Genomic DNA, 60,948 nt, shown 5'->3' on the forward strand with positions numbered 1-60,948 from the left:
AAGTATCCATCTGCTTAGCTATAAACGAGACTTGTCGGTCATCATCGGATGAGCTCGTCTCCCGGCGATTCCCACAGCTGAGCACAGCAGAGAAAATCACAAACCTTTGAACTCTGCTCCCACAGGAAAAGAGACATTTCTGAAAGTTGTTGCTGGGCCTCTTCAGCGCCCAGTGAGCTTTGCAAGGGTGACACACGCTTTGCTGTCTCTCCTCGCTTTCCTACCCCAAAGTGCTTTTGAATCCAACATCTCCGGTGCCTGTTCTCAGCCGAGCACAGAACAGAAAATCTCGAACTTTTGAACTCTGCCACCACAGCTAAAGAGCCCTGTTTGAAAGTTGTTGCTGGGCATCTTCAGCACCCAGTGAGCTTTGAGGGGTGACACACTCATTGCTGTCTCTCCTCACTTTCCTGCCTCAAAGTTCATTTGAATCCAACTTCCTCGGAGCCTGCTCTCGGCTGAGCACAGCAGAGTAAAGTTTGAACGTTTGAACACTGCTCCCACAGGAAAAGAGCCAGGAGTGAAAGATCTCTCTTGCCATCTTCAGCACACAGTAAGCATTTCAAGGGTGACGCACACTTTGCTGTTTCTCCTCACTTTCTTACTCCAAAGTGCTTTTGAATCCAACATCTCCGGTGCCTGTTCTCAGCTGAGCACAGCAGAGAAAATCACGAACTTTTGAACTCTGCTCCCACAGGAAAAGAGAGAGGTTTGAAAGCTGTGGCTGGGCATCTTCAGCACCCAGTGAGCTTTGAGGGGTGACACACGCATTGCTGTCTCTCTTCACTTACCTGCCTCAAAGTTCATTTAAATCCAACTTCCTCGGGGCCTGCTCTCGGCTGAGCACAGCAGAGTAAAGCACGAAAATTTGAACACTGCTCCCACAGGAAAAGAGCGAGGAGTGAAAGATCTCTCTTGACGTCTTCAGCGCACAGTGAACTTTGCAAGGGTGACACACTCTTTGCTGCCTCTCCTCACTTTCCTACCACAAAGTGCATTTGAATCCAACATGTCCGGTACCTGTTCTCAGCTGAGCACAGCAGAGTAGGTTACGAGCGTTTGAGCTGTGCTCCCATAGCCAAGGAGCCGGAAGTAAAGGATCTCTCAATCTTCAGCACACAGTAAGCCTTACAAGAGTGACACACACTGCTGCTCTAATCACTTTCCTACCTCAAAGTGCATTTGAAACCAACATCTCTGGTGCCTGGTGCTGGCTGAGCACAGCAGAGTAGATCACGAACGTATGAACTCTGCTCTCAGAGCTGAAGATCCAGGAGTGAATGATGTTGCTGGGCATCTTCAGCACACAGCGAGCTTTGAAGGGTGACACAAACATTGCTGTCGTGCCTCACTTTCCTACCTCAAATTGCATTCGAAGCCAACATTTCCGGTGCCTGCTCTCGGCTGATCACAGCAGAGTAAAGCACGAACTTTTGAACTCTGTTCCCACAGGAAAAGAGCAAGGTTTGAAAGTTGTTGCTGGGCATCTTCAGCAACCAGTGAGCTTTGAATGGTGACACACAGAGTTCTGTCTCTCCTCACTTTCCTACATCAAAGTGCATTAGAATCCAACATCTCCGGTGCCTGCTCTCAGCTGAGCACAGCAGAGTAAAGCACGAACGTTTGAACTCTGTTCCCACAGGAAAAGAGACAGGAGTGAATGATTCTGCTGGGCATCTTCAGCACCCAGTGAGCTTTGTGGGGTGACACACATTGCTGTCTCTCCTCGCTTTCCTACCCCAAAGTGCTTTTGAATCCAACATCTTCGGTGCCTGCTCACAACTGACCATAGCAGAGTAAAGCACGAATGTTTGAACTCTGCTCCCACAGGAAAAGAGCCCTGTCAGAAAGTTGTTTCTGGGCATCTACAGCATCAAGTGAGATTTGAGGAGTGACACACACATTGCTGTCTCTCGTCACTTTCCTGCCTCAAAGTGCATTTGAATCCAACTTCTCCAGTGCCTGCTCTCGGCGGAGCACAGCAGAGTAAAGCTTGAACGTTTGAACACTGCTCCCACAGGAAAAGAACCAGGAGTGAAAGATATCTCTTGCCATCTTCAGCACACAGTAAGCATTGCAAGGGTGACGCACACTTTACTGTCTCTCCCCCCTTTCCTACCCCAAAGTGCTTTTGAATCCAACATCTCCGGTGCCTGTTCTCAGCTGAGTGTGGAGAGTTGCTATGTTGCTGAATGGTTAAAAGATAAAGGTCATGGTGGCATACTGCAGCCGGTGCAGATTTCAGATGGAGAAGTACAAGGGATAAAGAAGAGCGCGCCCTGGAGATAGACTGCTGCAGAGGAATTACGACAATTAAGTTAGTGAACTTCAAATTGTTTAATGTTTATCTCACTGACCAGACTCCTTGTCCCTGGCTCTATTTTGTATCCTGTTCTGTTGAACTCCGTTACTGCATCGCAAACCAATGATCCTGTAACATGTAGAAACTACAAACCAATGATCCTGTAACATGTAGAAGCTACGAACCAATGATCCTGTAACATGTAAAAACTATAAGCCAATGATCTCTGTCTGCAAGGTATATAAGTATCCATCTGCTTAGCTATAAACGAGACTTGTCGGTCATCATCGGATGAGCTCGTCTCCCGGCGATTCCCACAGCTGAGCACAGCAGAGAAAATCACAAACCTTTGAACTCTGCTCCCACAGGAAAAGAGACATTTCTGAAAGTTGTTGCTGGGCCTCTTCAGCGCCCAGTGAGCTTTGCAAGGGTGACACACGCTTTGCTGTCTCTCCTCGCTTTCCTACCCCAAAGTGCTTTTGAATCCAACATCTCCGGTGCCTGTTCTCAGCCGAGCACAGAACAGAAAATCTCGAACGTTTGAACTCTGCCACCACAGCTAAAGAGCCCTGTTTGAAAGTTGTTGCTGGGCATCTTCAGCACCCAGTGAGCTTTGAGGGGTGACACACTCATTGCTGTCTCTCCTCACTTTCCTGCCTCAAAGTTCATTTGAATCCAACTTCCTCGGAGCCTGCTCTCGGCTGAGCACAGCAGAGTAAAGTTTGAACGTTTGAACACTGCTCCCACAGGAAAAGAGCCAGGAGTGAAAGATCTCTCTTGCCATCTTCAGCACACAGTAAGCATTTCAAGGGTGACGCACACTTTGCTGTTTCTCCTCACTTTCTTACTCCAAAGTGCTTTTGAATCCAACATCTCCGGTGCCTGTTCTCAGCTGAGCACAGCAGAGAAAATCACGAACTTTTGAACTCTGCTCCCACAGGAAAAGAGAGAGGTTTGAAAGCTGTGGCTGGGCATCTTCAGCACCCAGTGAGCTTTGAGGGGTGACACACGCATTGCTGTCTCTCTTCACTTACCTGCCTCAAAGTTCATTTAAATCCAACTTCCTCGGGGCCTGCTCTCGGCTGAGCACAGCAGAGTAAAGCACGAAAATTTGAACACTGCTCCCACAGGAAAAGAGCGAGGAGTGAAAGATCTCTCTTGACGTCTTCAGCGCACAGTGAACTTTGCAAGGGTGACACACTCTTTGCTGCCTCTCCTCACTTTCCTACCACAAAGTGCATTTGAATCCAACATGTCCGGTACCTGTTCTCAGCTGAGCACAGCAGAGTAGGTTACGAGCGTTTGAGCTGTGCTCCCATAGCCAAGGAGCCGGAAGTAAAGGATCTCTCAATCTTCAGCACACAGTAAGCCTTACAAGAGTGACACACACTGCTGCTCTAATCACTTTCCTACCTCAAAGTGCATTTGAAACCAACATCTCTGGTGCCTGGTGCTGGCTGAGCACAGCAGAGTAGATCACGAACGTATGAACTCTGCTCTCAGAGCTGAAGATCCAGGAGTGAATGATGTTGCTGGGCATCTTCAGCACACAGCGAGCTTTGAAGGGTGACACAAACATTGCTGTCGTGCCTCACTTTCCTACCTCAAATTGCATTCGAAGCCAACATTTCCGGTGCCTGCTCTCGGCTGATCACAGCAGAGTAAAGCACGAACTTTTGAACTCTGTTCCCACAGGAAAAGAGCAAGGTTTGAAAGTTGTTGCTGGGCATCTTCAGCAACCAGTGAGCTTTGAATGGTGACACACAGAGTTCTGTCTCTCCTCACTTTCCTACATCAAAGTGCATTAGAATCCAACATCTCCGGTGCCTGCTCTCAGCTGAGCACAGCAGAGTAAAGCACGAACGTTTGAACTCTGTTCCCACAGGAAAAGAGACAGGAGTGAATGATTCTGCTGGGCATCTTCAGCACCCAGTGAGCTTTGTGGGGTGACACACATTGCTGTCTCTCCTCGCTTTCCTACCCCAAAGTGCTTTTGAATCCAACATCTTCGGTGCCTGCTCACAACTGACCATAGCAGAGTAAAGCACGAATGTTTGAACTCTGCTCCCACAGGAAAAGAGCCCTGTCAGAAAGTTGTTTCTGGGCATCTACAGCATCAAGTGAGATTTGAGGAGTGACACACACATTGCTGTCTCTCGTCACTTTCCTGCCTCAAAGTGCATTTGAATCCAACTTCTCCAGTGCCTGCTCTCGGCGGAGCACAGCAGAGTAAAGCTTGAACGTTTGAACACTGCTCCCACAGGAAAAGAACCAGGAGTGAAAGATATCTCTTGCCATCTTCAGCACACAGTAAGCATTGCAAGGGTGACGCACACTTTACTGTCTCTCCCCCCTTTCCTACCCCAAAGTGCTTTTGAATCCAACATCTCCGGTGCCTGTTCTCAGCTGAGTGTGGAGAGTTGCTATGTTGCTGAATGGTTAAAAGATAAAGGTCATGGTGGCATACTGCAGCCGGTGCAGATTTCAGATGGAGAAGTACAAGGGATAAAGAAGAGCGCGCCCTGGAGATAGACTGCTGCAGAGGAATTACGACAATTAAGTTAGTGAACTTCAAATTGTTTAATGTTTATCTCACTGACCAGACTCCTTGTCCCTGGCTCTATTTTGTATCCTGTTCTGTTGAACTCCGTTACTGCATCGCAAACCAATGATCCTGTAACATGTAGAAACTACAAACCAATGATCCTGTAACATGTAGAAGCTACGAACCAATGATCCTGTAACATGTAAAAACTATAAGCCAATGATCTCTGTCTGCAAGGTATATAAGTATCCATCTGCTTAGCTATAAACGAGACTTGTCGGTCATCATCGGATGAGCTCGTCTCCCGGCGATTCCCACAGCTGAGCACAGCAGAGAAAATCACAAACCTTTGAACTCTGCTCCCACAGGAAAAGAGACATTTCTGAAAGTTGTTGCTGGGCCTCTTCAGCGCCCAGTGAGCTTTGCAAGGGTGACACACGCTTTGCTGTCTCTCCTCGCTTTCCTACCCCAAAGTGCTTTTGAATCCAACATCTCCGGTGCCTGTTCTCAGCCGAGCACAGAACAGAAAATCTCGAACGTTTGAACTCTGCCACCACAGCTAAAGAGCCCTGTTTGAAAGTTGTTGCTGGGCATCTTCAGCACCCAGTGAGCTTTGAGGGGTGACACACTCATTGCTGTCTCTCCTCACTTTCCTGCCTCAAAGTTCATTTGAATCCAACTTCCTCGGAGCCTGCTCTCGGCTGAGCACAGCAGAGTAAAGTTTGAACGTTTGAACACTGCTCCCACAGGAAAAGAGCCAGGAGTGAAAGATCTCTCTTGCCATCTTCAGCACACAGTAAGCATTTCAAGGGTGACGCACACTTTGCTGTTTCTCCTCACTTTCTTACTCCAAAGTGCTTTTGAATCCAACATCTCCGGTGCCTGTTCTCAGCTGAGCACAGCAGAGAAAATCACGAACTTTTGAACTCTGCTCCCACAGGAAAAGAGAGAGGTTTGAAAGCTGTGGCTGGGCATCTTCAGCACCCAGTGAGCTTTGAGGGGTGACACACGCATTGCTGTCTCTCTTCACTTACCTGCCTCAAAGTTCATTTAAATCCAACTTCCTCGGGGCCTGCTCTCGGCTGAGCACAGCAGAGTAAAGCACGAAAATTTGAACACTGCTCCCACAGGAAAAGAGCGAGGAGTGAAAGATCTCTCTTGACGTCTTCAGCGCACAGTGAACTTTGCAAGGGTGACACACTCTTTGCTGCCTCTCCTCACTTTCCTACCACAAAGTGCATTTGAATCCAACATGTCCGGTACCTGTTCTCAGCTGAGCACAGCAGAGTAGGTTACGAGCGTTTGAGCTGTGCTCCCATAGCCAAGGAGCCGGAAGTAAAGGATCTCTCAATCTTCAGCACACAGTAAGCCTTACAAGAGTGACACACACTGCTGCTCTAATCACTTTCCTACCTCAAAGTGCATTTGAAACCAACATCTCTGGTGCCTGGTGCTGGCTGAGCACAGCAGAGTAGATCACGAACGTATGAACTCTGCTCTCAGAGCTGAAGATCCAGGAGTGAATGATGTTGCTGGGCATCTTCAGCACACAGCGAGCTTTGAAGGGTGACACAAACATTGCTGTCGTGCCTCACTTTCCTACCTCAAATTGCATTCGAAGCCAACATTTCCGGTGCCTGCTCTCGGCTGATCACAGCAGAGTAAAGCACGAACTTTTGAACTCTGTTCCCACAGGAAAAGAGCAAGGTTTGAAAGTTGTTGCTGGGCATCTTCAGCAACCAGTGAGCTTTGAATGGTGACACACAGAGTTCTGTCTCTCCTCACTTTCCTACATCAAAGTGCATTAGAATCCAACATCTCCGGTGCCTGCTCTCAGCTGAGCACAGCAGAGTAAAGCACGAACGTTTGAACTCTGTTCCCACAGGAAAAGAGACAGGAGTGAATGATTCTGCTGGGCATCTTCAGCACCCAGTGAGCTTTGTGGGGTGACACACATTGCTGTCTCTCCTCGCTTTCCTACCCCAAAGTGCTTTTGAATCCAACATCTTCGGTGCCTGCTCACAACTGACCATAGCAGAGTAAAGCACGAATGTTTGAACTCTGCTCCCACAGGAAAAGAGCCCTGTCAGAAAGTTGTTTCTGGGCATCTACAGCATCAAGTGAGATTTGAGGAGTGACACACACATTGCTGTCTCTCGTCACTTTCCTGCCTCAAAGTGCATTTGAATCCAACTTCTCCAGTGCCTGCTCTCGGCGGAGCACAGCAGAGTAAAGCTTGAACGTTTGAACACTGCTCCCACAGGAAAAGAACCAGGAGTGAAAGATATCTCTTGCCATCTTCAGCACACAGTAAGCATTGCAAGGGTGACGCACACTTTACTGTCTCTCCCCCCTTTCCTACCCCAAAGTGCTTTTGAATCCAACATCTCCGGTGCCTGTTCTCAGCTGAGTGTGGAGAGTTGCTATGTTGCTGAATGGTTAAAAGATAAAGGTCATGGTGGCATACTGCAGCCGGTGCAGATTTCAGATGGAGAAGTACAAGGGATAAAGAAGAGCGCGCCCTGGAGATAGACTGCTGCAGAGGAATTACGACAATTAAGTTAGTGAACTTCAAATTGTTTAATGTTTATCTCACTGACCAGACTCCTTGTCCCTGGCTCTATTTTGTATCCTGTTCTGTTGAACTCCGTTACTGCATCGCAAACCAATGATCCTGTAACATGTAGAAACTACAAACCAATGATCCTGTAACATGTAGAAGCTACGAACCAATGATCCTGTAACATGTAAAAACTATAAGCCAATGATCTCTGTCTGCAAGGTATATAAGTATCCATCTGCTTAGCTATAAACGAGACTTGTCGGTCATCATCGGATGAGCTCGTCTCCCGGCGATTCCCACAGCTGAGCACAGCAGAGAAAATCACAAACCTTTGAACTCTGCTCCCACAGGAAAAGAGACATTTCTGAAAGTTGTTGCTGGGCCTCTTCAGCGCCCAGTGAGCTTTGCAAGGGTGACACACGCTTTGCTGTCTCTCCTCGCTTTCCTACCCCAAAGTGCTTTTGAATCCAACATCTCCGGTGCCTGTTCTCAGCCGAGCACAGAACAGAAAATCTCGAACGTTTGAACTCTGCCACCACAGCTAAAGAGCCCTGTTTGAAAGTTGTTGCTGGGCATCTTCAGCACCCAGTGAGCTTTGAGGGGTGACACACTCATTGCTGTCTCTCCTCACTTTCCTGCCTCGAAGTTCATTTGAATCCAACTTCCTCGGAGCCTGCTCTCGGCTGAGCACAGCAGAGTAAAGTTTGAACGTTTGAACACTGCTCCCACAGGAAAAGAGCCAGGAGTGAAAGATCTCTCTTGCCATCTTCAGCACACAGTAAGCATTTCAAGGGTGACGCACACTTTGCTGTTTCTCCTCACTTTCTTACTCCAAAGTGCTTTTGAATCCAACATCTCCGGTGCCTGTTCTCAGCTGAGCACAGCAGAGAAAATCACGAACTTTTGAACTCTGCTCCCACAGGAAAAGAGAGAGGTTTGAAAGCTGTGGCTGGGCATCTTCAGCACCCAGTGAGCTTTGAGGGGTGACACACGCATTGCTGTCTCTCTTCACTTACCTGCCTCAAAGTTCATTTAAATCCAACTTCCTCGGGGCCTGCTCTCGGCTGAGCACAGCAGAGTAAAGCACGAAAATTTGAACACTGCTCCCACAGGAAAAGAGCGAGGAGTGAAAGATCTCTCTTGACGTCTTCAGCGCACAGTGAACTTTGCAAGGGTGACACACTCTTTGCTGCCTCTCCTCACTTTCCTACCACAAAGTGCATTTGAATCCAACATGTCCGGTACCTGTTCTCAGCTGAGCACAGCAGAGTAGGTTACGAGCGTTTGAGCTGTGCTCCCATAGCCAAGGAGCCGGAAGTAAAGGATCTCTCAATCTTCAGCACACAGTAAGCCTTACAAGAGTGACACACACTGCTGCTCTAATCACTTTCCTACCTCAAAGTGCATTTGAAACCAACATCTCTGGTGCCTGGTGCTGGCTGAGCACAGCAGAGTAGATCACGAACGTATGAACTCTGCTCTCAGAGCTGAAGATCCAGGAGTGAATGATGTTGCTGGGCATCTTCAGCACACAGCGAGCTTTGAAGGGTGACACAAACATTGCTGTCGTGCCTCACTTTCCTACCTCAAATTGCATTCGAAGCCAACATTTCCGGTGCCTGCTCTCGGCTGATCACAGCAGAGTAAAGCACGAACTTTTGAACTCTGTTCCCACAGGAAAAGAGCAAGGTTTGAAAGTTGTTGCTGGGCATCTTCAGCAACCAGTGAGCTTTGAATGGTGACACACAGAGTTCTGTCTCTCCTCACTTTCCTACATCAAAGTGCATTAGAATCCAACATCTCCGGTGCCTGCTCTCAGCTGAGCACAGCAGAGTAAAGCACGAACGTTTGAACTCTGTTCCCACAGGAAAAGAGACAGGAGTGAATGATTCTGCTGGGCATCTTCAGCACCCAGTGAGCTTTGTGGGGTGACACACATTGCTGTCTCTCCTCGCTTTCCTACCCCAAAGTGCTTTTGAATCCAACATCTTCGGTGCCTGCTCACAACTGACCATAGCAGAGTAAAGCACGAATGTTTGAACTCTGCTCCCACAGGAAAAGAGCCCTGTCAGAAAGTTGTTTCTGGGCATCTACAGCATCAAGTGAGATTTGAGGAGTGACACACACATTGCTGTCTCTCGTCACTTTCCTGCCTCAAAGTGCATTTGAATCCAACTTCTCCAGTGCCTGCTCTCGGCGGAGCACAGCAGAGTAAAGCTTGAACGTTTGAACACTGCTCCCACAGGAAAAGAACCAGGAGTGAAAGATATCTCTTGCCATCTTCAGCACACAGTAAGCATTGCAAGGGTGACGCACACTTTACTGTCTCTCCCCCCTTTCCTACCCCAAAGTGCTTTTGAATCCAACATCTCCGGTGCCTGTTCTCAGCTGAGTGTGGAGAGTTGCTATGTTGCTGAATGGTTAAAAGATAAAGGTCATGGTGGCATACTGCAGCCGGTGCAGATTTCAGATGGAGAAGTACAAGGGATAAAGAAGAGCGCGCCCTGGAGATAGACTGCTGCAGAGGAATTACGACAATTAAGTTAGTGAACTTCAAATTGTTTAATGTTTATCTCACTGACCAGACTCCTTGTCCCTGGCTCTATTTTGTATCCTGTTCTGTTGAACTCCGTTACTGCATCGCAAACCAATGATCCTGTAACATGTAGAAACTACAAACCAATGATCCTGTAACATGTAGAAGCTACGAACCAATGATCCTGTAACATGTAAAAACTATAAGCCAATGATCTCTGTCTGCAAGGTATATAAGTATCCATCTGCTTAGCTATAAACGAGACTTGTCGGTCATCATCGGATGAGCTCGTCTCCCGGCGATTCCCACAGCTGAGCACAGCAGAGAAAATCACAAACCTTTGAACTCTGCTCCCACAGGAAAAGAGACATTTCTGAAAGTTGTTGCTGGGCCTCTTCAGCGCCCAGTGAGCTTTGCAAGGGTGACACACGCTTTGCTGTCTCTCCTCGCTTTCCTACCCCAAAGTGCTTTTGAATCCAACATCTCCGGTGCCTGTTCTCAGCCGAGCACAGAACAGAAAATCTCGAACGTTTGAACTCTGCCACCACAGCTAAAGAGCCCTGTTTGAAAGTTGTTGCTGGGCATCTTCAGCACCCAGTGAGCTTTGAGGGGTGACACACTCATTGCTGTCTCTCCTCACTTTCCTGCCTCAAAGTTCATTTGAATCCAACTTCCTCGGAGCCTGCTCTCGGCTGAGCACAGCAGAGTAAAGTTTGAACGTTTGAACACTGCTCCCACAGGAAAAGAGCCAGGAGTGAAAGATCTCTCTTGCCATCTTCAGCACACAGTAAGCATTTCAAGGGTGACGCACACTTTGCTGTTTCTCCTCACTTTCTTACTCCAAAGTGCTTTTGAATCCAACATCTCCGGTGCCTGTTCTCAGCTGAGCACAGCAGAGAAAATCACGAACTTTTGAACTCTGCTCCCACAGGAAAAGAGAGAGGTTTGAAAGCTGTGGCTGGGCATCTTCAGCACCCAGTGAGCTTTGAGGGGTGACACACGCATTGCTGTCTCTCTTCACTTACCTGCCTCAAAGTTCATTTAAATCCAACTTCCTCGGGGCCTGCTCTCGGCTGAGCACAGCAGAGTAAAGCACGAAAATTTGAACACTGCTCCCACAGGAAAAGAGCGAGGAGTGAAAGATCTCTCTTGACGTCTTCAGCGCACAGTGAACTTTGCAAGGGTGACACACTCTTTGCTGCCTCTCCTCACTTTCCTACCACAAAGTGCATTTGAATCCAACATGTCCGGTACCTGTTCTCAGCTGAGCACAGCAGAGTAGGTTACGAGCGTTTGAGCTGTGCTCCCATAGCCAAGGAGCCGGAAGTAAAGGATCTCTCAATCTTCAGCACACAGTAAGCCTTACAAGAGTGACACACACTGCTGCTCTAATCACTTTCCTACCTCAAAGTGCATTTGAAACCAACATCTCTGGTGCCTGGTGCTGGCTGAGCACAGCAGAGTAGATCACGAACGTATGAACTCTGCTCTCAGAGCTGAAGATCCAGGAGTGAATGATGTTGCTGGGCATCTTCAGCACACAGCGAGCTTTGAAGGGTGACACAAACATTGCTGTCGTGCCTCACTTTCCTACCTCAAATTGCATTCGAAGCCAACATTTCCGGTGCCTGCTCTCGGCTGATCACAGCAGAGTAAAGCACGAACTTTTGAACTCTGTTCCCACAGGAAAAGAGCAAGGTTTGAAAGTTGTTGCTGGGCATCTTCAGCAACCAGTGAGCTTTGAATGGTGACACACAGAGTTCTGTCTCTCCTCACTTTCCTACATCAAAGTGCATTAGAATCCAACATCTCCGGTGCCTGCTCTCAGCTGAGCACAGCAGAGTAAAGCACGAACGTTTGAACTCTGTTCCCACAGGAAAAGAGACAGGAGTGAATGATTCTGCTGGGCATCTTCAGCACCCAGTGAGCTTTGTGGGGTGACACACATTGCTGTCTCTCCTCGCTTTCCTACCCCAAAGTGCTTTTGAATCCAACATCTTCGGTGCCTGCTCACAACTGACCATAGCAGAGTAAAGCACGAATGTTTGAACTCTGCTCCCACAGGAAAAGAGCCCTGTCAGAAAGTTGTTTCTGGGCATCTACAGCATCAAGTGAGATTTGAGGAGTGACACACACATTGCTGTCTCTCGTCACTTTCCTGCCTCAAAGTGCATTTGAATCCAACTTCTCCAGTGCCTGCTCTCGGCGGAGCACAGCAGAGTAAAGCTTGAACGTTTGAACACTGCTCCCACAGGAAAAGAACCAGGAGTGAAAGATATCTCTTGCCATCTTCAGCACACAGTAAGCATTGCAAGGGTGACGCACACTTTACTGTCTCTCCCCCCTTTCCTACCCCAAAGTGCTTTTGAATCCAACATCTCCGGTGCCTGTTCTCAGCTGAGTGTGGAGAGTTGCTATGTTGCTGAATGGTTAAAAGATAAAGGTCATGGTGGCATACTGCAGCCGGTGCAGATTTCAGATGGAGAAGTACAAGGGATAAAGAAGAGCGCGCCCTGGAGATAGACTGCTGCAGAGGAATTACGACAATTAAGTTAGTGAACTTCAAATTGTTTAATGTTTATCTCACTGACCAGACTCCTTGTCCCTGGCTCTATTTTGTATCCTGTTCTGTTGAACTCCGTTACTGCATCGCAAACCAATGATCCTGTAACATGTAGAAACTACAAACCAATGATCCTGTAACATGTAGAAGCTACGAACCAATGATCCTGTAACATGTAAAAACTATAAGCCAATGATCTCTGTCTGCAAGGTATATAAGTATCCATCTGCTTAGCTATAAACGAGACTTGTCGGTCATCATCGGATGAGCTCGTCTCCCGGCGATTCCCACAGCTGAGCACAGCAGAGAAAATCACAAACCTTTGAACTCTGCTCCCACAGGAAAAGAGACATTTCTGAAAGTTGTTGCTGGGCCTCTTCAGCGCCCAGTGAGCTTTGCAAGGGTGACACACGCTTTGCTGTCTCTCCTCGCTTTCCTACCCCAAAGTGCTTTTGAATCCAACATCTCCGGTGCCTGTTCTCAGCCGAGCACAGAACAGAAAATCTCGAACGTTTGAACTCTGCCACCACAGCTAAAGAGCCCTGTTTGAAAGTTGTTGCTGGGCATCTTCAGCACCCAGTGAGCTTTGAGGGGTGACACACTCATTGCTGTCTCTCCTCACTTTCCTGCCTCAAAGTTCATTTGAATCCAACTTCCTCGGAGCCTGCTCTCGGCTGAGCACAGCAGAGTAAAGTTTGAACGTTTGAACACTGCTCCCACAGGAAAAGAGCCAGGAGTGAAAGATCTCTCTTGCCATCTTCAGCACACAGTAAGCATTTCAAGGGTGACGCACACTTTGCTGTTTCTCCTCACTTTCTTACTCCAAAGTGCTTTTGAATCCAACATCTCCGGTGCCTGTTCTCAGCTGAGCACAGCAGAGAAAATCACGAACTTTTGAACTCTGCTCCCACAGGAAAAGAGAGAGGTTTGAAAGCTGTGGCTGGGCATCTTCAGCACCCAGTGAGCTTTGAGGGGTGACACACGCATTGCTGTCTCTCTTCACTTACCTGCCTCAAAGTTCATTTAAATCCAACTTCCTCGGGGCCTGCTCTCGGCTGAGCACAGCAGAGTAAAGCACGAAAATTTGAACACTGCTCCCACAGGAAAAGAGCGAGGAGTGAAAGATCTCTCTTGACGTCTTCAGCGCACAGTGAACTTTGCAAGGGTGACACACTCTTTGCTGCCTCTCCTCACTTTCCTACCACAAAGTGCATTTGAATCCAACATGTCCGGTACCTGTTCTCAGCTGAGCACAGCAGAGTAGGTTACGAGCGTTTGAGCTGTGCTCCCATAGCCAAGGAGCCGGAAGTAAAGGATCTCTCAATCTTCAGCACACAGTAAGCCTTACAAGAGTGACACACACTGCTGCTCTAATCACTTTCCTACCTCAAAGTGCATTTGAAACCAACATCTCTGGTGCCTGGTGCTGGCTGAGCACAGCAGAGTAGATCACGAACGTATGAACTCTGCTCTCAGAGCTGAAGATCCAGGAGTGAATGATGTTGCTGGGCATCTTCAGCACACAGCGAGCTTTGAAGGGTGACACAAACATTGCTGTCGTGCCTCACTTTCCTACCTCAAATTGCATTCGAAGCCAACATTTCCGGTGCCTGCTCTCGGCTGATCACAGCAGAGTAAAGCACGAACTTTTGAACTCTGTTCCCACAGGAAAAGAGCAAGGTTTGAAAGTTGTTGCTGGGCATCTTCAGCAACCAGTGAGCTTTGAATGGTGACACACAGAGTTCTGTCTCTCCTCACTTTCCTACATCAAAGTGCATTAGAATCCAACATCTCCGGTGCCTGCTCTCAGCTGAGCACAGCAGAGTAAAGCACGAACGTTTGAACTCTGTTCCCACAGGAAAAGAGACAGGAGTGAATGATTCTGCTGGGCATCTTCAGCACCCAGTGAGCTTTGTGGGGTGACACACATTGCTGTCTCTCCTCGCTTTCCTACCCCAAAGTGCTTTTGAATCCAACATCTTCGGTGCCTGCTCACAACTGACCATAGCAGAGTAAAGCACGAATGTTTGAACTCTGCTCCCACAGGAAAAGAGCCCTGTCAGAAAGTTGTTTCTGGGCATCTACAGCATCAAGTGAGATTTGAGGAGTGACACACACATTGCTGTCTCTCGTCACTTTCCTGCCTCAAAGTGCATTTGAATCCAACTTCTCCAGTGCCTGCTCTCGGCGGAGCACAGCAGAGTAAAGCTTGAACGTTTGAACACTGCTCCCACAGGAAAAGAACCAGGAGTGAAAGATATCTCTTGCCATCTTCAGCACACAGTAAGCATTGCAAGGGTGACGCACACTTTACTGTCTCTCCCCCCTTTCCTACCCCAAAGTGCTTTTGAATCCAACATCTCCGGTGCCTGTTCTCAGCTGAGTGTGGAGAGTTGCTATGTTGCTGAATGGTTAAAAGATAAAGGTCATGGTGGCATACTGCAGCCGGTGCAGATTTCAGATGGAGAAGTACAAGGGATAAAGAAGAGCGCGCCCTGGAGATAGACTGCTGCAGAGGAATTACGACAATTAAGTTAGTGAACTTCAAATTGTTTAATGTTTATCTCACTGACCAGACTCCTTGTCCCTGGCTCTATTTTGTATCCTGTTCTGTTGAACTCCGTTACTGCATCGCAAACCAATGATCCTGTAACATGTAGAAACTACAAACCAATGATCCTGTAACATGTAGAAGCTACGAACCAATGATCCTGTAACATGTAAAAACTATAAGCCAATGATCTCTGTCTGCAAGGTATATAAGTATCCATCTGCTTAGCTATAAACGAGACTTGTCGGTCATCATCGGATGAGCTCGTCTCCCGGCGATTCCCACAGCTGAGCACAGCAGAGAAAATCACAAACCTTTGAACTCTGCTCCCACAGGAAAAGAGACATTTCTGAAAGTTGTTGCTGGGCCTCTTCAGCGCCCAGTGAGCTTTGCAAGGGTGACACACGCTTTGCTGTCTCTCCTCGCTTTCCTACCCCAAAGTGCTTTTGAATCCAACATCTCCGGTGCCTGTTCTCAGCCGAGCACAGAACAGAAAATCTCGAACGTTTGAACTCTGCCACCACAGCTAAAGAGCCCTGTTTGAAAGTTGTTGCTGGGCATCTTCAGCACCCAGTGAGCTTTGAGGGGTGACACACTCATTGCTGTCTCTCCTCACTTTCCTGCCTCAAAGTTCATTTGAATCCAACTTCCTCGGAGCCTGCTCTCGGCTGAGCACAGCAGAGTAAAGTTTGAACGTTTGAACACTGCTCCCACAGGAAAAGAGCCAGGAGTGAAAGATCTCTCTTGCCATCTTCAGCACACAGTAAGCATTTCAAGGGTGACGCACACTTTGCTGTTTCTCCTCACTTTCTTACTCCAAAGTGCTTTTGAATCCAACATCTCCGGTGCCTGTTCTCAGCTGAGCACAGCAGAGAAAATCACGAACTTTTGAACTCTGCTCCCACAGGAAAAGAGAGAGGTTTGAAAGCTGTGGCTGGGCATCTTCAGCACCCAGTGAGCTTTGAGGGGTGACACACGCATTGCTGTCTCTCTTCACTTACCTGCCTCAAAGTTCATTTAAATCCAACTTCCTCGGGGCCTGCTCTCGGCTGAGCACAGCAGAGTAAAGCACGAAAATTTGAACACTGCTCCCACAGGAAAAGAGCGAGGAGTGAAAGATCTCTCTTGACGTCTTCAGCGCACAGTGAACTTTGCAAGGGTGACACACTCTTTGCTGCCTCTCCTCACTTTCCTACCACAAAGTGCATTTGAATCCAACATGTCCGGTACCTGTTCTCAGCTGAGCACAGCAGAGTAGGTTACGAGCGTTTGAGCTGTGCTCCCATAGCCAAGGAGCCGGAAGTAAAGGATCTCTCAATCTTCAGCACACAGTAAGCCTTACAAGAGTGACACACACTGCTGCTCTAATCACTTTCCTACCTCAAAGTGCATTTGAAACCAACATCTCTGGTGCCTGGTGCTGGCTGAGCACAGCAGAGTAGATCACGAACGTATGAACTCTGCTCTCAGAGCTGAAGATCCAGGAGTGAATGATGTTGCTGGGCATCTTCAGCACACAGCGAGCTTTGAAGGGTGACACAAACATTGCTGTCGTGCCTCACTTTCCTACCTCAAATTGCATTCGAAGCCAACATTTCCGGTGCCTGCTCTCGGCTGATCACAGCAGAGTAAAGCACGAACTTTTGAACTCTGTTCCCACAGGAAAAGAGCAAGGTTTGAAAGTTGTTGCTGGGCATCTTCAGCAACCAGTGAGCTTTGAATGGTGACACACAGAGTTCTGTCTCTCCTCACTTTCCTACATCAAAGTGCATTAGAATCCAACATCTCCGGTGCCTGCTCTCAGCTGAGCACAGCAGAGTAAAGCACGAACGTTTGAACTCTGTTCCCACAGGAAAAGAGACAGGAGTGAATGATTCTGCTGGGCATCTTCAGCACCCAGTGAGCTTTGTGGGGTGACACACATTGCTGTCTCTCCTCGCTTTCCTACCCCAAAGTGCTTTTGAATCCAACATCTTCGGTGCCTGCTCACAACTGACCATAGCAGAGTAAAGCACGAATGTTTGAACTCTGCTCCCACAGGAAAAGAGCCCTGTCAGAAAGTTGTTTCTGGGCATCTACAGCATCAAGTGAGATTTGAGGAGTGACACACACATTGCTGTCTCTCGTCACTTTCCTGCCTCAAAGTGCATTTGAATCCAACTTCTCCAGTGCCTGCTCTCGGCGGAGCACAGCAGAGTAAAGCTTGAACGTTTGAACACTGCTCCCACAGGAAAAGAACCAGGAGTGAAAGATATCTCTTGCCATCTTCAGCACACAGTAAGCATTGCAAGGGTGACGCACACTTTACTGTCTCTCCCCCCTTTCCTACCCCAAAGTGCTTTTGAATCCAACATCTCCGGTGCCTGTTCTCAGCTGAGTGTGGAGAGTTGCTATGTTGCTGAATGGTTAAAAGATAAAGGTCATGGTGGCATACTGCAGCCGGTGCAGATTTCAGATGGAGAAGTACAAGGGATAAAGAAGAGCGCGCCCTGGAGATAGACTGCTGCAGAGGAATTACGACAATTAAGTTAGTGAACTTCAAATTGTTTAATGTTTATCTCACTGACCAGACTCCTTGTCCCTGGCTCTATTTTGTATCCTGTTCTGTTGAACTCCGTTACTGCATCGCAAACCAATGATCCTGTAACATGTAGAAACTACAAACCAATGATCCTGTAACATGTAGAAGCTACGAACCAATGATCCTGTAACATGTAAAAACTATAAGCCAATGATCTCTGTCTGCAAGGTATATAAGTATCCATCTGCTTAGCTATAAACGAGACTTGTCGGTCATCATCGGATGAGCTCGTCTCCCGGCGATTCCCACAGCTGAGCACAGCAGAGAAAATCACAAACCTTTGAACTCTGCTCCCACAGGAAAAGAGACATTTCTGAAAGTTGTTGCTGGGCCTCTTCAGCGCCCAGTGAGCTTTGCAAGGGTGACACACGCTTTGCTGTCTCTCCTCGCTTTCCTACCCCAAAGTGCTTTTGAATCCAACATCTCCGGTGCCTGTTCTCAGCCGAGCACAGAACAGAAAATCTCGAACGTTTGAACTCTGCCACCACAGCTAAAGAGCCCTGTTTGAAAGTTGTTGCTGGGCATCTTCAGCACCCAGTGAGCTTTGAGGGGTGACACACTCATTGCTGTCTCTCCTCACTTTCCTGCCTCAAAGTTCATTTGAATCCAACTTCCTCGGAGCCTGCTCTCGGCTGAGCACAGCAGAGTAAAGTTTGAACGTTTGAACACTGCTCCCACAGGAAAAGAGCCAGGAGTGAAAGATCTCTCTTGCCATCTTCAGCACACAGTAAGCATTTCAAGGGTGACGCACACTTTGCTGTTTCTCCTCACTTTCTTACTCCAAAGTGCTTTTGAATCCAACATCTCCGGTGCCTGTTCTCAGCTGAGCACAGCAGAGAAAATCACGAACTTTTGAACTCTGCTCCCACAGGAAAAGAGAGAGGTTTGAAAGCTGTGGCTGGGCATCTTCAGCACCCAGTGAGCTTTGAGGGGTGACACACGCATTGCTGTCTCTCTTCACTTACCTGCCTCAAAGTTCATTTAAATCCAACTTCCTCGGGGCCTGCTCTCGGCTGAGCACAGCAGAGTAAAGCACGAAAATTTGAACACTGCTCCCACAGGAAAAGAGCGAGGAGTGAAAGATCTCTCTTGACGTCTTCAGCGCACAGTGAACTTTGCAAGGGTGACACACTCTTTGCTGCCTCTCCTCACTTTCCTACCACAAAGTGCATTTGAATCCAACATGTCCGGTACCTGTTCTCAGCTGAGCACAGCAGAGTAGGTTACGAGCGTTTGAGCTGTGCTCCCATAGCCAAGGAGCCGGAAGTAAAGGATCTCTCAATCTTCAGCACACAGTAAGCCTTACAAGAGTGACACACACTGCTGCTCTAATCACTTTCCTACCTCAAAGTGCATTTGAAACCAACATCTCTGGTGCCTGGTGCTGGCTGAGCACAGCAGAGTAGATCACGAACGTATGAACTCTGCTCTCAGAGCTGAAGATCCAGGAGTGAATGATGTTGCTGGGCATCTTCAGCACACAGCGAGCTTTGAAGGGTGACACAAACATTGCTGTCGTGCCTCACTTTCCTACCTCAAATTGCATTCGAAGCCAACATTTCCGGTGCCTGCTCTCGGCTGATCACAGCAGAGTAAAGCACGAACTTTTGAACTCTGTTCCCACAGGAAAAGAGCAAGGTTTGAAAGTTGTTGCTGGGCATCTTCAGCAACCAGTGAGCTTTGAATGGTGACACACAGAGTTCTGTCTCTCCTCACTTTCCTACATCAAAGTGCATTAGAATCCAACATCTCCGGTGCCTGCTCTCAGCTGAGCACAGCAGAGTAAAGCACGAACGTTTGAACTCTGTTCCCACAGGAAAAGAGACAGGAGTGAATGATTCTGCTGGGCATCTTCAGCACCCAGTGAGCTTTGTGGGGTGACACACATTGCTGTCTCTCCTCGCTTTCCTACCCCAAAGTGCTTTTGAATCCAACATCTTCGGTGCCTGCTCACAACTGACCATAGCAGAGTAAAGCACGAATGTTTGAACTCTGCTCCCACAGGAAAAGAGCCCTGTCAGAAAGTTGTTTCTGGGCATCTACAGCATCAAGTGAGATTTGAGGAGTGACACACACATTGCTGTCTCTCGTCACTTTCCTGCCTCAAAGTGCATTTGAATCCAACTTCTCCAGTGCCTGCTCTCGGCGGAGCACAGCAGAGTAAAGCTTGAACGTTTGAACACTGCTCCCACAGGAAAAGAACCAGGAGTGAAAGATATCTCTTGCCATCTTCAGCACACAGTAAGCATTGCAAGGGTGACGCACACTTTACTGTCTCTCCCCCCTTTCCTACCCCAAAGTGCTTTTGAATCCAACATCTCCGGTGCCTGTTCTCAGCTGAGTGTGGAGAGTTGCTATGTTGCTGAATGGTTAAAAGATAAAGGTCATGGTGGCATACTGCAGCCGGTGCAGATTTCAGATGGAGAAGTACAAGGGATAAAGAAGAGCGCGCCCTGGAGATAGACTGCTGCAGAGGAATTACGACAATTAAGTTAGTGAACTTCAAATTGTTTAATGTTTATCTCACTGACCAGACTCCTTGTCCCTGGCTCTATTTTGTATCCTGTTCTGTTGAACTCCGTTACTGCATCGCAAACCAATGATCCTGTAACATGTAGAAACTACAAACCAATGATCCTGTAACATGTAGAAGCTACGAACCAATGATCCTGTAACATGTAAAAACTATAAGCCAATGATCTCTGTCTGCAAGGTATATAAGTATCCATCTGCTTAGCTATAAACGAGACTTGTCGGTCATCATCGGATGAGCTCGTCTCCCGGCGATTCCCACAGCTGAGCACAGCAGAGAAAATCACAAACCTTTGAACTCTGCTCCCACAGGAAAAGAGACATTTCTGAAAGTTGTTGCTGGGCCTCTTCAGCGCCCAGTGAGCTTTGCAAGGGTGACACACGCTTTGCTGTCTCTCCTCGCTTTCCTACCCCAAAGTGCTTTTGAATCCAACATCTCCGGTGCCTGTTCTCAGCCGAGCACAGAACAGAAAATCTCGAACGTTTGAACTCTGCCACCACAGCTAAAGAGCCCTGTTTGAAAGTTGTTGCTGGGCATCTTCAGCACCCAGTGAGCTTTGAGGGGTGACACACTCATTGCTGTCTCTCCTCACTTTCCTGCCTCAAAGTTCATTTGAATCCAACTTCCTCGGAGCCTGCTCTCGGCTGAGCACAGCAGAGTAAAGTTTGAACGTTTGAACACTGCTCCCACAGGAAAAGAGCCAGGAGTGAAAGATCTCTCTTGCCATCTTCAGCACACAGTAAGCATTTCAAGGGTGACGCACACTTTGCTGTTTCTCCTCACTTTCTTACTCCAAAGTGCTTTTGAATCCAACATCTCCGGTGCCTGTTCTCAGCTGAGCACAGCAGAGAAAATCACGAACTTTTGAACTCTGCTCCCACAGGAAAAGAGAGAGGTTTGAAAGCTGTGGCTGGGCATCTTCAGCACCCAGTGAGCTTTGAGGGGTGACACACGCATTGCTGTCTCTCTTCACTTACCTGCCTCAAAGTTCATTTAAATCCAACTTCCTCGGGGCCTGCTCTCGGCTGAGCACAGCAGAGTAAAGCACGAAAATTTGAACACTGCTCCCACAGGAAAAGAGCGAGGAGTGAAAGATCTCTCTTGACGTCTTCAGCGCACAGTGAACTTTGCAAGGGTGACACACTCTTTGCTGCCTCTCCTCACTTTCCTACCACAAAGTGCATTTGAATCCAACATGTCCGGTACCTGTTCTCAGCTGAGCACAGCAGAGTAGGTTACGAGCGTTTGAGCTGTGCTCCCATAGCCAAGGAGCCGGAAGTAAAGGATCTCTCAATCTTCAGCACACAGTAAGCCTTACAAGAGTGACACACACTGCTGCTCTAATCACTTTCCTACCTCAAAGTGCATTTGAAACCAACATCTCTGGTGCCTGGTGCTGGCTGAGCACAGCAGAGTAGATCACGAACGTATGAACTCTGCTCTCAGAGCTGAAGATCCAGGAGTGAATGATGTTGCTGGGCATCTTCAGCACACAGCGAGCTTTGAAGGGTGACACAAACATTGCTGTCGTGCCTCACTTTCCTACCTCAAATTGCATTCGAAGCCAACATTTCCGGTGCCTCCTCTCGGCTGATCACAGCAGAGTAAAGCACGAACTTTTGAACTCTGTTCCCACAGGAAAAGAGCAAGGTTTGAAAGTTGTTGCTGGGCATCTTCAGCAACCAGTGAGCTTTGAATGGTGACACACAGAGTTCTGTCTCTCCTCACTTTCCTACATCAAAGTGCATTAGAATCCAACATCTCCGGTGCCTGCTCTCAGCTGAGCACAGCAGAGTAAAGCACGAACGTTTGAACTCTGTTCCCACAGGAAAAGAGACAGGAGTGAATGATTCTGCTGGGCATCTTCAGCACCCAGTGAGCTTTGTGGGGTGACACACATTGCTGTCTCTCCTCGCTTTCCTACCCCAAAGTGCTTTTGAATCCAACATCTTCGGTGCCTGCTCACAACTGACCATAGCAGAGTAAAGCACGAATGTTTGAACTCTGCTCCCACAGGAAAAGAGCCCTGTCAGAAAGTTGTTTCTGGGCATCTACAGCATCAAGTGAGATTTGAGGAGTGACACACACATTGCTGTCTCTCGTCACTTTCCTGCCTCAAAGTGCATTTGAATCCAACTTCTCCAGTGCCTGCTCTCGGCGGAGCACAGCAGAGTAAAGCTTGAACGTTTGAACACTGCTCCCACAGGAAAAGAACCAGGAGTGAAAGATATCTCTTGCCATCTTCAGCACACAGTAAGCATTGCAAGGGTGACGCACACTTTACTGTCTCTCCCCCCTTTCCTACCCCAAAGTGCTTTTGAATCCAACATCTCCGGTGCCTGTTCTCAGCTGAGTGTGGAGAGTTGCTATGTTGCTGAATGGTTAAAAGATAAAGGTCATGGTGGCATACTGCAGCCGGTGCAGATTTCAGATGGAGAAGTACAAGGGATAAAGAAGAGCGCGCCCTGGAGATAGACTGCTGCAGAGGAATTACGACAATTAAGTTAGTGAACTTCAAATTGTTTAATGTTTATCTCACTGACCAGACTCCTTGTCCCTGGCTCTATTTTGTATCCTGTTCTGTTGAACTCCGTTACTGCATCGCAAACCAATGATCCTGTAACATGTAGAAACTACAAACCAATGATCCTGTAACATGTAGAAGCTACGAACCAATGATCCTGTAACATGTAAAAACTATAAGCCAATGATCTCTGTCTGCAAGGTATATAAGTATCCATCTGCTTAGCTATAAACGAGACTTGTCGGTCATCATCGGATGAGCTCGTCTCCCGGCGATTCCCACAGCTGAGCACAGCAGAGAAAATCACAAACCTTTGAACTCTGCTCCCACAGGAAAAGAGACATTTCTGAAAGTTGTTGCTGGGCCTCTTCAGCGCCCAGTGAGCTTTGCAAGGGTGACACACGCTTTGCTGTCTCTCCTCGCTTTCCTACCCCAAAGTGCTTTTGAATCCAACATCTCCGGTGCCTGTTCTCAGCCGAGCACAGAACAGAAAATCTCGAACGTTTGAACTCTGCCACCACAGCTAAAGAGCCCTGTTTGAAAGTTGTTGCTGGGCATCTTCAGCACCCAGTGAGCTTTGAGGGGTGACACACTCATTGCTGTCTCTCCTCACTTTCCTGCCTCAAAGTTCATTTGAATCCAACTTCCTCGGAGCCTGCTCTCGGCTGAGCACAGCAGAGTAAAGTTTGAACGTTTGAACACTGCTCCCACAGGAAAAGAGCCAGGAGTGAAAGATCTCTCTTGCCATCTTCAGCACACAGTAAGCATTTCAAGGGTGACGCACACTTTGCTGTTTCTCCTCACTTTCTTACTCCAAAGTGCTTTTGAATCCAACATCTCCGGTGCCTGTTCTCAGCTGAGCACAGCAGAGAAAATCACGAACTTTTGAACTCTGCTCCCACAGGAAAAGAGAGAGGTTTGAAAGCTGTGGCTGGGCATCTTCAGCACCCAGTGAGCTTTGAGGGGTGACACACGCATTGCTGTCTCTCTTCACTTACCTGCCTCAAAGTTCATTTAAATCCAACTTCCTCGGGGCCTGCTCTCGGCTGAGCACAGCAGAGTAAAGCACGAAAATTTGAACACTGCTCCCACAGGAAAAGAGCGAGGAGTGAAAGATCTCTCTTGACGTCTTCAGCGCACAGTGAACTTTGCAAGGGTGACACACTCTTTGCTGCCTCTCCTCACTTTCCTACCACAAAGTGCATTTGAATCCAACATGTCCGGTACCTGTTCTCAGCTGAGCACAGCAGAGTAGGTTACGAGCGTTTGAGCTGTGCTCCCATAGCCAAGGAGCCGGAAGTAAAGGATCTCTCAATCTTCAGCACACAGTAAGCCTTACAAGAGTGACACACACTGCTGCTCTAATCACTTTCCTACCTCAAAGTGCATTTGAAACCAACATCTCTGGTGCCTGGTGCTGGCTGAGCACAGCAGAGTAGATCACGAACGTATGAACTCTGCTCTCAGAGCTGAAGATCCAGGAGTGAATGATGTTGCTGGGCATCTTCAGCACACAGCGAGCTTTGAAGGGTGACACAAACATTGCTGTCGTGCCTCACTTTCCTACCTCAAATTGCATTCGAAGCCAACATTTCCGGTGCCTGCTCTCGGCTGATCACAGCAGAGTAAAGCACGAACTTTTGAACTCTGTTCCCACAGGAAAAGAGCAAGGTTTGAAAGTTGTTGCTGGGCATCTTCAGCAACCAGTGAGCTTTGAATGGTGACACACAGAGTTCTGTCTCTCCTCACTTTCCTACCTTAATGTGCATTTGAATCTATCTTCTCTGGTGCCTGCTCTCGGCTGAGCACAGCAAGGTAAAGAACAAACGTTTCAACACTGCTCCCGCGGGAAAAGAGGTTTGAAATTTGTTGCTTTGCATCTTCAGCACACAGTGAGCTTTGAATGGTGACATACACATTGCTGTCTCTCCTCACTTTCCTGCCTCAAAGTGCATTTGTATCCAACATATCTGGTGCCCGCTCTCAGCTGAGCACAGCAGAGTAAAGCACGAAAGTTTGAACTCTGCTCCCACAGGAAAAGAGGGAAGAGTGAAAGACCTCTCTCTCAATCTTCAGCATACATAAGCCTTGCAAGGGTGACACACACATTGCAGTCGTGCCTCACTTTCCTACCTCAAAGTGCATTAAATCCAACATCTCCGGTGCCTGCTCTCGGCTGAGCACAGCAGATTATGTCACGAGAGTTTGAACTCTGTCCCAAAGTTAAAGAGCGATGTTTGAATGTTGTTGCTGGTCATCTTCAGCACACAGTGAGCTTTGAAGGGAGACACACCCTTTGCTTTCTCTCCTCACTTTCCTACCTCAAAGTTCTTTTGAATCCAACATCTCAAGTTCCTGGTGCAGCCTGAGCATAGCAGAATAGAGCACTAACCATTGAACTCTGCCCCCACTGCCTAAGAGCCAGGTTTGATAGTTGATACTGGGTATTTTCAGCACACAGTGAGCATTGCAAGGGTGACACACACAGTGCTGTTGCTCCTCACTTTCCTACCTCAAAGTGCATTTAAATCCAACATCTCCAGTACCTGTTCTCAGCTGAGCACAGCAGTGTAGATCATGAAATTTGAACTCTGCTCCCACAATAAAAGAGCCAGGTTTGAAAGTTGTTGCTGGGCATCTTCAGCACCCAGTGAGCTTTGCAAGGGTGACACACACATTGCTGTCTCTCCTCACTTTCCTACCTCAAAGTGTATTTGAATCCAACATCTCTGGTGCCTGGCGCCGGCTGAGCACAGCAGAGTAAAGCACGAATGTTTGAACTCTGCTCCCAGAGCCAAAGAGGCAGGAGTGAAAGATGCTGCTGGGCATCCTCAGCAGAGAGTGTGATTTGTAAGGGTGACACACACATTGCTGTCTCTCCTCACTTTCCTACCTCAATGTGCATTTGAATCCAACTTCTCCTGTGCCTGCTCTCGGCTGAGCACAGCAGAGTAGGTCACGAGCGTTTGAACTCTGCTCCCACAGCCAAAGAGCCGGGAGTGAGCCTTGCAAGGGTGACACACACACTGCTGTCTCTAATCACTTTACTACCTCAAAGTGCATTTGAATCCAACATCTCTGGTGCCTGGTGCTGGCTGAGTACAGCAGAGTAGATCACGAACGTATGAACTCTGCTCCCAGAGCTGAAGATCCAGGAGTGAATGATGTTGCTGGGCATCTTCAGCACACAGGGAGCATTGCAGGGGTGACACAAACATTGCTGTCGCTCCTCACTTTCCTACCTGAAAGTGCATTTGAATCCAAAATCATAGAATCATAGAATCATAGAAAGGTTAGTGTCGGAAAGGACCTCAAGATCATCTAGTTCAAATCCCCCTGCTATGGGCAGGGACATCTCTCACTAAACCATCCAACACAAGGCTTCATGCAAGCTGGCCTTGAACACTGCCAGTGATGGAGCACTCACAATCTCCCTGGGCAACCGATTCCAGTGTCTCACTGTTGGAATGAGCAGAATTTTGTATGATAAAACAATTGTATAAAATAGTAAAAATTATTATGTTTGAGAAATTTATAAATCAATAGTGAGGTTTTGTATATTAGAAAATGCTGTGACTTCGTCGTTTTGTATCACGGCAGTTCTAATGTTGCAATATATCACAGCTGTCTTGTACCCAATGCTACAAAAACATAGCATAACCAAATATGGTAAAAGGAGTATAAAAGGATTTAGAAAAGTATGTACTGGAGACTATACCCAAGTGGAACCTGTATAAGATAGCTGGAAGAGCATACCAGGAAGAAGATAAGAGGGTGCTAGCGTTTACACAAGGATTGGAATATACTCAAATGGGGGAAAGGTAAAAAGGACAACCTGAGGAAGACTTCTTACTTCATCTGAGGAAGACTCTTACTTCATCGGAACGACCACCAGACGACCCCCAGAGGGGGCAGCGCAAGCGCAGAAGAGGCTGATGTCGTAATAAATGGATATGGCAATCCCTAATGCATATGTATTAGTTAAATGTTGTAACATATGATGAATATGTATTAACTGTGAAACTTTTAGGATATAAATTGTGGACGCGATGTGACGAGGTTGAAGCCAGATTTGGGCGAGTGCCCCTGATTTCCCAGCGCTGCAATAAAGCACCTCATTTAACCATTCCGGTGGTTATGTGTTTATTCTTACGCTAACATTTTGGCGACCCAGGTGGGACCTCGCGGACATTCCTGAGGCGGATCGCGTTTCGACCCCGCTCCAGCATGCACCGAGAGATTCTCGGGTAGCTATCGACCGCGACCGACCTCTGCTGCTCACGACGGACCTCTGACACGGTAAGAAAGGTGCTTTATTTAAGTTACAGAACCAGTTTCTAGTAAAAGTATGGTGTATTGACCTTTGGTAAGGTCTGGTAAAAGCCTGCCTGTTATACGCAGCGAAAAGCTGCGTTTGGCTGGGCTAGTAGTAAAAGCCTGCCTGTTATACGCAGCAAAAAGCTGCGTTTGGCTGGGCTGGTAGTAAAGCCTGCCTGTTAGACGCGGTGAAAGCTGCGCTTGGTTGGGGCTAGAGAGCTCTCGGGGTAAAAGCCTAGGCGCCGTCCGTTAGACAGTAGCGAAAGCTCTGCAGGTTCGGCAAACGTGGTTATGGTATTGGTATTTGTGCTGCGGGATCAGCATCTGTCTGTATAAGTTTTGTAATATAGTGGTGTGTGTGTGTGAGAGAGGAGCCTATTTAGAAATCATCCTGTAATTATAAAATGTCGCCAATTCCTAAATCATCTCCTTTAGGTTGTATTTTAAGCCATTGGAATGAGGGCAGAGTATGCGGAAAAGCAAACTAATTGATTATTGCAATGTATGGTGGACGCAGTATGAATTAGAAGATCAGGAAAAATGGCCTGAAAATGGAACCTTACAATATAATACTATTTTGCCGTTGATGTTATATTGTAAAAGGGAAGGAAAATGGGATGAAGTACCGTATGTGGATCTTTTCTTTATCTTAAGAAACAATGATAAATGGCAGAAATCTTGCGGAATAATGGTTGTTAAAAAAAGCAATGCTAAAAAATGCAGGGAGTGTGCTGGAGGAAAGGAATGTGTGAAATGCCTTGCCATGAGAAATGGTCGGCGACATCAAAGGGACGAGGAAGATCCTGGTTTGTTAGTAGCTCCGCTAGTGATAAATGAGGAAAGGGGGGAGGGGGAGGAAAGTGATAGCGATCTCGAGAGTGAAGACGAGTGTGAAAATGGAGGAGGTCGAGAGAGAAATTCCCCCGTCAACCCAGTCTCACACAGAACTCGCCGGAGGGGAGGGCGAGAAGGAAACACACAGCTTCAAGCAGCTAGTGCGGTCCTTGCCCCTTTAAGACAGGGGTTTGTAGTTGAAGGACCAGTGTATGTTAAAATACCTTTCTCCCGTGGGGATTTGGTTATATGGAAACAATCGGCAGGAACATATAGAGAAAATCCTGATAAAGTAGCTCGAGTGATTAAGATGATTATTAAAACCCAGACTGGGATGATATACAAGCCTCTATTAGGACAGGACTTATTGAGTAAGCTGGCTGCTACGATTGTTTTTTGAAAATGGTGAATTGATAATGCAAATCCCTGAATCCAAAACAGGACAGATTTTAGTCCTTAAAGACAAACCTATTCCACAAATCACAAAAGAAGTGGAACAGGCTGTAATACCAACAGTTTGGGAAACAGAAATCCCAGGAAAATCAAAAGCAGCTCAACCAATAAAAGTGGAGTTAAAAGACGGGGCTAGACCAGTAAGGGTTAAACAATATCCATTGAAGCTAGAAGCAAGATATGGGATCATAAAAACAATTGAGAAATTCTTAAAATATAACATTTTAGAAGAATGCGAATCAGAATATAACACACCAATCTTCCCAATAAAGAAACCAAATGGTGAGTATATATTGGTGCAAGATTTGAGGGCAATGAATGAAATAACAAAAGATATCCACCCTGTGGTGGCAAACCCATATACATTGCTAACATCTGTGAAGGAAAAATATAAATGGTTTACGGTGATTGATTTAAAAGATGCCTTCTTCTGCATTCCCCTTGACAAAAGTAGCAGGAGACTATTTGTGTTTGAATAGGAAAATCCACAGAATGGATGGAAAACACAACTGACATGGACCAGACTTCCACAAGGATTCAAAAACAGTCCGACCCTATTTGGAAACCAACTAGCCAAAGAATTGGAAACATGGACTACCCAAGGAAAGATACAGGTACCGAGATCACAGTACCTTTTGCTACAATATGTAGATGACATTTTTATTGCAACAGAACAAAAATCTCTGTGCATAAAAGTGACAATTGAAATTCTGAATCAGCTAGGCGTGAATGGTTATAAAGTCTCAAAAGAAAAAGCACAAATTGCATGCATGACTGTGTTGTATCAGGGATGTGAAATTTCACAAGGACAACGAAAGCTGGGAATAAATCGCATAGAGGTAATCTGTGCTATCCCAGAACCACGAAACTTGCATGAGCTAAGAATATTTTTGGGTATGACAGGGTGGTGCAGAGTATGGATAATGGACTATGGACTGATTGCCAAACCCCTGTATGAGGCCCAAAAAACACATGCCTTTGGGAAAAACAACAGAAAGAAGCCTTTCAGAAATTGAAGGAATCACTGACAAAATCTCAGCATTGGGACTCCCAGATTTGACAAAAGATTTCCAATTGTTTGTCCACGAGCGACAAAAATTGGCACTGGGGGTACTAACTCAAAAACTTGGGAGCTGGAAAAGACCAGTGGGATATTTCTCAAAACAACTGGATCCAGTGAGTGCAGGATGGCCCTCATGCTTGCGAGCAGTAGCAGCAACTGTTATTTTAATCCAAGAAGCTAGGAAATTAACCCTGGGAAAACACATTGATGTATTTGTGCCACATATGGTAACCACTGTTCTGGAACAAAAAGGGGGGCATTGGTTGTCCCCTAGCCGGATGATGAAATATCAGGCAATCCTAATGGAACAGGATGATATAAGCTTGAAAACTACTAACCTGTTAAACCCAGCAGCTTTTCTAGGAACAGACCTAGAAGAAGGAACCCTCGAACATGATTGTGTAGAATCATTGAACATACATATGCAACCAGAGCAGACTTGAAGGATGCACCTCTAGAACAACCGGACTGGGAAGTCTTTAGAGATGGCAGCAGCTTTGTGGAGAACGGGACACGATACACAGGATATGCTGTGACAACTCAGCAAAAGGTAATCGAAGGAACGTCAGCCCAAAAGCAGAATTGATAGCTCTTACAAGAGCATTGGAGCTGAGCAATGACAAAAAGGTAAATATATGGACAGACTCAAAATATGCATCTGGTGTAGTACATATTCATGGAGCATTATGGAAAGAACGAGGACTTTTGTCTTCACAAGGGACTAACATAAAATATCAGAAGGAAATTTTAGAATTAAAAATTGCTGTGCAGAGACCTAAACAAGTAGCCATCATGCATTGCAAGGCACATCAAGGAGGAACTTCAAAGGTATCTGAAGGAAATACACTAGCAGATCGGACAGCCCGCCAAGTAGCCCGGGAGGTGTGGAATATGATGGCTTTAATACCTCTGAAGGTAAGCCCACTCCACACCTATCTTTCACAAAGCTCAAACTATTCAACAGAAGATGAAAAATTAGCAGGACTCTTAAAGGCCCAAAAGAATTCTGAAGGGTGGTATGTAACAACAACAGGACAAGTAATAGTGCCACCTGCAATAATGCGAAAGATTCTACAAACTGAACATCAAAAATGTCATTGGGGTGCAGAAGCATTGGTAACTTATCTAAAACGAGGAATAATTTCCACACAGATGTTAACTATGGCAAAATCAGTGGGATCAAAATGTGAAATCTGTTTGAAAAACAATCCAGCGCACAACTCGGCACGGCTCAGCAGGGCTCGGCGCGGCTCGGCAAAGCTTGGCTTTGCCAGGGGGAGAACCGAAGAACCGGGGCACCGAGGGGGTCTGGGGCAGCCCGGCAGCGGCACGGGGGTAGTCGCGGCTGGGCGGGGCTGCTGTCACGAAGGGAACCGAGCGGAGCCGAAGCAGCCCAAAGGGACGGGGCCGCCCGAAGAGAACCGAGCGGAACAGAAGCCACCCGAAGGGTGCGGGGCAGCACAAAGGGACCCGAGTGGCTCCGAGGGGGTCCCAGAGGACTCACTTATCACCCTCCATTTCCTCCCATTATATGGAGGGTAATGGGAGTAAACGGAGGGTGATAGGCGGGCAATGTTAGGTGTCGGCTCCTCTGGCAACCCCTCGGAGCCACCCGGGTCCCTTCGGGCGGCCCCGCCCCCTTCGGGTGGCTTCGGCTCCGCACCGGCAGCTTCGGGCGCATCAGCCCCCTTCGGGAGACTTCAGCTCCCCTCGGGTCCCTTCGGGAAGCTTCGGCTCCCCTCGGGTCCTTTCGTGCGGCTCCGCACCCTTCGGGAGGCTTTGGCTCCTCTCGGTTCCCTTCGGAAAGCTTCGGCTCCGCTCGGGTCCCTACGGGAGGCTCCGCCCCCTTCGGGCGGCTTCTGCTCCCCTCGGGTCCCTTCGGGCGGCTTCTGCTCCCATCGTCTCCTTTCGGGCGGCTCCGCCCTCTTCAGGAGGCTTCGGCTCCACTCGGGTCCCTAAGTGAGGCTCCGTCCCCTTCGGGAGGCTTCGGCTCCCCTCGGGTCCCTTCGTGACAGCAGCCCCGCCAGGCCGCGACTACCCCTCTGCCGCTGCCGGACTGCCCCAGACCCCTTCGGTAACACGGTTCTTCTTTTCCCCTTTGGCAGAGCCGAGCTTTGCCTAGCCGAGCCGAGCCTTGCCGTGCCGACTTGTGCGCAGTTATGGAGGGCAATGGGAGGAAATGAAGGGTGATAGGCGGGCAATGTTAGGTGTCGGCTCCTCTGGGACCCTCTCGGAGCCACTCGGGCCCTTCGGAGGACCCGCCCCCTTCGGCTAGCTTCGGCTCCGCTAGGCTCCGTTCCGGCGGCGCAGCCCCCCTCGGGAGGCTCCGGCTCCGCTCGGCTCCCATCGGTCGGCTCCGCCCCTTTGGGCTGCTTCAGCTCCGCTCGGTTCCCTTCGTGGCAGCAGCCCCTCTTCGCCGCGACTCCCCCCCTCCCGCTGTCGGGCTGCTCCAGAGCCCCTCGGTGACCTGGTTCCTCGGTTCTCCCCCGTGCGGATCCGAGCTTTGCCGAACCGAGCCGTGCCGTGCCGTGCCATCTCGTGCGGAGCCGAACCGTGCCGAGTTGTGCCCAGTTGTGCAGGGAAATGGGAGGAAATGGAAGGTGATAACGGGCCATATTAGGTGTCGGTTCCTCTGGGACCCCCTCGGAGCCACACGGGTCCCTTCGGGGGACCCGCCCCCTTCGGGTGTGTCTTGGGTTCAGCAGTAGCAGTTATTTTTCTCCTTTTTAGTAGCTAGTGCAGTCCTCTCTTTTCATTTTTTAGCCTGGGAACAGCGGTGATAACACCGATGTTTTTAGTTGCTGCTTAAATGTTTGGTCTGGCCAATGTGAGTCTCATGCTCTGCCAGGGAGGAGGGGAGGCCGGGAAAAAGCGGAGACAGGACACCTGACCTAGGCTGGCCAGGGAGGTATTCCATGGCACAGCGCGTCATGCCCAGGATGTAACCAGGAGTTACCCGGAAGGGCTGGTTCACTGCAGGGTTGTACGAGGAATCGGTCGGTGCTTGGCTGGGGGAGTGGGGCAAGTTATTGGTCAGCTGGTGTTGAGGTGTTGTATTCTCTTCCCTTGTTATTTCCTTTAACATTATTAGTATTGGTGGTAGCAGTAGTGATTTGTGTTATACCTTAGTTACTAAACCGTTCTTATCTCAACCTGTGGGAGTTGCATTCCTTTCGATTCTCCTCTACATCCCTTCAGGAGCAGGGGGAGGGCAAGAAGGGGGGGAGTGAGTGGACGAGCTGTGTGGATCGGTTTAAACCACGACAGGGTGGCGTCGGCTCCGCTCGATTCCCTTCGGGCAGCTCCCTCCCTTTGGGCTGCTTCGGCTCTGCTCGGTTCCCTTCGTGACAGCAGCTCCGCCCGGCCGCGACTACCCCCGTGCCGCTGGCGGGCTGCCCCAGACCCCCTCGGTGAGCTGGTTCTTCGGTTCTCCCCCTGGCAGAGCCAAGCTCTGCCAAGGGGAGTCGTGCCGTGCCGTCTCGTGCGGAGCCGAACCGTGCCCAGTTGTGCAGGAAAATGGGAGGAAATGGAGGTTGATAAGCGGGCAGTGTTAAGTGTCGGCTCCTCTGGGACCCCTCGGAGCCACACAGGTTCGTTCGGGCGGCCCCGCCCCCTTCGGGTGGCTTCGGCTCCAATCGGCTCCATTCCGGCGACTCTTCCTCCTTCGGGAGGCTTCGGCTCCCCTCGGGTCCCTTCGGGACACTTCGGCTCCCCTCGGGTTCCTTCGTGCGGCTCTGCTCCCTTCGGGAGGCTTTGGCTCCACTCGGGTCCCTTCGGAATGCCCTGGCTCCGCTCGGGTCCCTACGGGAGGCTCCGCCCCCTTCGGGAGGTTTCTGCTCCCCTCGGGTCCCTTCGGGAGGCTTCGGCTTCCCTTGGGTCCCTTCGTGCGGCCCCGCCACCTTCAGTTGGCTTCGGCTCCGCTCGGTTCTCTTCGGGCGGCTCCGTCCCTTTGGGCTGCTTCGGCTCCGCTCGGTTCCCTTCGTGACAGCAGCCCCACCTGGCCGGGACTACCCCGCTGCTGCTGCCAGGCTGCCCCACACTCCCTCGGTGACACTGTTCCTCGGTTTCCCCCTTGGCAGAGCCGAGCCTTGCCGAGCCGAGCCTTGCTGTGCCGAGCCGTGTCGTGCCGTGCTGTGTGCAGTTATGGATGGTAATGGGAGGAAATGGAGGGTGATAGGTGGGCGATGTCAGGTGTCGGCTCCTCTGGGACCCTCTCGGAGACACTCGGGTCCCTTCGGGCGGCCCTGCCCCCTTCGGGTGGCTTCGGCTCCGCTCGGCTCCCTTCCTGACAGCATCCCTGCCCCGCCGCGACTACCCCACTGCCGCTGCCGGACTGCCCCAGACCCTGTCGGTGCCCCGGTTCTTTGGTTCCGCCCCTGGCGGAGCCGAGTTTTGCCGCGCCGAGCCGTGCCGTGCCGTGCTCAGTTCTGCCCAGTTACAGAGGATAACGGGCGGAAATGGAGGGTGATAGGCGGGCAATGTTAGGTGTCGGCTCCTCTGGCAACCCCTCGGATCTACTCGGGTATCTTTGGGCGGCCCCGCCCCCTTCGGGTTGTTAGCGTAAGAATAAACACATAACCACCGGAATGGTTATATGAGGTGCTTTATTGCAGCTCTGGGAAACCAGGGCACGCGCCCAAATCTGGCTTTGACCTCGTCACATCACGTTCACAATTTATACACTAGAAATTTGGTCAGTAATACATATTCAACAAGGATTACATCATTAACTAATACATATGCATCAAGGATTACCACATCAGTCTATTACGACATCAGCCTCTTCTGCGCTTGCGCAGCCTCCTCTGGTGGTCGCATTGGTGAATTAAGGAGTCTTCCTCGAATGAAGTAAGAAGTCTTCCTCGCTCTGCCCTTTTCACCTTTCCGTTCTTTGGACATATCCCAACCATTATGTGGACGCCAGCGTTCTCTTATTCTCACTTGACTACCCTTGGTGCGTCCATAATTTCTGCTTCGATAGACTTTCACAATACTTTCTTAAATCCACCCATATACCCTTCACCATACATGGTTATGTTAGCTCTTGCCACCGAGCCTACCATTGTAACATTGGTTACTGAATAACCATGGTACAAAACTACAAACAATACTGCCAAATTACAGTATTTCCAAAACCACACTATTGATTTATAAATTTCTCAAATATAATCATTTCTACTATCTATATAGTTATCATAAAAATTTCACCCTTTTCTAATATTTCCCCCCTTTGAAAATACTTCACTCAAGTAAGTATTTTCATTCTCTTAGGTATCTGTCTCCTGATAAGTAGGTGGAGGTGTGGGGTACTTTTGATGTTCCCTAGTTACTGCTCCTATAATTTGATGGGTCCGTGCACTGCTTTGGGCTATTTCCTTTCGGATGCAAAGATACATTAGATACATCATTAAGAATACAATCAGTATCATGATTACAGTTTGCATGAGGGAATGGACCCATCCCGTGAGGTGAAGGCCCAAACTATCAAAGAGTGCTCTGACCCAATTTTGTTCAATATACTCTTTTTCTTTTTCCGCTTCTTGTTCAACTTTGGTCAACTGAGAAATATTGTATTCTATGTCCACAGTTACATTAGGAATATGAATACAACAATGGTCTATTCCGTCTTTCAAATATTCACAAATGCCATGTTCTTTAATCAGTAACATGTCCAATGCCATTCTGTTCTGCAAGGTCATTTTAGTCGTTGCTTGCAACTGCAAATTCATGTCTCTGAATCCCTTCCTCGTTGCTCTGGCTAATCTTTCTGTCTGACCAATCAGATCATAAATCATTTCTCTATTTCGATATGCTGCAACTTGAGCAAATAAGGATTCCATAGCCCATCCTACTTTAGTTCCTGTGGAGGGTTCCTGCCAAGTATGGCTTTCCATAGAGGATCTCATAGGGGCTTACTGACATTCCACTTCTGGGTTTTCCTCTGATTCGTAACAGAGCTATAGGTAATGCTTGTGGCCATTTTATTCTGGCCTCTTGACATATTTTACTGATTTGTCTCTATTGTTTGATTCATCTTTTCTACCTGTTCACTAGATTGGGGCCTCCAGGGGGTATGTAAGTTCCATGATATCCCTAATAGTTTACTAACTTCTTGTACTATGGTTGCAACAAAGTGTGGACCCCTATCTGACGATATCCCTAAAGGGACTCCAAATCGTGGAATGATTTCTCTAAGCAACCATTTCACCACTTCTTTTGCCTGATTGGTGCGACAGGGAAGGGCTTCTGGCCATCCGGAAAAGGTGTCAACCCCTACTAGCAGATATTTGTACCCTTGTACTTTTGGTAGTTCCACAAAATCAACCTGCCAATAATCTCCTGGTTCCACTCCTATCCTAATTCTTCCCATCTCAACTTGTCTTTTTACTACTGGAAGGATGCAATCAGGATTTAGTGTTTCTGAAGACACTTACAAATACAGCCTGAAACTCAGGTGAGATAATAACCTGTATATTCAACTTCTGGGTGGGGTTTTATTGGTTGTTTTTTTTTTGTTTGTTTGTTTTTGTTTTAAACAAAAGGACTTGTTTTAATAGATTGCTCTCTTTCACAGACTCATTGACATTGGTCAAGTCTTAAAGCTGCCCTTTCAGCAAGGAGTCTGGTTCATGCTAAAGTAGAGGCATAGCTTATAAACTGGTACCATGCAAATGGGTGGCGAATACAGAGCATGAGGGTGAACTGAAGAGCTTCACTCCAGAGAACTGTGGGGACAAAACCTGTCATCTGAAAGGGTTCCCACAGCATCTCTCTGCCATCCCAATGAATGAGATTGGTCTGTGTCTTTCACTAGCCTAAGAGCAAACTGAGATCAAATAAGAGGTGCTTGCAAATGATAAGTCTGTGTGCTGCTGATACCTTGAAATCAAGTGATGATAGCCTTTTAAGTCATGTAAGGAAAAAAAAACACTTGCATTATGAAGAGGTGGCTGCTAATGCCATGAGGCCTGGAACAGGCACTGGCACAGTGATACTGGGATGCCCTACCCATCTGTGTGTACCCTTAATGGAGAGGGACACCACCTACCCTGTGCTCATCCCAGACCCATGGACTGCAGTCATTAGTTCAGTCCTTGCTTCAGGGTCAGATGAGAGGGTTTTGTTCCTTGTCCTGCTCCAGCTGCTCTGAGCGAAAACAGAGCTTCTGGTAGGCACCCCCATACACTGCCCTCACAGCATTTCCATACCTTAGCATTCTTTTCCCCTTTCTTAGCCTTCCTTTTTTCCACCATCTTTGTATCAACCTTTCTCCTCCCAATTTCCCCCCATGTAAACAACTCAAACCATAACTTTTTTTCCCACCTGCTCCTAGTTTTGCTTCATCCATTCCTGAATACGTGATTTCTGATCCTGTTACCTAAGCAATTTTGCCATTATATGGTATTACTGATGGTTACCCGGGTGTTGTTCGCCTTACAATATTCTACTCCCCCAAAGGTTCACAATACTCCCCTCCAATTATCTGTGGAGTCTGATGTTTTCTCAAACACCTCCCGCTTAACCACCTGTGAGATTCAGCCATCCCTCACAACTATAACTTTTGCTGGCTTCCCACACGGCTACTTGTTATGTTCAGAAGTTTCTGGTGTCTTGTTCAGCAGATTTCCACCTCCTGCTCAACTGCTTACCCTGAGCCAGGGCCTCCTCAGCAGCCATAACAATATGCCCACAGCAACTGATGTGAGCTGTTCTGATCTAGTCCATTTCCCGTTGCTTGAAGGCGGCTCACAGTTGGGATGAGCTGTGATGGTGGCTGGCTGAAATCCTGAAGAACTTTTCTTCCATTCAGCTCTCACGTTAAGCATGTATCCTTGCAAGTTGGCTGATAATGGGAAAGCCATCTCATCACCTCCTTAGTTTACAGAAGTAATTGTAAGACATATTTTGATATCAGTGACCTCGTTAGTTGTTGACTTGTCTGGTGGTTGGTTGTGATGGGTTTGTAACCTTCAGTTCTCTGGAGAGATGGACCATTTGTTTCCTTGTGGTTGAGGTTTTGAATTTCTTCTAGACTCTGCAGGCATACATAGACCGCAATGTTTTCCACATATTTATGATGAGCCTTTGTAACATCACAAACCATCCTGTCTGGCTGCACAGCAAACAAAACAACATGCACTTGTGAAATACACTTGGTTTAGTTCTATCCCTAATTTACAGCAATAACTAAAAAGGCAAAACATATGCATTTATGACTGGTATCATAGCAGTTACCAGAAGAGGGTATATTTTTCTGAATTTATAAATCCCCAAACACTGCCCACTCATTGCTTCTGCTTGCACAGTCCTCCTGTGAATTATAGTTAAACAACACTTCTCACTCAGGCTGATATCCATGGTGAATGCCTTTCAGTAACACGTTCTTGAAACAAACTTTTCCTTAACAATCTAGAAAATAGAGATAGCCAAGTGAACAGTACATTCTGATTAACAGTGAGAAAAAGCCAACGCAGGGAAATCAAACTTATGAGGTGACAAATGCTATGCTTAATTGTGAAAGAGATTCTCTCAAATCTTTGGTATGGCCTCCTACTGCTGTGCAGCAGATAAATGGCATGGACATCCACTCTGATTTCCCTTTACTAATTTAGCTCTGTTTCTGATATATTGTCATAATTTTCTTTCTTCCTCAGTAGTTTTACTTTTTAAGGAAGGACAGCTAAACAAGCATTGCTGCATCCCTTATTCTCAGGCTTTTCTATTTCTAGCTTTGCTCACTGCACTCCTTTGTGCCTTAGATAAATATTCCAGCCTCTCTTGTGTCCTAGTTAGACATAATAAAAGCACCAAGTAAAGATATCTTCAAATCTGGCACTAAGATGACTCATTCAAGAAGCGTATCGCTAAGTCAAATCATGCAATCTGGTGTTGTGTTAAAGGGGCTTATGATAATCGTGTGAGGAAACATCCACCATCTATGCTAAAATTGTCTAACCCAAAGACACATTTTTACACACACACAAAAAAAGTATCAGCTATCTGTCGCATCTGCCTCTCAGTGCACTCCACAAATGACACGAGACACGAAACTCCTTCCCTTTCATTGCTGGTAGAACACTCCACACTCAACCCTCCCAGAGGGCTCATCGGCTCTATGGCTTGACTTAATTCCAAGTTTTCTTTTTCCTAGATTTTCTTTCTTGATGTATTGACATACAGTTCCTTGTGGGCAGTCAGACAAATCCACACTTCGAAACTCTGCATCCTTCTTAGTCTTCAAGTACATAAGAAAAGTGGCATAACAGAAATAAAGTGTTCCCCATGCTCACTGAACACAGGACAAGAATCACAGAATCATAGAATCACAGAATAGTTAGGGTTGGAAAGGACCTCAAGATCATCTAGTTCCAACCCCCTGCCATGGGCAGGGACACTTCACACTAAACCATCCCACTCAAGGCTTCAGCCAACCTGGCCTTGAACACTGCCAGGGATGGAGCACTCACAACCCCCCTGGGCAACCAATTCCAGTGCCTCACCACCCTAACAGGAAAGAATTTCCTCCTTACATCCAATCTAAACTTCCCCTGTTTCAGTTTGAACCCGTTACCCCTTGTCCTGTCACTACAGTCCCTGACTAAGAGACCCTCCCCAGCATCCCTATAGGCCCCCTTCAGATACTGGAAGGCTGCTATGAGGTCTCCACGCAGCCTTCTCTTCTCCAGGCTGAACAGCCCCAACTTCCTCAGCCTGTCTTCATACAGGAGGTGCTCCAGTCCTCTGATCATCCTCGTGGCCCTCCTCTGGACTTGTTCCAGCAGTTCCATGTCCTTTCTATGTTGAGGACACCAACAGAAGAAGCAACAGTCTTATTTGCTTTGCAGCAAACGGTATTTAGAAATCTGACAGGTTCATGGGAGAAGATTAAAATCAGACATCTAATTTCCATTTACCTTAATATAGTGGACTGAATGCTGTGGTAAGACAGAGGTTGATCACTTGTGGTATCACGCATCCCTGCATTAACAGACGGAGGAAGAGACAAACAATTCAGCATTTTAACAGCTTCATCTATTTGATTTTGTCTGCTGAGGCAAATCTACCACAGCCCTTAGTTTAACAATTAAGGTGAGAGGTAGCAGTAAATACAGCCAAACTTTGGCATAATTTGCCAAAGATATTAGCAGAAAATATATCTTAAAACCTCTTTAAGAACCAGGTTAGGTGAATATTAGTCAGGAATCTTTGATCCCATATATAAGACACACAAGGGAAGACAGGGTTTGTCTTTCCAGTAAGCTCACAGTCCCCCTTTCCCCTTCTACTTCCTGTGACCTTCTGAACAAATTATTTCATCTTGAAAAATTATCATATAACATCTGAGCTACCAAAGAGGTCTACAACAAGCAATGAACAGAAGAAACAAACCAATATGTCCTGACTGCTTAATTAAGGGCTAAGACTCTTTCCCTAACTCTGGTATTGTTTCTTTAGACCAGCTTCAAGACATGAGGACCTCTGTTTTACCTTTTGAATGTAAGGGGTACCTTGAGGGTACTCCTTGATGAGGAAAGTCCAATATGAAGAGCTGAACATGAATATTCAAATCCAGGTTTTCCATTCTTATACATTGTTCCTGACCAAAACAAAATAAAGGAAGGACTTGTTTGAAAAATCATGGCAGTCAAGTGAAGTTCCCGACAACTGGAAAAAGGGTAATATAACCCCCATTTTCAAGAATGGGAAAATGAATGACCCAGGGCATTACAGACTAGTCAGTCTTCCCTCTGTGCCTGGCAAAATCTTGGAGCAGATTCTCCTGGAAAGCACGCTAAGGCACATGAAAAACAACAGGATGCTTGATGACAAGCCAGCATAGCTTCACTAAGCAAGAGTACTTACTCCACAGTAAGAGTACTCCCTCAGCCACAGCAAGAACAGCTTTGAGCACTTGCAAGTGAGCACAAAGATGAATACTGGAACCTTCGACTGAGTAATCTGTGAACAAGCAAACACCCCAACAGCATGAAAACCTCGTTAGAAGTAGCTGCTAGAGTCAACAGAAACACAAGCTCCATACCCGCTCCAGTTAAGCACAAAAGCCTGAAGCAAAAAGCAGACAACGGTTGAAGCACGACAGCTGAGAGATGGGGATCTTGGCAATCCATTACCCCTCAGGACTGCCAGAGGAAGTGTCCTGATCAAGAGCAAATCTCATGGCATGTATTTTCAGGAAGTGGCGCTGAAATGGGGAAGGCCCCGGAGAAGCTCTCTCGGAAGTGAGACTTTTATTCCTGGAACAGAAACCTTTGTGACTATGCCATAACCAGATGGAAGGAAGTCTCCATCCACACGTATCTCCCTGCACGGCAGAGTAACAGAAGGTCCCTCGCGTTATGCTGAGGCAGCAGGTACTAGCTGCCAGCCAAAGGAAGGATGCTATTCAAGCAGACCTGCAGCTCAGCCTCCACAGGGCGAATCTTGCATTTTTTTTCCTTTGAAAAGTCAATGCGGAGGGATTTGGACATATATAACAGCATCTGAAAACCCAAATGCATGCAGACACGTAATAAGGGAAGACTTCTGCTGCTATCCAGCCACCTCCGTCTGCGAGGGTACTGCACATCTGTGAAATACAGGTGGCTAAAGGATCCTACCAACATCCCATTTTCCTGTAGTTCAACATCAGCCAGAATCCTCATGGATAAAACAATTCCTAGATCACAACTCTAAAAACACATCTGCAGGGCTCCAGAGGGCTTGAAGGTTGCTTCCCTGAGCTAACATCCCTGCTATGCTGGAGGAAAAGCTTTACAGCAGCTCATTAAACCACAACTCCATCTGCTGCACAGTTCTGCCAACGTTTGTTTGATTTGGGAAACTTCCTTCAATTCACCATAAAGACTGATTCCCAAAGGAAACAAAAGGAAACTAACGATGTGCCTGTCTCCACCCAAAAGTCACCCCCTTAGAGTTGAAAATTGGGCCATACAGTCACACTTTTACTCCTTTCTTCTGTGCTACGGTAACCAAAACTAAAATTCAGGTAAATGTGATTTAAGCAGCAAACCAAAGCCCCACTTGCCAAAATCACAGGCCAGAAAGTCTGGAGTAATTCGGGGGACACAGCCCAGTTCCATGCACACAACCACACCAGCTGCTTTGCCAGCAAAGCCTTGCGCTTCACGCCTAGGCTTCTCCTGCATGCTTGTTCATAGCAGATGATACGTAACAGTTCTCTTCCTTTAAAACCTACCAACCCATCCTTGCTTGGGCACTGCTGATGGGTCACGGGGACCAGCCCAACTGAGCTGGGTCAGACTGACCCCTACACAGGGAGCACAGATCCAGCCCCAGGCTGCCACCAGACACTGGCAAAGGCTCTGCCAGTGGCAAAGAGGAACATCATTTCCTTGTGCAAAAGCTTCACTGCATTATTACAAGAAAACGATTTTGACAATTACATTCAAAAAAATTCAGGTGGTTTGGCACATGTTAGTACTCCAACACAGAAACAGTTCAATGCCATGTTATAGCATCCAGCCCCTTCTGTAGAGCTGAGAGAATGCTACTTCTCTTCTCTTAGTGCCACTCTTTTCTGTTGAGAAAGCTTTTTGGAAAGATTGCATCTCATCTGCACATCCACGGCACCTACCAAAATGCAATCCCCATCTCAGCCAAGCCTCTGCAACCCAACAGCAAGAGAGGGATGTCAGAGGAGCACCTCTGACACACGAACAAGGACAGGGGAATACTGTGCCAGCTTTGGCAACGCAAGTATCAGCAAAGGAAGCAAAATTGTGGCTCACCTTGTAACAGTAAAGAAAAAGCATCTCCCACTATCCAAAGCTGCTCTTCACACAGAGCAGGGGGATACTGGACAAGGTGAGGATGTGTTGGCACTTGAGAGCCACCTACAAACTGCACTGACCACTGCAAGCAAGAACCTGGAGAGCTGCTGCAGCTGCAGGCCCAGCCTGTGGGGCTTGTCCCACAGAACACGAGTGCAGCCAAACACAAGGTCCAGCCTGAGCTTACCTTTAAAGTAACTTTTCCTTTTTCCACCCTTATTTATCAGGGATTCCCAAGTCCTACCCAGATAAGGCAAGTCTCAAGAGCTCTTGTAATATTATTTATGAATTATAATCCTTTTCAATAGACAAGATTTAGAGAAGAGAGATTTGAAGGAAAGGGTGAAGTTTCCCTGTGACAAACCCAGATTTTAATGCTAGAACTAGTTGCCAAGCAGTTAAAGGATATTTATCAAAGCTTGTTTTAAAATGTAGGATCACACTGAATTCTGAGCCACAGCAGCAGAGGTCAAAGCCCAGCCCAGCCAAATGAGCTGCTGCAGATGAAAGCAGTGTTCCTACAGCAATCTTTCACACATTAAAAGTTCCAGGAAGTTTTTGGAGAGCTCTAAAGCTCTACATCAGTTTAAGTTGATTTTAAATCTGACGGTTAAGTACCCCAGCCTCATGCAGGTAGCTTAAAATACAGCTAACAATTCTTGGAGACTCCAAGAAGTTTCTGCCTGCAACTCAAAGTTGCAGACAACCCTTTTTCTGTAAGCCTTATACTTTAAGCAGCTTATATCTTAACACTCACTGCCTCATTTCAAATAGAACTTCACCAGAAGTTTCGTCAGTGTCAGCAGGGTTTGATCTTCCACAGCCCTCACATGCTCACAAACGGGGTGATGGACACTCTCAGTGCTGGTGAACAGTTTCCCATTCAACGGCTTTTCAGGCAAGAGAGCCAAAGGCGATCAGGAAACATCCCCCGTGGCAAATGCACACAGAAGGAAACAAACCTCTTGACCATATATTGTTTCCTGTAAACCCCATCTCATTCTTGCTCTCTCTCACACACAGACACACACCCCCCTTTTTTATTTACATTGCAAATGTGACTCTCAGCATCACTAAACTTTTTGTTTGGGAAACCAAGAACATTAATCTCAAAACTGTGTCAAGAGAATATGCCCATTTGATTGCTTCCCAGCCCATCAACAGAAAATTAGGGTATTATCATCACTGTTACTCATGCCTGCAGTTTAGAAATACAAAGGTTCATAAAGCCATTTCATTCCCTGGGAACAAGTCTAGATCGATCTGTCTTTACAGTCCATCAGTCTCCCAGCTGTGGGAGATAATCCACCTGAAGAAACGGTATCCCTGTGATTAACAGCAGTCCTGCAGGCCACAGACACACCCATTAGATTTCATATTTGATCTGATAAATACATTTCAGGGGAGTAACTTTGGAGGACAGGGAAAACGTGCCACAACTGTAGAAGTCCACTTAGTTACTAAATTCACTAAGAACCACCACTGCCTTCTCCTGGTGCATAAAAGCCATTTGGAGATGTCGTGGTTTAAACCAATCCACACAGGTCGTCCACTCACCCCCCCCCCGGACCCTCCCCCCTCCCGGAGGGATGGGGAGGAGAATCAGGAGAATGTAACTCCCACGGGTTGAGATAAGAACAGCCCGGTAACTAAGGTATAACACAAATCACTACTGCTACTGCCAATGATAATATTGATAAGAGAAAATAATAAGAGAATATGATACCACCGCCGAACGAGTTCGACCCCCCCGAAGAGAGAGAGCCTGCCCTTCCGGGTAACTCCCAGTTACCTCTCCGGGCATGACGTGCTGTGGTATGGAATACCTCTTTGGCTAGTTTGGGTCAGGTGTCCTGTCTCTGCTTCCTCCCGGCCTCCCTCGTCCCCAGCAGAGCATGAGACTCACAGAGTCCTTGGCCAGAATAAACATTACTTAGCAACAATTAAAAACAATACGTGTTATCAGCTCTCTGCCCAGGCTGGAAGTCAAAACACAGAGCTTGCACCAGTTACTAAGAAGGAGCAAAACGGCTCCTGGTAAACCTAGGACAGGAGAATAGGTTCTAGGCCTAGAAATAAGCAGCTGGAAGGGTGGTAAATGCAGAGAAAGCCCAGACCTTCACCTACCTACTTCTGCATCATCCATCTCTGCCTGGCACCACAGCCTTGGGTCACCAGGCATCCAACAGAAGCAGCTTCAGACCTCCCCAGGCCTCCTTCAGGCCACAGTCCTATTACCCACTGGTGAACTTCCACCCCCAGCTATTCCCCCTCATGAAACCACAGGCATTATCTGCACTCACATCAAAGTCTGGGTCCAGCTCAGAACCCTGACCAGAATCATCTGCAACTGTATCCCCTGCAGCAAGTTCCAAAAGTTGAATTAGTTGGCAAACAAAGGGCTGGCTTTTAGCAGCTCTGAAGCAGTCCCCACCACACAGTACGTGATTTGGTAAACCGAGGGTGGGATTTACTTTTGTATCAGCCACCACTTTATATATTTGAATGATTTCCTGTTGCCACCCAACCTCCTGCCAATTTTTGTGCTCACTCAGTGTGCAAAAGGCACCAGCACCTTCAACTGTGCACCTACACCTTCAGAAGCTCTTTGAAACTCCACCTCTTTCCCAAGACAGAGTAGCTCCCTGAGAGTAGTTCCTAAGTAGAATAGCGATGACTGACAGGAAAAGAGCTTCTGGCATTCACCTTGAACTACTGAAGTCATCTGCCTGACCCAAATGACTGCAAGAACCCAGCATCTGTCTCAAGCCCTTTGATGATAACTTTGTGAAGTTCAGTGAAGCATAAGGAAAAAAGCAGTAGAACAGAATTCAGCCTTGATTTCCATCAGGTCAGGCAACAGGAGATGGATGCAAAATTAAATTAAGATCACCTGCAGAGATGTGAGGAAACATTTATTAAATAAAACTCCACAGCTTCACTCTGACAGCCCATAAAAAGCAGAACAACAAGGAATTCTGACCATCTGTGACTGTACATCTCTCTCATCCACAAGTGATTCTCACTAAAGGCACTACTTGTCCGCAGAAGAGATCAAAGCTGCACCCTAAGTTGCTGCAAATCAACCATATTGCACAGGCAGAACACCTGCTATTCCATCTCCTATATGCAGAGGAGTTAACAAACAACACTGACATCCACAAAATCTGTGCTCAGAACTGTTTAGGAACATTTCAAACCCAAGTAACTTTGTGTATGAAGAAGCACCTGATAGAACCCTGAAGTGCACCAGTTCTCTTTAAACTTGTTAGCTTGTGTGTGGGTAGTTCAGCTACAAAAACCCAAAGCATTGCCTGTGCTGGGAGGGATTACTGCAAGACAACAGATGATGTCAGTGTAAAACAAGCATCAGACTCATTTTACATAGTTCAGCATTCTGCAAGAGGAAAAACGGCTCAAGGGACTAGGCAGCTCACGTGGAAAAGAAAACTTGTTGCACAAACTCACAGCCACTAAAGTGAGGATGTGACTTAAACTGAGATTTAAACAACTAAACCTCCCTGCCTGGGAGCAGGAGAGGCTGATCATGATAAATTACTTTCGTAGATGCAGATCATCCTGCTCTTTCATATCAAGTCTTCAGCATTTATTTTAATTAGAGTAAATAACTGCCCCTATGGGACTGTTTTACAGTTCGAGTGTTTGCATAAACCTGCTGTGGGTCAACGGGCACATTCCCTGGGAGATTCAATACCCAGACACAGTCATTCCTCCTCCAGCTAATGAAGGACAGCCAGCAGTTCGGGCTCCTCAGGATGTATGTACAGACCTATCTCTTGCCATTACCCCACTCAAGAGAGCTGAGGACTTACATGAAGTCACCGCTGGAAGCCCTTTCACCTCTACCTGCTCTGCTTACAGAAGCATGAAACCAGCAATGTAGATTACAGCTAGACTCATCAGCCATGCAGAACAGGAACAGAAAGGCCAGGAACGAGAACTATATCATTTAAAGCTTCTCAGAATTTCACCATTTGCAGAGGCAAGAGGGCAGCATCCAGCTGTCATGACAGAACAACCGCTTGTCATCAGATCAGAAACCACAGCTCATCGCTGCAGATGAGTGTCTTTGTGTGGCAGCACTTCTTACTGACCGCTGGTGGCGACTACACACAGGCAAGAGAGGAGAAAGGACCACAGCACAGCCACACAGGGAGAAATTGAGCCCTTCTCCCTCCAATCGGTTTGTCTTCTTGTGCAAGCTGTAGTGCACCAGATCCATACAAGCTCAGGCGCAGGAGCTCTCACACAGCAGCCTGCCTTGCCCCACGTCACTGGAGCTACTCTCCTCACAGAGCTTATTACAAGCAGTGGGGAGGATTTTACCTCCTTTCCCCTCCCTAAGGTCAGGAACAGAGATCCTGTGCTCTCTTCCAGAGCATGCAGCCTCCTGTGATCCAAGGCCTGGAGTTTCAGGAAAAAGCTGTAAGAAGTCCACAGTGTAGAGCCATGCAAGAGAAGGAAGGTGCAGTTACAGACAGAGGTAGGTTTGTTGAGGAAGGGGTGGAGAGCAGCTCAAGGATGCACAGGGAAAGACCCCACCACAGAAAGATTGCTAAGGGGGAAATAGTCAGCAGCTGGCAACACAGTCATCCCAGGTCCCTCCTGGCACACCCTTCTCCTCCCAACTGCCAGCTGCTCAGCCAGCAAAAAGTGTGGGGAACACAGGAAGGTTTAGCCTAGTACCTATATGTATTCTCACTCCTTCCTCTGTGCTAACCAGATAAAGGAGTCTGATGTATTCTGTTGGCAGACTGCACACAGAAAATGAAACATGAACAGACCCACACAGGAAGGGAGACAGCAACACCCTGGCATAACGCAGGATTATGGTTGTCTTTGCCAGGCTCAGCACAGGTCACATAAAGCTCCAATGGGCAGATCCAGTAACAAGATCTCTGTTTAGACACTGGACTGTGAATCACAGCAACAGAGATGGATATTCAGATCTGAACAGTGGAAGTCATTTTCCCTCTGACTCACAATAAAAGGTTACCACTGCAGTATTTGCTCAGTGAACAAGTCCCAGTTAGCAAGGAAGTAAATCCAACACACATCCAAGTATAGTCTTGCCTGGGGACAGGTTCTCCAATAGCTCCTATTTTACTCTCCCTTTAACTAGATCCAGCCAATTCAAATCCAGCAAGTGTACTTTAATCAATTCAGCTGATCACTGACAAAGACCTGATAGTTCCACACTCACTGTAACAGCGGTACCTTTGCTTCCTTCATGTGCCTCGTGATATTGCCAAGATCTTCAACATCGACACAATTTGCCCCTCCAGCTTCCTCAGCATCAGGCTCCTCCTCACTACTGCTTTCAAACAACTCCTCTGCCTGTGTAAGAGATCGGAGAAAAATCCAAGTGAGAAACATATCTGTTAAACATTAGATCTTCATCTATGCTAACCAGTGACATCAGCTCTCACACTCAGCAAAGATACTGAAAAACAAGGAACAGCCTACCAATAACCTGTATAATGTGTACCAGATGCATTTAAACCTGGGGCTTTCTTCGGTGTGCATTTAAAAGTCCAGTAGCACAGACTGCCCAAACCTCAGCCCAGCTTTCTTAGCTCTAGATAACTCCCTTTCCCTCATGAGCCCATTTGATCCCACAACAGGCAATCAGAGAAGTCAGACTCCCACTGTGTACTGTGATCATCTGGAAGCCTAAAGCCCTTCAATTCTTCCAAGTGCCCCTTGGTGTCTGATGAACAGGGAGTAAGAGATCTGCTTTCCAAGTCAAACTCTTCACAGAGCAGAAACATCATCTCCCTTTCTGTACACAGGCAAGGTACAGCAGAAGAGCACTTGCGGAACAGCATGTTTATTCCTCTTGTTCCTGCAGCACCCTCAAAACCACTCAGACAGAAGAGACCCGAGAATTAAACGTGAAGTGAACTTGGCCATGAGACAAAGCAAAGGCTCTGAAGAGAACACAGACTGGCTCTCTGGAGCATGTATCACAACACATACCTCCCCCTACTCAAGAGGAAGGCTCCCTCATCATACACATGCCATCTAGCCTAGGTCCATCAGCCATCGCTAATTCTTTGGTCCTTTTTGGGTGGCTTATTCTACTTGCTATCTGCCATGGGATCTCATTCCTCTTCCCCCTCTGCTCCAGAAAAAAGAAGTATCAAGCTCCCAATGGCACCCCTCTGGGCTGCAGGAGAGAGAAGTCAAACAGTGCTACAAAGGGCACTAAATCAAAAATAAGGCCCCACAGATTTGGGCTTTACCTTAATATTCTCATATTCCGATGCCCCATGTTCATGATCTGAACTCTCTTTGCTCTGCTTCCCTGGAGATTCGCACTTCCCTTTCTTGCACTTCCCAATGCAGGGCTTCTTTTCCCCTCTGCAGAGGGCCTGAAGCTGACTGAGGAACTTGGCTTTCCAGGCTTCAAAGTTGGCCTCAATGGTGCCATGCTTGCTCTGGGCCACCTTACAGTCCCTGTCACCACGAGTCATGATCCGGCTGGTGCTCAGCATCCACAGCCACCTGTCAATATTTCTTCCAACCTGGGATAAGATTGAAGTTAGAGGGAAATTAAATGAAGGCCAAGTTAAACAAAGCAGGCAACTAAGAAAGCAAGGACCAAGCCTGGAAAGAGGGCTGCACAGGACTGCAGGACAGGCACTTCTGCGCTCTCCCTCACCTGCTGGCTCAGAGCACACACAGTCTGAACACCACCACACCTGGATTAGACATTATAAAAAATGCTTCCCTGTGAGGGTGCTGAGGCGCTGGCACAGGGTGCCCAGAAAAGCTGTGGCTGCCCCATCCCTGGCAGTGCCCAAGGCCAGGCTGGACACAGGGGCTTGGAGCAAACTCCTCTAGGTGTCCCTGCCCGTGGCCGGGGGTTGGAACTGGAAGAGCTTTAAGGACCCTTCCAACCCAAAGCATTCTATGATTTCAAAACACCTCTGCTATCAAACCCATAAGAGCTGAGCTCTGGAAACAAGCTCCTTTACGCTATGCTTGGTCAAAATGGCCACCTGCCTAACACATTTCCTGTGGCTCCACTTACACAAACATAACAACCAGGTGACAAGTCATTCCAACCCTAACTATTCTATGATTCTATTTTTCTGACCAAAACTCATTACAAAGCTCAGATACTGCTGTATGCCCACTTCTACGGGCAACCTGTGTCAGTGTCTCACCACACTCACAGGGAAGCATTTTTTTCCTAACGGCCATTCCCTGCAGTCTCCTGCTTGTCAGGTTAAAGCCATTCCCCCTTGTCCTATCACTGCAGCCCTTATCCAAAGCCCCTCTCCACGTTTCTCATCAGACCCTTTAGGTACTGGGAACTGCTCTAATGTCTCTGCAGAGCCTTCTCTTCTCCAGGCTGAAGCAGACCAGCTCTCCCAGCCTGGCTCCACAGCAGAGCTGCTCCAGCATCTCTGTGGCTCGATCCAACAGCTCCACATCCCACGTGTTGTTGCCCCAAAACTGGATGCAACAGAGTGTAGGTCTCACCAAAACAGAGTAGAGGAAGAGAACCACCTCCCTCAACCTGCTGGCCACACTCTTTTGGATGCAGCCCAGGATGCCATTGGCTTTCTGGGCCAATTCTCACACAAACTACCAGTAACGGGCAGGTATGTAGCATTTAAGATAGCTCAGCCTTCCAGAGGAGTAGAAATCAAAGAAAGGTGCACAGGAGATACTGTGTTGTGCATGTTGATCGTTCCAGAGTTTCCCAAGCCAAACACAGCATATCTCAGGGCCTTCAGATAGGCTTTCCCAAAGCGAAACTCATTCGCAGCCTCTTCTAAACACCTCGGTTGTTGCACTCTCGGTTGGCTGCCCATCTGTGTATGTAGCCACCAAGAACACACACATGTTCCTGCTGGTTGTCTAAGAAATGAAACAGAACACAAGAGAAAAGATCACTCCATTTTAATGAGCACTTCAGGAAAAGAGCTGGAACATGCAGGCACCTGAAAGAAGTCAAAAGATGAGATTTTTGCTGACTGGCTGAATAGTTTTTGGTGTGGGATGCTGAAGGTGATAATCCCAACAGTGGTGGATGGCCATCCTCCCTGCAAAGCCATCTTAAATTAATCAAAAGAGAACAAGCTCTCTTTCCCCTGTTTAATGGAGTGGTAAAACAGAATGGGACTCCTACCTTCCCCACCCCAAATCAACACCTTCCGGAACGGACTCTTGGCAGCAATAACGTCTCCCATAGATTAAAAAAGCAACTATCAATATTGACAGAAGAAAAACCCATCAAGGATTCCCCAGCTCGAATACTGCTCACAAGAAGTTTCTAAATCTAAAAGCTGCAGAAGGATCACTATCTACTTACTCCAGTTTTGAACCCTTCCCAGGTCATAGACAGTACAGGGGCCCTCGTGCAGATACTGTCCATTACTCACAGCTGAGTTACAGAACTGGCTTCTACAAAGCCACACTCAGCATCATATGTCTTACACGAGCCTTTCCTCAGCACTTTCAGCATTTAGCTATTTGTTGCCAAGGACTGATGGACTGCACTTGCTTCCATGGAAGGAAAGCAAATTTCAACACAAAGCTTTCGGGATTTCCAGGAGAACTGGAGAGAAATACAAGACAACAGCCTTCACAACCTCCGGAAAAGCTTGGATTTATTATTCCCATTTACAACATACCTACCTCCTCTAATAAACAATCATCTGGATCATAGTCTCCCATGCTAATGACTTCCACTGGCACATTAAGGGAAATAACTGCCTCAGCAAGAGCTCTGGCAAATCTCTGAAAAAAGAAACATAGAAAGTGACCGAGTGCTACAACCCAGGTACCTGAAAGGTCAAACAAGCCTTGCTGTGCCCAGAGACAAGACTTCTCCCAGCACAGCAAGAATATACTGGCTGGAAGAAGAGAATCACATGAATTTTATGGTTAGTGATTTTATATTTACACACACAAATGAAATTTCTTTTTGTAAAAGCTCCTGAAACAGCACTTCTCTCTAAGGAAACCAGCTAGCAAATTAAGAGTATATTCGAGGCCAGGGTGGATGGCGACTGGAGCAACCTCGTCTAGTGGAAGGTGTCCTTGCCCGTGGCATTGGGTTGGAACTGGATGAGCTTTAAGGTCCCTTCCAACACAAACCAGGCTGGGGTTCTATAATATTGTAAGAGTAAACTTTAAGCTTCATAATAACATCTCTACTGCATACCCCACATAAAGGCAGTACTAAAGCTCTTAGTTTTATAGACTTTTCACCTGTCTTTCATCTTGGGCAACGACTTCTCATGACCTAAGGAACTCTGATTTTTACACACTGTAGTGTTTCTAAGGCAAGCAACATACTTGAATCTCATTTCAACTCAGCGGCATGCACATGGAAAAGAGTAACTCAGACCTTTGCTGTGCCACTCTGAGACCCATAGAAAATCTTTACAACAGCAACGCAGACCTCCTTTCTCTGCAGGGTGGCACATCCATTGACTACCTTGTCTTCTATCCCTTCAGAAGAAGACGGATTCTCAGGGGGTTTTTCACCCTCTGACACAAGCACTGTGTCACGCTCCATCCCGTTTCAAAGCAACGGTAACCCCATTTTTCCGAAAAGCATTCAAAATTCCAGTCCTCTGACCAGACTCTCAGCACCATGCAAATGGAACAAAGCACCTGAGTGTCTCTCACTCTACAGATACACACAAGTAGCTGTCTCTGAACTAAACCATGCTAGACACTCTCATCTCGCACACCTCTGAGATAACAGGCTCTGGCTGAAGCCAAGAACTTCCCAACTCCTAAAGTAGAATTCCCGAATAGCCTAATCCCACTCTGGTCCCAAAACCAGCACAACCTTATCAACATCACAGGAAAAGGGAGAACACTGTGCAGAAGCAGAGTGATTTGCCTGAACTGACAGAGCAACCCAGGCTGACACACTCCCTCAGTAGCAAATGGGAAGTGTTCAGCTGAGTTCTGCTGTAACAGCAGAGCAACAAGGGCATTCAGTTACCCACAAACATAAGACAACCCAGAATGAGGATTACAACCATCAGACACACTGAACTACAGCTGGCACATGCAACAAACCAGGTGAGCCCACAATGAAGTACCACATTTCACTGCACCAGGGGCACTACTAGCCCCAACAACTACTCGCTTCCACACACAGATTTTGGGGCTCTTCTCAAAGCACTTACATGCTCTGTTACCTTCTTTTGGGCTTTGGAGTTGGAGAACCGAATGACGATCCAAATGCTGATCCCAAAAGCAGCTGCAGAATAGGCATAAAGCCTGTGCACCCATAAGGACACCAGGCAAGTAGAGAAGAAGCTCCAGGTGTCCACGGAGACATCTGAATCTAAAACATCACAGATTTAGCAAGAGCAGATTCCAACAGCATGAACTGAGAATGAACAAAAAAAAAAAAAAAAAAGAAAAGAGGAAGAGGACAATTAAAGGCAAGGGGCTTCCTCCTAAATCTGTCGTCCCCACCCAGAACTACTTTGCTGTCCTGCAGGGGGCTAATGAGGAAACACACTCGCACCAGAAACAACCGCCTGATGCACTGGAAAAGAAGATCTCTACTGGTGCTGACAGGAAAAAGCAGCAGGTCATAGTGGTAGGGGACTCTGAAAGGAACAGAGGCACCCATCTGTTGGCCTGGCCCAATCTCAAGGGAGGTGTGTTGCCTCCCAGGGGCTCGGATCAGGAATGTTGCAGAGAGGCTGCCTGCTCTAGAAAGTCCCACTGACTATTACCCACTTCTAGTGATCCATGTGGGTGCTAGTGATGTAGACAGCAGTAGCCTGGAGAACATACAGAAGGACTACAGAGCCCTGGGAGAGGTGGTTAGGGGCTCTGGAGCTCAGATTGTGTTTTTGTCAGTTCTCCAGGATACAGGGGAGGACCCTAAAAAGGCTAGGAGGATTGGCCAGGTTAATAAATGGTTACAAGGGAGATGCCATTGTCAGGGGTTTGTGTATCTTGAACACGCGACCCAAGTTAGTAGGCCAGGTCTGCTGGGGGCTGGTGGAGTTGGTCTGACAAAGAAGGGGAAGAGTGGTTAAAACTTAAACAGGGGAAGTTTAGATTGTACATTAGAAAGTTTATATTGCACATAAGGAAGTTTATATTGGACATAACAGAATTACTTTTGCACAGATCCAACACGTGCAGATCTCTCGAGCTACAAAGCTCCAAGGCAAGGGGCAAATCGCCTCCAAGTGCTTGCTGCTCAGCACAACCCTTGCTCGGACACCTGAGGTGCCACACTGCTTATGAGAGCTTTGACCCAGTTTCAAGGCCAGCCCAAAACCTCGATTCAGGTCGCAACCTCGACGGGAAGCCCTTCCCCAGCAACACTGAACCTTCCAAGGACCAGAGCTGGGGGCTCTGCGGCTCCCCCAGCGAACCCCTCGAGGGGCGCTCCGGGAACCGGCAGCACCCCGGGAACCCCGCTACCCCCCCGTGCAACCCCTGCAGTTCCCCACGGAACACCCCCACCTCCCCCGTGCCTCACCGCCGATGGAGCTGTCCCCCCGCCCCTCACCCCTCTGCCTGCCCTACATCTGCCCCTCCGCACGCACCATTGCCTCCTACTCCGAGCTCGCCCAGCACAGGCCACCACGGCAGATGCTCACACAGACCTCTCGTCCCCTTGCCCCGAAACCACCTCACGGCTATTACCCCACACCCGGCCATTCCCCACCAGAACATCCTCCCCGCTGCAGCTCCCTGCCACACACCCCCGAGCTCCGGCACGGCCAAGCCCGGCTCCGCCATTCCGGCTCCCTCCCGGCCACCGCCCGGCCCTCGCCCGGACACCCGCCTCCCTCCGCTCCGGCCACAGCGCAACACCCGCTCCCGCGGCCCTCACCGCCGCACAGCTCCCGCCTCGGCCCAGGGGACGCCGTCTCCAGCTGCCCGCGGCCGCAGCGCACTCTTTCCCTCCGGATGAGAACGGGAGGTGGGGAATGCGTAGGGACGGACACACAGGAGCCAGCGCCAGGTGGAGTCAGCCAATGACAGCACAGCGCTGGGCGGCCCCGGCCAATGGAGAAATAGGGCGGGGCGGCCCCCACCAATGGGCAAGCAGCGCGGGGCAGGTCGGGGTGCAGCTGCCCATCCGCGGGGCAGCCGCGGCCGTGTCCCGTCCTGCCCCCCCGCATGGGGTCCGCCCCCCTGATGGGGCCGTGGTGCGAGCGCGGCGCGGCGGGAAGCGCTTCGAGATCGCCGCTATCGCAGCAAAGCCCTGTGCAGGGGCAGGAGCAGGCGCAGTGCAGCGTGAGGGCCGGCCGGCGCTGCCAGGGCCGGGCGCGGCTCCGGTCTGTGGGGGGGATCCGGTGTGAAGGCGTGGCTGTGGCGGGGGCAGCGCCGGGTGGGAGCGGTTGTGGAGCCGAGGAGCTGGCGAGGCCCGAGGCGCGGGGAGACGGTGGGAGGGGGGCCCGGAATGAGGGGGCCGGGCCCCGTCTCTGCTGCCGGCAAGAAACCGTGCTGGGAGGCAGTGCCCGGGATGGAACGGGGAGCATCAAATTCTTCCTACTGGAACAGTTGCACAGCCAGGGCTGGATGAATGGCTGTGCGTCTCTGCACTTGTTACAGTCTGGTTTTGTTAGTGGTGTTCTGCTGTTGTTCTGTTCTTGTTAGGCTGTTGTTGATCTGTTGGTGTTACTCTCTTCTTCTACCGCAGTTGTCATATTGGGTTTTTTACTACCATTTTAGTATTGTTTTACTGTGAATGTGCAATCGTCCCTCGCTCGCCTTCCCCCTTTTTATGTCCCCACTTCAACTAGACAGTCTGTGTTCACATCTGCCTTCCCTGTGTTTGGTTCCTGGGCCAGAGCTCAGGGTGCTGCTTCCCAGCACCCACTGCTTGTGGGTACTTGCTACCGCTGTCCAAACACAGCTGTGTGGTTGAGCAACAGTTATTACTATTTTTATTATTATCACAATTTATTATTATTTCACTGGGTTTTTTTCCACTTTGGCTCTGCTTCGAGCAGTGGCAATTTAAGGGCAAGATTGCACAAGTGTGCTGGGAAGGACACTTCATTACCACGCTGTGGTTTCTAGTGAGTCTGTGTTTCCTGTGGAGAGCCTCCAGCCCAGCCCAGCCCAGGGGCAGGCAGCAGGAAGCCCTTGGGGATGCTCTGAAGGCACCTCTGAGATCCAACGCCAGCGAACAGCCAGGGCCAGGTCAGCTGCCCCATCACCAAGTGCTGCCTCTGCCTGCGGATGTTCCCCATGGTGCCGCAGCATCCAGTTTGCAGAGGGTCAAGGACAGAAAAGCGCAAGGCACAAGCGGGATGGGGCAGCCACAGGCTGCACGTGCAAGAACTCCTGCCCTTGCGTCACCGTTTCCTTTGAGACACCTGCAGCTCCCCTGGCATCTGCCCCCAAAAGGCACTCTTGAGCAGCCCCTGAGGACCTGAGCCAGCCCCAGTGCTACAGCTGTGCCCACTGCGTGGGAGCACTGAGCATGGGAAGAGGGGAAACCACGGGGCTGGAGATGGAGCCCTGTCTCCCATGTGCAGAGCATGAGCATTCCTTGCAAGGCCCCTTTGAAATGGCGGCACAGCAGCAGCACCCTCCTCTGTCCCCAGCTCTGAGTAGAAAGACCTGAAGGAACATGAGGGCTGCACGTCTCAATACCACACATTTGTCCCCAGCAAGGACACCCTAGACTACAACACATGCCAGTGCTGGGCTGTCCCCTGAGAGCTCAGGAGGAGCCTGCAAAGCCCTTATTAGCTGTAAAGACCAAAGCTTGCTGTGGCTGCATCAAAACCCAACCAGTTCTAAGCACAGCTTTCCCCTGAATGTCAAGCGTGGCGCTTGGCAGCTGCTGAGATCAGAAATGCGGTCATTTGCCTTGGGTTTGTTATTTACCATGGGGATTCTCCATGTGCTCCCTCCCGGGAAGTCGGGTGCCCCTGAGCTGGCCCGTGGGGGTCATGGCCAGGGAGATGCTCAGGGGAATCGTGTTCTGTGTGGTCCATGTCAGCGTCCCTGCCATGGTGCGTGCCTGGTAGGTGTCCTGGGTTCAGCAGTAGCAGCCATTTTTCTCCTTCTTAGTAGCTGGTGCAGTGCTGTGTTCTGATTTTTGGCCTGGGAACAGCACTGATAACGCCGATGTTTTCAGTTGCTGCTCAAATGTTTGGTCCGGCCAAGGACTTTGTGAGCCTCATGCTCTGCCAGGGAGGAGGGGAGGCCGGGAGGAAGCAGAGACAGGACACCTGACCCAAACTGACCAAAGAGATATCCATACCACAGCACGGCGTGGCCAGGAGGTAACGGGGAGTTACCTGGAAGGGTTAGGGGTGGCAGGGTTGGAGGAGGTATCGGTCGGTGCTCGGCTGGGGGGCGTGGGGCGAGTTATTGGTCGGCTGGTGCAGAAGTGTTGTATTCTTTCCGCTTGTTATTTCCTTTATCATTATTATTACTGGTGGTAGCAGCAGTGGTTTGTGTGATACCTTAGTTACTGGGCTGTTCTTATATCAACCCGTGGGAGTTGCATTCTTTCTGATTCCCCTCTCCGTCCCCCCAGGAGTAGAGGGAGGGAAAGAAGGGGGGGAGTGAGTGGACGAGCTTTTGTGGTTGGGTTTAAACCACGACAGTAGGGCACAGCGGGGCTGTGGAAGCTGCAGGCACAGAGGCGAGGGTGGGCTCAGCACAGGGGTGGCCCAGGACCGCTGGCTGCCAGGCCCGCGGGTGGCACGGGGCTGTCAGTAGCAGGCAGGTGGAATGGCGGGGCCGGTGGAACAGGGCCACGAGCTCGAGAACGCGGCCACTGCCAAGGGGCTGGGGCGCGGCTCCCGCAGCGCGTTCCGGGCCGGTGGCCGTTGCTGCTGCGGTCGGAAGCGATGGCGCTGCCGCGTCCCTGGCGCTGGCCGTCGGCGCTGCCGCTGGCGCTGGCAGTGATGCTGACCTGCCTGGCGCAGGGATCGCTGCTGGGAGCGGCGCTGGGCGCGGGGGGTGCCCGGGTTGCGCTGCGGTCCCGCCCGCCCGCCAGGTGCCCTCCGGCCCGGTTCGTGCCCCCCCCGTGCCCTCCCTGAATTCTCCTTCTCCCCTACAGGCCGAGCCTCATTGCCCACTTCCCACCTCCATGGGCCCAGGCCTACCGGCACCCGACCTTCAGCAGGGCCGGTAACAGCCGCCCGGCCACAGGAGTCGGCCGCAGGGACAGGGCCCTGACCCACGCCACCTGCCTCAGGTGAGCGCGGGGGTAGGATGTGGGTGGGATAAGGACACAGGTGGCCCAGGGACACTGGTTGTCAGGGATGCAGGTGGCACAGGGACACAGGTGGCACAAGGATACGGATGGCACAGGGGCACTGGTTTTCAGGGCTGCAGGTTGTACAGGGACATGGGTGGCACAGGGACAAGGGTTGGACATGGATGCAGGTGGCACAGAGACACAGGTGACACAGGGATATACATGGCACAGAGACACTGGTTATCAGGGCTGCAGGTGGCACAGGGACACTGGCTGTCAGGGCTGCAGGTGGCACAGGGACACTGGCTGTCAGTGATGCAGGTGGCACAGGGGCACGGATGGGATAAGGACATGGGTGGCACAGCTATGGCGGTGCTGGGCCCATAGCTCTGCCTGTGGTGCTGCCCTGCCTTCTTGTGCAGGGGTCACTGCTGGGAGCAGTGGGGTCCTGGTGTGCGATACGGTCCTGCCTACCCGCAGGCTCCTGCTCCCATGGCCTCTAATGACGGCTCGGCTGCAGGCACCACCTGTGCTGAGAGCACCCGGTCCAGCCACTCCTGCCTTGAGCCAGCGCGGGGGGAGGACGGGATCGGGTCCTCCCGCCGCTAACGCTGGCGCTGACCGTTGTGTCCCCGCAGAGCCCCGCTGCCGACCGTGCACTGCCGGTTCCCGCTGCCACCGCACTGGAGCCCCAGGACCGGTTTCCCGCCGGTACGCTGGGACAGTCGGATGCCCAGGGGCTCGCCATGGACCCGACGCCCAGCCCCGCTCCACAGCCCAGCGCGCAGCTCTTTGCTTCTCCCCACTCTGCAGGGGGGACACCTCCAGGGAAAGGGGAACACAAAATCTCTGCTGTACTGACAGCTTTTCAGGCGGAGGCAGCAGCACGCCTGGGAGCCCTGGGTTCCCACTTGGACGCGGGTCTCCTCAGCACCTGCTGAGCTGTAATAAAACACTGCTCCCATCCTGGGCTGGGCTTGCAGATGTGGGAGTGGGCCGTAGTCGTGGCTGACGGAGCTCTGCAGCTGTGCAGGGAAAGGTTTTCTCCAGGGTGGGTCAGTAGGGAAGGGTTTACTGTGTCTGGGCCAGCAGCGTCCTCCCTCCCCATCGCCTCGCTGATAAAGAGCCTGGAGGCTGCTTGCTCCCACAGTGGATCCCGTTTGGGGTGCTCAGACTTTGCCCTTCATGGACGTTCTGGAGGGGAGTTGAGCAGCGTTGGAGCAAGAGAGGCTCTGGGCTCGGTAGCCAGTGCCTGGGAGATGGGATTTACTCTACGGTGATGAGGAGAACGGGAGGCTGTGCTCCCCAGAACCAAATTAGTTACTGCTGGTCTCCTCCTGTGTTCCAGGAGAAGCGGATGTGTGTGGGGGGATCCCCACAGTCCTGCAGAGGAGTCTGCTGTGCGGTGCCAGAGTGGACAGGAAGGTAATGTACTGCTCATCCGGCGAGCGCCCGCTTGTCGGTGCCAGCTGGGAAGAAAGCGTTCGCCTTCCCAGCCATCCCAGTACCCAAGTCCTGCGCTCCACCAGAGCCGGGATGCTCCAGGCCCCTGAGACCTGGCTGCTGGGCCACCCAGCTGTGGGGAAGCCCTGGTGTTGTGCTGATCAGCATCCCTGCAGCCTTGTTCCCCTGCGGTGCTGTGGAGCAGCAGGACAGGGTGGGTCCGAGCAGGGCCCTGTGAGCAGCAGCGGCTCCCAGCCGGCGTGTTGGGTCCTGGGCGTGTTGGCTCTCGTCCTGCTCTCAGGGCAGGGGGCCGACCCTAACTGGCTCTCTCCCGCTTGCACAGGGAACGGGAGGTGCGACGATGGAGCCGCGCGCCAGTGACAGCGCCCAGGGCTGTGCAGGTGGAGGAAGGTGAGTGCAGGTGGGGCCCAGCTCTGTGCCACGGTTGGTTGGGCCACTGCTGCGGGCCAGCTGCGGGACACGAGGTAGCTCAGGTCTGCAGGTGGGATGAGCTTGAGAAAACCCTGGAAACCAGGAACGTGCTGGCCCTGAGGCAGTGGCGTTTTCTCCCGTGTGCCCATTGTGGGTAGGGCCCCGTGGCACAGTGCGAGATGCGGCCACGTCTGGCGGTTTGTGTGGTTTGTGGTTCGGGTGGGCAGCGGGCAAGGAGCGTCTGTGGAGGTGGGAAGGGGCCGCTGGCCCGTGGAGCCCCAGTGGGCTCTTGGGACAGCTTCCCCGTGGATCTCCTGTGGCCAGGTGCTGCCCCAGGGCATCGCAGCCTTGCCTGTGGCTTAAGGCCCTGTCCCTCCAGGACGGGCATCCAGAGAGGAGTGAGAAGGGGGAACCCCCTTGGTGCAGGCCAAATGCCCCTGCTGGGAGCTGCTCCTGACTTGTCTCCTCCTGTAGCTGTTGAGAAGCCTGAGCAGAAGCGGCGGCAGTCCCCGAGCCCACCACCCTCGCCGGGAAACGGAAGGCCACACAGGAGGAGCATCTGCCTGCTGGTGCCGTGGGATAATGAACCCCTGGTGCTGGTACGTCGCTGTCTCGCAGCCTCTTGTGCCCTCGGCTGGGGACAGAATGTGCCCAGTGCAATCCCTGCAGGGCTGGGGGCAGGCTGACCTGCCTGCCTTGGGGCAGGAGCTCTCGTCCTTGGCTGGGTGGGAAGTGATGCTCTCCCCTGCCTCGGTGTGTGGTGGCTGTGCATGGCTGTGCTGCCTGCTGCTGGAGCAGGTACTGGCTGGGCAAGGCTGCTGTGCCCTCAGCGCCAAGCCGGGGACCAAACGAATGGGGACCAGAGCTCTGCGGTGGCTGTGGCAGAACCACAGCTTCCCGGCTCTGGCGCCAGCCTGCTTCCACACCTCCTCCAGAGCGGCTCTGCCAGCTGCCCTGAGAAGGAGCTAAGCTGCTGCTCTCTTGGCAGCCCCCTGCGCCGGACCCCGGCTACCCCATCACGCAGGAGATCATAGAGGAGGAGAGGAAGGCAGCGCAGCAGCGGTTGCGCCGACTCCTGGGGTATAAGGCGGGTAAGGGCAGACTGGGAATGTGAAGGGCAGGGCAAGGAGGAGACAGCCATGGCACGGGCTGGCAGGGCCGTGGGGTGTCTGCGCAGCGCAGGCTGAGGAAGCTCCTGGGCCAGTGCTGCCTGGTGCTCGGGTCTGAAACTCCTAGAGCCTGGTGAAGGCTCGGGCGGGAGAGCTCGTGCCCCGCAGTCCCCAGGGTGATGGGCAAGGCTCCCCAGGGCCGGAGCTGTGAGCTCTTCGTGCTGGGAGGCTCTGCTAAGGGGTAGTCCCGTACAGCAAGTTGTGGGTCCTGATTTCGTGCTCCCTCCCAGAAGATGAGGTCCCCAGCACCAGTGGGGAAGTTACGTCCCTGGACACAGCCATCGCCCAGGGCTCCTCGGGCACCAGCCACACATGTTAAACAAGGAGCTGCTGGGCAAACTCAAGTGGAAAAGGAGAATCTATGGATTATGTAAGGAGGGGCTGGCCGCTTGGGAGGAATATAGGACAGTTGTTAGAGGATGTAGGGAGGCAATTAGGACAGCTAAGGCCTCCTTGGAACTCAATCTTGCTAGTCGGGTTAAAGACAATAGAAAGGGCTTCTTCAAATACATAGCAAATAAAACT

At 49.4% G+C, this 60,948-nt stretch overlaps 2 protein-coding genes across 2 annotated transcripts; one reads left to right on the forward strand and one right to left on the reverse strand.

Moving 5' to 3' along the window:
- Window positions 1-31,331: 31,331 nt before the first annotated feature.
- Window positions 31,332-60,742, forward strand: LOC136022793 (nuclear envelope pore membrane protein POM 121-like). The gene is made up of 6 exons (XM_065696558.1): window positions 31,332-31,439; window positions 58,728-58,804; window positions 59,166-59,233; window positions 59,729-59,853; window positions 60,243-60,345; window positions 60,654-60,742. Exons 2-6 carry the CDS (start codon window positions 58,737-58,739, stop codon window positions 60,740-60,742), a joined length of 453 nt encoding a protein of 150 aa, XP_065552630.1. The 5' UTR covers window positions 31,332-31,439; window positions 58,728-58,736.
- Window positions 37,387-53,980, reverse strand: LOC136022625 (S-adenosyl-L-methionine-dependent tRNA 4-demethylwyosine synthase TYW1-like). The gene is given in 10 exon segments (XM_065696182.1): window positions 37,387-37,774; window positions 39,280-39,343; window positions 39,854-39,962; window positions 47,416-47,535; window positions 48,444-48,725; window positions 49,881-49,995; window positions 49,997-50,070; window positions 50,851-50,952; window positions 52,362-52,522; window positions 53,910-53,980. Coding segments are annotated over 10 exon segments (1,131 nt in total). The 5' UTR covers window positions 53,947-53,980; the 3' UTR covers window positions 37,387-37,707.
- Window positions 60,743-60,948: the final 206 nt, after the last annotated feature.

Source organism: Lathamus discolor, chromosome 16, assembly GCF_037157495.1.
Source record: "Lathamus discolor isolate bLatDis1 chromosome 16, bLatDis1.hap1, whole genome shotgun sequence".
NCBI classification, from domain to species: domain Eukaryota; kingdom Metazoa; phylum Chordata; class Aves; order Psittaciformes; family Psittacidae; genus Lathamus; species Lathamus discolor.

Bases quoted from the DNA above. Each gene is read 5' to 3' on its own strand.
- LOC136022793 (XM_065696558.1), top strand. From the start codon at position 58,737: ATGTGTGTGGGGGGATCCCCACAGTCCTGCAGAGGAGTCTGCTGTGCG. The intron at 59,234-59,728 runs GTGAGTGCAGGT...CTCCTCCTGTAG, and splicing joins GGCTGTGCAGGTGGAGGAAG to CTGTTGAGAAGCCTGAGCAG. The intron at 59,854-60,242 runs GTACGTCGCTGT...CTCTCTTGGCAG, and splicing joins ATAATGAACCCCTGGTGCTG to CCCCCTGCGCCGGACCCCGG.